At 54.0% G+C, this 72089-nt stretch overlaps 1 long non-coding RNA gene across 1 annotated transcript; it reads right to left on the bottom strand.

Annotated features, from left to right (window-relative positions):
• Nucleotides 1–35254: 35254 nt before the first annotated feature.
• LOC308187011 lies at nucleotides 35255–65626 on the bottom strand. Its single transcript, XR_013944412.1, has 2 exons — nucleotides 65491–65626; nucleotides 35255–35609 (listed from the first exon to the last, which is right to left on the bottom strand). It is a non-coding gene; the product is annotated as an uncharacterized lncRNA (long non-coding RNA).
• Between the last annotated feature and the right edge of the window lie 6463 nt (nucleotides 65627–72089).

Below are 72089 nucleotides of genomic sequence, written 5' to 3'. Positions count from 1 at the left end.
AGCACTGCATCCCCAGTGGTGCCAGTGCAATCTCTGGACTCACTGCACTGCATCCCCAGTGGTGCCAGTGCACTCTCTGGACTCACTGCACTGCATCCCCAATGGTGCCAGTGCACTCTCTGGACTCACTGCACTGCATCCCCAGTGGTGCCAGTGCACTCTCTGGACTCACTGCAGAGCATCCCCAGTGGTGCCAGTGCACTCTCTGGACTCACTGCACTGCATCCCCAGTAGTCACAGTGCACTCTCTGGATTCACTGCAGTGCATCCCCAGTGGGGCCAGTGCACTCTCTGGACTCACTGCGCTGCATCCCCAGTGGTGCCACTGCACTCTCTGGACTCACTGCACTGCATCGCCAGTGCACTCTATGGACTCACTGCAGGGCATCCCCGGTGGAGCCAGTGTACTCTCAGGACTCACTGCAGTGCCTTCCCTGTGGTGCCAGTGCACTCTCTGGACTCACTGCACTGCATCCCCAGTGGTGCCAGTGCACTCTCTGGACTTACTGCACTGCACCCCAATGCTGCCAGTGCACTCTCTGGCGTCACGGCACTGCATCCCCAGTGGTGCCAGTGCACTCTCTGGACTCACTGCACTGCATCCCCAGTGGTGCCAGTGCACTCTCTGGACTCACTGCACTGCATCACCTGTGGTGCCAGTGCACTCTCTGGACTCACTGCACCGCATCCGCAGTCGTGCCAGTGCACTCTCTAGAGTCACTGCGCTGCATCCCCAGTTGTGCCAGTGCACTCTCTGGACTCACTGCAGCGCATCCCCAGTGGTGCCAGTGCACTCTCTGGAGTGACTGCAGTGCATCCCCAGTGGTGCCAGTGCACTCTCTGGACTCACTGCACTGCATCCCCAGTGCTGCCAGTGCACTCTCTGGACTCACTGCACTGCATCCCCAGTGGTGCCAGTGCACTCTCTGGACTCACTGCACTGCTTCCCCAGTGGTGCCAGTGCACTCTCTGGACTCACTGCAGTGCATTCCCGGTGGTGCCAGTGCACTCTCTGGACTCACTGCAGTGCATCCCCAGTGGTGCTAGTGCACTCTGGACTCACTGCAGTGCATCCCCAGTGGTGACAGTGCACTCTCTGGACTCACTGCACTGCATACCCAGTGGTGCCAGTGCACTCTCTGGACTCACTGTACTGCATCCCCAGTGGTGCCAGTGCACTCTCTGGACTCACCGCACTGCAACCTGAGTGGTGCCCGTGCACTCTCTGGACTCACTGCACCGCATCCCCAGTGGTGCCAGTGCACTCTCTGGACTCACTGCACTGCATCCCCAGTGGTGCCAGTGCACTCTCTGGACTCACTGCACTGCATCCCCAGTGGTGCCACTGCACTCTCTGGACTCACTGCAGTGCATCCCCAGTGGTGCCAGTGCAGTCTCTGGAGTAACTGCAGTGCATCCCCACTGGTGCCAAAGCACTCTCTGGACTCACTGCAGTGCATCCCCAGTGGTGCCACTGCACTCTCTGGACTCACTGTACTGCATTCCCAGTGGTGCCAGTGCACTCTCTGGACTCATTGAAGTGCATTCTCAGTGGTGCCAGAGCAATCTCTGGGCTCACTGCAGTGCATCCCCAGTGGTGCCAGTGCACTCTCTGGACTCACTGCACTGCATCCCCAGTGGTGCCAGTGCGCTCTCTGGAGTCACAGCGCTGCATACCCAGTGGTGCCAGTGCAATCTCTGGACTCACTGCACTGCATCCCCAGTGGTGCCAGTGCACTCTCTGGACTCACTGCACTGCATCCCCGGTGGTGCCAGTGCAGTCTCTGGAGTAACTGCACTGCATCCCCACTGGTGCCAAAGCACTCTCTGGACTCCCAGCACCGCATCCCCAGTGGTGCCAGTGCACTCTCTGGACTCACTGCACTGCATCCCCAGTGGTGCCAGTGCACTCTCTGGACTCACTGCACTGCATCCCCAGTGGTGCCAGTGCACTCTCTGGACTCACTGCAGTGCATCCCCAGTGGTGTCACTGCACTCTCTGGACTCACTGCAGTGCATCCCCAGTGTTGCCAGTGCACTCTCTGGACTCACTGAAGTGCATTCTCAGTGGTGCCAGTGCACTCTCTGGACTCACTGCAGTGCATCCCCAGTGGTGCCAGTACACTCACTGGACTCACTGCACTGCATCCCCAGTGGTGCCAGTGCACTCTCTGGACTCACTAACTGCATCACCAGTGGTGCCACTGCACTCTCTGGACTCACTGCACTGCTTCACCAGTGGTGCCAGTGCACTCACTGGACTGACTGCAGTGCATCCCCACTGGTGCCAGTGCACTCTCTGGGCTCACTGCAGTGCATCCCCAGTGGTGCCAGTGCACTCTCTGGACTCACTGCACTGCATCCCCAGTGGTGCCAGTGCACTCTCTGGACTCACTGCACTGCATCCCCAGTGGTTCCAGCGCACTCTCTGGACTCACTGCACTGCATCCCCAGTAGTGCTAGTGCACTCTGTAGACTCACTGCAGTGCATCCCCAGTGGTGCCAGTGCACTCTCTGGACTCACTGAAGTGCATTCTCAGTGGTGCCAGTGCACTCTCTGGACTCACTTCAGTGCATCCCCAGTGGTGCCAGTACACTCTCTGGACTCACTGCAATGCATCCCCAATGGTGCCAGTGCACTCTCTGGACTCACTGCAGTGCATCCCCAGTGGAGCCAGTGCACTCTCTGGACTCACTGCAGTGCATCCGCAGTGGTGCCATTGCACTCTCTGGACTCACTGCACTGCATCCCCAGTGGTGCCAGTGCACTCTCTGGACTCACTGCACTGCATCCCCAGTGGTGCCAGTGCACTCTCTGGACTCACTGCACTGCATCCCCTGTGCTGCTAGTGCACTGTGTGGACTCACTGTACTGCATCCCCAGTGGTGCCAGTGCAATCTCTGGACTCACTGCAGTGCATCCCCAGTGGTGCCAGTGCACTCTCTGGACTCACTGCACTACATCCCCAGTGGTGCCAGTGCACTCTCTGGACTCACTGCACTGCATCCCCAGTGGTGCCAGTGCACTCTCTGGACTCACTGCACTGCATCCCCAGTGGTGCCAGTGCACTCTCTGGACTCACTGCAGAGCATCCCCAGTGGTGCCAGTGCACTCTCTGGACTCACTGCACTGCATCCCCAGTAGTCACAGTGCACTCTCTGGATTCACTGCAGTGCATCCCCAGTGGGGCCAGTGCACTCTCTGGACTCACTGCGCTGCATCCCCAGTGGTGCCACTGCACTCTCTGGACTCACTGCACTGCATCGCCAGTGCACTCTATGGACTCACTGCAGGGCATCCCCGGTGGAGCCAGTGTACTCTCAGGACTCACTGCAGTGCCTTCCCTGTGGTGCCAGTGCACTCTCTGGACTCACTGCACTGCATCCCCAGTGGTGCCAGTGCACTCTCTGGACTTACTGCACTGCACCCCAATGCTGCCAGTGCACTCTCTGGCGTCACGGCACTGCATCCCCAGTGGTGCCAGTGCACTCTCTGGACTCACTGCACTGCATCCCCAGTGCTGCCAGTGCACTCTCTGGACTCACTGCACTGCATCACCTGTGGTGCCAGTGCACTCTCTGGACTCACTGCACCGCATCCGCAGTCGTGCCAGTGCACTCTCTAGAGTCACTGCGCTGCATCCCCAGTTGTGCCAGTGCACTCTCTGGACTCACTGCAGCGCATCCCCAGTGGTGCCAGTGCACTCTCTGGAGTGACTGCAGTGCATCCCCAGTGGTGCCAGTGCACTCTCTGGACTCGCGTCACTGCATCCCCAGTGGTGCCAGTGCACTCTCTGGACTCACTGAAGTGCATCCCCAGTGGTGCCAGTGCACTCTCTGGACTCACTGCAGTGCATTCCCGGTGGTGCCAGTGCACTCTCTGGACTCACTGCAGTGCATCCCCAGTGGTGCTAGTGCACTCTGGACTCGCTGCAGTGCATCCCCAGTGGTGACAGTGCACTCTCTGGACTCACCGCACTGCAACCTGAGTGGTGCCAGTGCACTCTCTGGACTCACTGCACCGCATCCCCAGTGGGGCCAGTGCACTCTCTAGAGTCACTGCGCTGCATCCCCAGTGGTGCCAGTGCACTCTCTGGACTCACTGTACTGCATCCCCAGTGGTGCCAAAGCACTCTCTGGACTCCCGCCACCGCATCCCCAGATGTTCCAGTGCACTCTCTGGACTCACTGCACTGCATCCCCAGTGGTGCCAGTGCACTCTCTGGACTCACTGCACCGCATCCCCAGTGGTGCCAGTGCACTCTCTGGAGTGACTGCAGTGCATCCCCAGTGGTGCCAGTGCACTCTCTGGACTCGCGTCAATGCATCCCCAGTGGTGCTAATGCACTCTGGACTCACTGCACTGCATCCCCTGTGCTGCCAGTGCTCTCTCTGGACTCACTGCACTGCATCCCCAGTGGTGCCAGTGCACTGTCTGGACTCACTGCAGTGCATCCCCAGTGGTGCCAGTACACTCTCTGGACACACTGAAGTGCATTCTCAGTGGTGCCAGTGCACTCTCTGTACTCACTGCGCTGCATCCCCAGTGGTGCCAGTACACTCACTGGACTCACTGCACTGCATCCCTCGTGGTGCCAGGGCACTGTCTGCAGACACTGCAGTGCATCCCCAAAGGTGACAGTGCACTCTCTGGACTCACTGCACTGCATCCCCAGTGCTGCCAGTGCACTCTCTGGACTCACTGCACTACTCCAGCCGCGGCAGTCGCTCCAGCCGCGGTAGCCCTCCAGCCTCGGCAGCCGCGGCAGCCGCGGCAGCCGCTCCAGCCGCGGCAGCCGCTCCGTCCGCGGCATACGCGGCAGACTCTCCAACCGCGGCAGCCGCACCAGCCGCGGAAGCCGCGGCAGCCGCTCCAGCCGTGGCAGCCGCTCCACTCGATAGCGGCTGGAGCGGCTGCCGCGGCTAGAGCGGCTGGAGCGGCTGCCGCGGCTGGAGCTCCTGCCGCGTTTGGAGCGGTTACCGCGGCTGGAGCGGCTGGAGCGGCTGCCGCGGTTGGAGCGGCTGCCGCGGCTGGAGGGGCTAACGCGGCTGGAGAGGCTGACGCGGTTGAAGCGTCTAGAGCGTCTGCCGCGGCTGGAGGGGCTACCGCGGCTAGAGCGATTGACGCGGCTGGAGCGGAAACCGAGGCTGGAGCGCCACTCTCTGGTATCACTGCACTGCATCACCAGTGGTGCCAGTGCACTCACTGGACTCACTGCACTGCATCACCAGTGGTGCCAGTGCACTCTCTGGACTCACTGCACTGCATCCCCAGTGGCGCTAGTGCACTCTCTGGACTCACTGCAGTGCATCCCCAGTGGTGCCAGTGCACTCTCTGGACACACTGAAGTGTATTTTCTGTGGTGCCAGTGCACTCTCTGGACTCACTGCACTGCATCCACAGTGGTGCCAGTGCACTCTCTGGACTCACTGCACTGCATCCCCAGTGGTGCCAGTGCACTCTCTGGACTCACTGCAGTGCATCCCCAGTGGTGCCAGTGCACTCTCTGGACTCACTGCAGTGCATCCCCAGTGGTGCCAGTGCGCTCTCTGGACTCACTGCACTGCATCCCCAGTGCTGCCAGTGTACTCTCTGGACTCACTGCACTGCATCCCCAGTGGTGCCAGTGCACTCTCTGGACTCACTGCAGGGCATCCCCAGTGGTGCCAGTGCGCTCTCTGGACTCACTGCAGGGCATCCCCAGTGGTGCCAGTGCGCTCTCTGGACTCACTGCAGTGCATCCCCAGTGGGGCCAGTGCACTCTCTGGACTCACTGCACTGCATCCCCAGTGGTGCTAGTGCACTCTGGACTCACTGCAGTGCATCCCCAGTGGTGCCATTGCACTCTCTGGACTCACTGCACCGCATTCCCACTGGTGTCAGTGCAGTCTGTGGACTCACTGCACTGCATCCCCAGTGGTGCCAAAGCACTCTCTGGACTCCAGGCACCGCATCCCCAGTGGTGTCAGTGCACTCTCTGGACTCCCGGTACCGTATCCCCAGTGGTGCCAGTGCATTCTCTGGACTCACGGCACTGCATCCCCAGTGGTGCCAGTGCACTCTCTGGACTAACTGCAGTGCATTCCCAGTGTTGCCGGGGCACTCTCTGTACTCACAGCACTGCATGCCCAGTGGTGCCAGTGCACTCTCTGGACTCACTGCATTGCATCCCCAGTGGTGCCAGTGCACTCTCTGGACTCACTGCACTGCATCCCCAGTGGTGCCAGTGCACTCTCTGGACTCACTGCACTGCATCCCCAATGGTGCCAGTGCACTCTCTTTACTCACTGCACTGCATCCCCAAGGTGCCAGTGCACTCTCTGGACTCACTGCACTGCTCCAGCCGCGGCAGCCTCTCCAGCCGCACCAGCCGCGGCATCCGCTCCAGCCTCGGCATCCGCTCCAGCCGCGTTAACCGCTCCAGCCGCGGTAGCTCCTCCAGCCGCGCCAGCCGCTCCAGCCGCGGCAACCGCTCCAGCCGCTCCAGCCGCGGCATCCGCTCCAGCCGCTCCAGCCGCGGCAGCCGCTCCAACCGCGGCAGCCGCTCCAGCCGCGGCAGCCGCTCCAGCCGCTCCAGCCGCGGCAGCCGCTCCAGCCGCTACCGAGTGGAGCAGCTGCCACGGCTGGAGGGCTACCGCGGCTGGAGCGGCTGCCGCGGCTGGAGCAGTGCAGTGAGTCCAGGGAGTGCAAAGGCACCACTGGCGATGCAGTGAAGTGAGTGCAGAGAGTGCAATGGCACCACTGGGGATGCACTGCAGTGAGTCCAGAGAGTGCACTGGCACCACTGGGGATGCCCTGCAGTGAGTCCAGAGAGTGCACTGGCACCACTGGGGATGCACTACAGTGAGTCCAGGGATAGCACTGGCGCCACTGGGGATGCAGCGCAGTGAGTCCAGAGAGTGCACTGGCACCACTGGGGATGCCCTGCAGTGAGCCCAGAGAGTGCACTGGCACCACTGGGGATGCAGTGCAGTGAGTCCAGTGAGTGCACTGGCTCCACTGGGGATGCACTGCAGTGAGTCCAGAGAGTGCACTGGCACCACTGAGAATGCACTTCAGTGAGTCCAGAGAGTGGACTGGCACCACTGGGGATGCACTGCAGTGAGTCCAGAGAGTGCACTGGCACAACTGGGGATGCACTACAGTGAGTCCAGAGAGTGCACTGGAACATCTGAGAATGCACTTCAGTGAGTCCAGAGAGTGCACTGGCACCACTGGGGATGCAGTGCAGTGAGTCAAGAGAGTGCACTGGCACCACTGAGAATGCACTTCAGTGAGCCCAGGGATAGCACTGGCACCACTGGGGATGCAGTGCAGTGAGTCCAGAGAGTGCACTGGCTCCACTGAGAATGCACTTCAGTGAGTCCAGAGAGTGCACTGGCACCACTGGGGATGCAGTGCAGTGAGTCAAGAGAGTGCACTGGCAGGACTGGGGATGCAGTGCAGTGAGTCCAGAGAGTGCACTGGCTCCACTGGGAATGCCCTGCAGTGAGCCCAGAGAGTGCACTGGCACCACTGGGGATGCAGTGCAGTGAGTCCAGTGAGTGCACTGGCTCCACTGGGGATGCACTGCAGTGAGTCCAGAGAGTGCACTGGCACCACTGAGAATGCACTTCAGTGAGTCCAGAGAGTGGACTGGCACCACTGGGGATGCACTGCAGTGAGTCCAGAGAGTGCACTGGCACCACTGGGGATGCACTACAGTGAGTCCAGAGAGTGCACTGGCTCCACTGAGAATGCACTTCAGTGAGTCCAGTGAGTGCACTGGCTCCACTGGGGATGCACTGCAGTGAGTCCAGAGAGTGCACTGGCACCACTGGGGATGCACTGCAGTGAGTCCAGAGAGTGCACTGGCACCACTGGGGATGCAGTGCAGTGAGTCCAGAGAGTGCACTGGCACCACTGTGGATGCAGTGCAGTGAGTCCAGAGAGTGCACTGGCACCACTGAAAATGCACTTCAGTGTGTCCAGAGAGTGCACTGGCTCCACTGGGGATGCACTGCAGTGAGCCCAGGGATAGCACTGGCACCACTGAGAATGCCCTGCAGTGAGTCCAGAGAGTGCACTGGCACCACTGGTGATGCAGTGCAGTGAGTCCAGAGAGTGCACTGGCAGCACTGGGGATGCAGTACAGTGAGTCCAGAGAGTGCACTGGCACCACAGGTGATGCACTGCAGTGAGTCCAGAGAGTGCACTTGCACCACGGGGGATGGACTGCAGTGAGTCCACAGAGTGCATTGGCACCACTGGGGATGCACTGCAGTGAGTCCAGAGAGTGCACTGGCACCACTGGTGATGCAGTGCAGTGAGGCCAGAGAGTGGCGCTCCAGCCTCGGTTTCCGCTCCAACCGCGTCAGCCTCTCCAGCCGCGTTAGCCCCTCCAGCCGCGGCAGCCGCTCCAGCCGCGGCAGCCGCTCCAAACGCGGCAGGAGCTCCAGCCGCGGCAGCCGCTCCAGCCGCTCTAGCCGCGGCAGCCGCTCCAGCCGCTACCGAGTGGAGCGGCTGCCACGGCTGGAGCGGTTGCCGCGGTTGGAGCGCCTGCCGCGTTTGGAGCGGCTGCCGCGGCTTCCGCGGCTGGAGCGGCTGCCGCGGTTGGAGAGTCTGCCGCGTATGCCGCGGACGGAGCGGCTGCCGCGGCTGAAGCGGCTGCCGCGGCTGCCGCGGCTGCCGAGGCTGGAGGGCTACCGCGGCTGGAGCGACTGCCGCGGCTGGAGTAGTGCAGTGAGTCCAGAGAGTGCACTGGCACCACTGGGGATGCAGTGCAGTGAGTCCAGAGAGTGCACTATCACCTTTGGGGATGCACTGCAGTGTCTGCAGAGAGTGCCCTGGCACCACTAGGGATGCAGTGCAGTGAGTGTAAAGACTGCACTGGCACCACTGGGGATGCAGTGCAGTGAGTCCAGTGAGTGCACTGGAATCACTGGGGATGCAGTGCAGTGAGTCCAGAGAGTGCACTGGCACCACTGGGGATGCACTGCAGTGAGTCCTGAGAGTACACTGGCTCCACCAGGGATGCCCTGCAGTGAGTCCAGAGAGTGCACTGGCAGCACTGGGGATGCAGTGCAGTGAGTCCAGAGAGTGCACTGGCACCACTGGGGATGCACTGCAGTCACTCCAGAGAGTGCACTGGCACCACTGGGGATGCGGTGCAGTGAGTCCAGAGAGTGCACTGGAACCACTGGGGATGCACTGCAGTCACTCCAGAGAGTGCACTGGCACCACTGGGGATGCAGTGCAGTGAGTCCAGAGAGTGCACTGGAACCACTGGGGATGCGGTGGCGGGAGTCCAGAGAGTGCTTTGGCACCACTGGGGATGCAGTACAGTGAGTCCAGTGAGTGCACTGGCACCACTGGGGATGCAGCGCAGTGACCCTAGAGAGTGCACTGGCACCACTGGGGATGCGGTGCAGTGAGTCCAGAGAGTGCACTGGCACCACTCAGGGTGCAGTGCGGTGAGTCCAGAGAGTGCACTGGCACCACTGGGGATGCAGTACAGTGAGTCCAGAGAGTGCACTGGCACCACTGCGGATGCACTGCAGTGAGTCCAGAGTGCACTAGCACCTCTGGGGATGCACTGCAATGAGTCCAGAGTGCACTAGCACCACTAGGGATGCAGTGCATTGAGTCCAGAGAGTGCACTGGCAGCACTGGGGATGCAGTGCAGTGAGTCCAGAGAGTGCACTGGCAGCACTGATGATGCAGTGCCGCGAGTCCAGAGAGTGCACTGGCTCCACTGGGGATGCGGTGCCGCAGGTCCAGAGAGTGCATTGGCAGCACTGGGGATGCAGTGCAGTGAGCCCAGAGAGTGCACTGGCACCACTGGGGATGCACTGCAGTGAGCCCAGAGAGTGCACTGGCACCACTGGGGATGCAGTGTAGCAAGTCCAGAGAGTTCACTGGCACCACTGGGGATGCAGTGCAGTGAGTCCAGTGAGTGTACTGGCACCACTGGGGATGCACTGCAGTGAGTCCAGAGAGTGCATTGGCACCACTTGGGATGCACTGCAGTGAGTCCAGAGAGTGCACTGGCACCACTGGGGATGCACTGCAGTGAGTCCACAGAGTGCACTGGCACCACTGGGGATGCAGTGCAGTGAGTCCAGAGAGTGCACTGGCACCAATGGGGATGCACAGCAGTGAGTCCACAGAGTGCACTGGCACCACTGGGGATGCAGCGCAGTGAGTCCAGAGAGTGCTCTGGCACCACTGGAGATGCAGTGCAGTGAGTCCAGAGAGTGCACTAGCACCACTGGGGATGCAGTGCAGTCAGTCCAGTGAGTGTACTGGCACCACTGGGGATGCCCTTCAGTGAGTCCAGAGAGTGCACTGGCACCACTGGGGATGCACTGCAGTGAGTCCACAGAGTGCACGGGCTCCACTGGGTATGCAGTGCTGTGAGTCCAGAGATAGCACTGGCTCCACTGGGGATGCAGTGCAGTGTGTCCAGAGAGTGCACTGGCACCACTGGGGATGCAGTGCAGTGAGTCCAGAGAGTGCTCTGGCACCACTGGGGATGCACTGCAGTGAGTCCAGAGAGCGCACTGGCACCACTGGGGATGCAGTGCAGTGAGTCCAGAGAGTGCACTTGCATCACTGAGAATGGACTTCAGTGAGTCCAAAGAGTGCACTGGCACCACTGGGGATGCACTGCAGTGAGTCCAGAGAGTGCACTGGCACCACTGGGGATGCACTGCAGTGAGTCCAGAGAGTGCACGGGCTCCACTGGGGATGCAGTGCAGTGAGTCCAGAGAGTGCACTGGCACCACTGGGGATGCAGTGCAGTGAGTCCAGAGAGTGCACTGGCACCACTAGGGATGCAGTGCAGTGAGTGTAAAGACTGCACTGGCACCACTGGGGATGCAGTGCAGTGAGTCCAGTGAGTGCACTGGAACCACTGGGGATGCAGTGCAGTGAGTCCAGAGAGTGCACTGGCACCACTGGGGATGCACTGCAGTGAGTCCTGAGAGTACACTGGCTCCACCAGGGATGCCCTGCATTGAGTCCAGAGAGTGCACTGGCAGCACTGGGGATGCAGTGCAGTGAGTCCAGAGAGTGCACTGGCACCACTGGGGATGCACTGCAGTCACTCCAGAGAGTGCACTGGCACCACTGGGGATGCGGTGCAGTGAGTCCAGAGAGTGCACTTGAACCACTGGGGATGCACTGCAGTCACTCCAGAGAGTGCACTGGCACCACTGGGGATGCAGTGCAGTGAGTCCAGAGAGTGCACTGGAACCACTGGGGATGCGGTGGCGGGAGTCCAGAGAGTGCTTTGGCACCACTGGGGATGCAGTACAGTGAGTCCAGTGAGTGCACTGGCACCACTGGGGATGCAGCGCAGTGACCCTAGAGAGTGCACTGGCACCACTGGGGATGCGGTGCAGTGAGTCCAGAGAGTGCACTGGCACCACTCAGGGTGCAGTGCGGTGAGTCCAGAGAGTGCACTGGCACCACTGGGGATGCAGTACAGTGAGTCCAGAGAGTGCACTGGCACCACTGCGGATGCACTGCAGTGAGTCCAGAGTGCACTAGCACCTCTGGGGATGCACTGCAATGAGTCCAGAGTGCACTAGCACCACTAGGGATGCAGTGCATTGAGTCCAGAGAGTGCACTGGCAGCACTGGGGATGCAGTGCAGTGAGTCCAGAGAGTGCACTGGCAGCACTGATGATGCAGTGCCGCGAGTCCAGAGAGTGCACTGGCTCCACTGGGGATGCGGTGCCGCAGGTCCAGAGAGTGCATTGGCAGCACTGGGGATGCAGTGCAGTGAGCCCAGAGAGTGCACTGGCACCACTGGGGATGCACTGCAGTGAGCCCAGAGAGTGCACTGGCACCACTGGGGATGCAGTGTAGCAAGTCCAGAGAGTTCACTGGCACCACTGGGGATGCAGTGCAGTGAGTCCAGTGAGTGTACTGGCACCACTGGGGATGCACTGCAGTGAGTCCAGAGAGTGCATTGGCACCACTTGGGATGCACTGCAGTGAGTCCAGAGAGTGCACTGGCACCACTGGGGATGCACTGCAGTGAGTCCACAGAGTGCACTGGCACCACTGGGGATGCAGTGCAGTGAGTCCAGAGAGTGCACTGGCACCAATGGGGATGCACAGCAGTGAGTCCACAGAGTGCACTGGCACCACTGGGGATGCAGCGCAGTGAGTCCAGAGAGTGCTCTGGCACCACTGGAGATGCAGTGCAGTGAGTCCAGAGAGTGCACTAGCACCACTGGGGATGCAGTGCAGTCAGTCCAGTGAGTGTACTGGCACCACTGGGGATGCCCTTCAGTGAGTCCAGAGAGTGCACTGGCACCACTGGGGATGCACTGCAGTGAGTCCAGAGAGTGCACGGGCTCCACTGGGTATGCAGTGCTGTGAGTCCAGAGATAGCACTGGCTCCACTGGGGATGCAGTGCAGTGTGTCCAGAGAGTGCACTGGCACCACTGGGGATGCAGTGCAGTGAGTCCAGAGAGTGCTCTGGCACCACTGGGGATGCACTGCAGTGAGTCCAGAGAGCGCACTGGCACCACTGGGGATGCAGTGCAGTGAGTCCAGAGAGTGCACTTGCATCACTGAGAATGGACTTCAGTGAGTCCAAAGAGTGCACTGGCACCACTGGGGATGCACTGCAGTGAGTCCAGAGAGTGCACTGGCACCACTGGGGATGCACTGCAGTGAGTCCAGAGAGTGCACGGGCTCCACTGGGGATGCAGTGCAGTGAGTCCAGAGAGTGCACTGGCACCACTGGGGATGCAGTACAGTGAGTCCAGAGAGTGCACTGGCACCACTGGGGATGCACTGCAGTGAGTCCAGAGAGTGCATTGGTACCACTGGGGATGCAGTGCAGTGAGTCCAGAGAGTGCACTGGCACCATTGGAGATGCACTGCAGTGAGTCCAGAGAGTGCACTGGCACCACTGGGGATGCAGTGCAGTGAGTCCAGAGAGTGCACTGGCACCACTGGGGATGCAGTGCAGTGAGTCCAGAGAGTGCACTGGCACCACTGGGGATGCACTGCAGTGAGTCCAGAGAGATCACTGGCACCACTGGAGATGCACTTCAGTGAGTGCAGAGACTGCACTGGCACCACTGGGGATGCAGTGCAGTGAGTCCAGTGAGTGTACTGGAACTACTGGGGATGCACTGCAGTGAGTCCAGAGTGCACTAGCACCACTGGGGATGCACTGCAGTGAGTCCAGAGAGTGCACTGACACCACCGGGAATGCACTGCAGGGAGTCCAGAGAGTGCACTGGCACCACTGGGGATGCAGTGACGCGAGTCCAGAGAGTGCACTGGCACCACTGGGGATGCAGTGACGCGAGTCCAGAGAGTGCACTGGCACCACTGGCGATGCACTGCAGTGAGTCCAGAGAGTGCACTGGCACAACTGGGGATGCAGCGCAGTGACTCTAGAGAGTGCACTGGCACCACAGGTGATGCAGTGCAGTGAGTCCAGAGAGTGCACTGGCAGCACTGGGGATGCAGTGCAGTGAGTCCAGAGAGTGCACTGGCACCACAGGTGATGCACTCCAGTGAGTCCAGAGAGTGCACTTGCACCACGGGTGATACAGTGCAGTGACGCCAGAGAGTGCACTGGCAGCAATGGGGTGCAGTGCAGTGAGTCCAGAGAGTGCACTGGCACAACTGGGGATGCAGCGCAGTGACTCTAGAGAGTGCACTGGCACCACTGCGGATGCGGTGCAGTGAGTCCAGAGAGTGCACTGGCACCACAGGTGATGCAGTGCAGTGAGTCCAGAGAGTGCACTGGCACCACTGGGGATGCAGTGCAGTGAGTCCAGAGAGTGCACTGGCACCACAGGTGATGCACTCCAGTGAGTCCAGAGAGTGCACTTGCACCACGGGGGATGCAGTGCAGTGACGCCAGAGAGTGCACTGGCACCACTGTGGATGCAGTGCAGTGAGTCCACAGAGTGCACTGGCACCACTGGGGATGCACTGCAGTGAGTCCTGAGAGTACACTGGCTCCACCGGAGATGCCCTGCAGTGAGTCCAGAGAGTGCACTGGCAGCACTGGGGATGCAGTGCAGTGAGTCCAGAGAGTGCACTGGCACCACTGGGGATGCCCTGCAGTGAGTCCAGAGAGTGCACTGGCAACACTGGGGATGCACTAAAGTGAGTCCAGGGATAGCACTGGCACCACTGGGGATGCAGTGCAGTGAGTCCAGTGAGTGCACTGGCACCACTGGGGATGCCCTGCAGTGAGTCCAGAGAGTGCTCTGGCACCACTGGAGATGCAGTGCAGTGAGTCCAGAGAGTGCACTAGCACCACTGGGGATGCAGTGCAGTCAGTCCAGTGAGTGTACTGGCACCACTGGGGATGCCCTTCAGTGAGTCCAGAGATCGCACTGGCTCCACTGGGGATGCAGTGCAGTGAGTCCAGAGAGTGCACTGGCTCCACTGGGGATGCGGTGCAGTGAGTCCAGAGAGTGCACTGGCACCACAGGTGATGCAGTGCAGTCAGTCCAGAGAGTGCACTGGCAGCACTGGGGATGCAGTGCAGTGAGTCCAGAGAGTGCACTGGCACCACAGGTGATGCACTCCAGTGAGTCCAGAGAGTGCACTTGCACCACGGGTGATACAGTGCAGTGACGCCAGAGAGTGCACTGGCAGCAATGGGGTGCAGTGCAGTGAGTCCAGAGAGTGCACTGGCACAACTGGGGATGCAGCGCAGTGACTCTAGAGAGTGCACTGGCACCAATGCGGATGCGGTGCAGTGAGTCCAGAGAGTGCACTGGCACCACAGGTGATGCAGTGCAGTGAGTCCAGAGAGTGCACTGGCACCACTGGGGATGCAGTGCAGTGAGTCCAGAGAGTGCACTGGCACCACAGGTGATGCACTCCAGTGAGTCCAGAGAGTGCACTTGCACCACGGGGGATGCAGTGCAGTGACGCCAGAGAGTGCACTGGCACCACTGGGGATGCAGTGCAGTGAGTCCAGAGAGTGCACTGGCACCACTGGGGATGCACTGCAGTGAGTCCTGAGAGTACACTGGCTCCACAGGAGATGCCCTGCAGTGAGTCCAGAGAGTGCACTGGCAGCACTGGGGATGCAGTGCAGTGAGTCCAGAGAGTGCACTGGCACCACTGGGGATGCCCTGCAGTGAGTCCAGAGAGTGCACTGGCAACACTGGGGATGCACTAAAGTGAGTCCAGGGATAGCACTGGCACCACTGGGGATGCAGTGCAGTGAGTCCAGAGAGTGCTCTGGCACCACTGGGGATGCCCTGCAGTGAGCCCAGAGAGTGCACTGGCACCACTGGGGATGCAGTGCAGTGAGTCCAGTGAGTGCACTGGCACCACTGGGGATGCACTGCAGTGAGTCCAGAGAGTGCACTGGAACCACAGAGAATGCACTTCAGTGAGTCCAGAGAGTGCACTGGCACCACTGGGGATGCACTGCAGTGACTCCAGAGAGTGCCCTGGCACCACTGGGGATGCACTACAGTGAGTCCAGGGATAGCACTGGCACCACTGGGGATGCAGTGCAGTGAGTCCAGAGAGTGCACTGGCACCACTGGGGATGCAGTGCAGTGAGTCCAGAGAGTGCACTGGCACCACTGATGATGCAGTACAGTGAGTCCAGTGAGTGCACTGGCACCACTGGGGATGTAGTGCAGTGAGTCCAGAGAGTGCACTGGAACCACTGGGGATGCAGTGCCGCGAGTCCAGAGAGTGCACTGGCTCCACTGGGGATGCGGTGCCGGAGGTCCAGAGAGTGCATTGGCACCACTGGGGATGCAGTGCAGTGACTCCAGAGAGTGCACTGGCACCACTGGGGATGCACTGCAGTGAGCCCAGAGAGTGCACTGGCACCACTGGGGATGCGGTGCCGGGAGTCCAGAGAGTGCTTTGGCACCGCTGGGGATGCACTGCAGTTACTCCAGAGAGTGCACAGGCACCATTGGGGATGCACTTCAGTGAGTCCAGAGAGTGCACTGGCACCACTGGGGATGCAGTGTAGCAAGTCCAGAGAGTTCACTGGCACCACTGGGGATGCAGTGCAGTGAGTCCAGTGAGTGTACTGGCACCACTGGGGATGCACTGCAGTGAGTCCAGAGAGTGCATTGGCACCACTTGGGATGCACTGCAGTGAGTCCAGAGAGTGCACTTGCACCACTGGGGATGCAGTGCAGTGAGTCCAGAGAGTGCACTGGCACCACTGGGGATGCAGTGCAGTGAGTCCAGAGAGTGCACTGGCACCAATGGGGATGCACAGCAGTGAGTCCACAGAGTGCACTGGCACCACTGGGGATGCAGCACAGTGAGTCCAGAGAGTGCTCTGGCACCACTGGAGATGCAGTGCAGTGAGTCCAGAGAGTGCACTAGCACCACTGGGGATGCAGTGCAGTCAGTCCAGTGAGTGTACTGGCACCACTGGGGATGCCCTTCAGTGAGTCCAGAGATCGCACAGGCTCCACTGGGGATGCAGTGCAGTGAGTCCAGAGAGTGCACTGGCAGCACTGGGGATGCAGTGCAGTGAGTCCAGAGAGTGCACTGGCACCACTGGGGATGCTGTGCAGTGAGTCCAGAGAGTGCAGTGGCACCACTGGGGATGCACTTCAGTGAGTCCAGAGAGCGCACTGGCACCACTGGGGATGCAGTGCAGTGAGTCCAGAGAGTGCACTTGCACCACTGAGAATGCACTTCAGTGAGTCCAAAGAGTGCACTGGCACCACTGGGGATGCACTGCAGTGAGTCCAGAGAGTGCACTGGCACCACTGGGGATGCAGTGCAGTGAGTCCAGAGAGTGCACGGGCTCCACTTGGGATGCAGTGCAGTGAGTCCAGAGAGTGCACTGGCAACACTGGGGATACAGTGCAGTGAGTCCAGAGAGTGCACTGGCAGCACTGGGGATGCAGTGCAGTGAGTCCAGAGAGTGCAATGGCACCACTGGGGATGCAGTACAGTGAGTCCAGAGAGTGCACTGGCACCACTGGGGATGCACAGCAGTGAGTCCAGAGAGTGCATTGGCACCACTGGGGATGCAGTGCAGTGAGACCAGAGAGTGCACTGGCACCATTGGAGATGCAGTGCAGTGAGTCCAGAGAGTGCACTGGCACCACTGGGGATGCAGTGCAGTGAGTCCAGAGAGTGCACTGGCACCACTGGGGATGCAGTGCAGTGAGTCCAGAGAGTGCACTGGCACCACTGGGGATGCACTGCAGTGAGTCCAGAGAGATCACTGGCACCACTGGAGATGCACTTCAGTGAGTGCAGAGACTGCACTGGCACCACTGGGGATGCAGTGCAGTGAGTCCAGTGAGTGTACTGGCACCACTGGGGATGCACTGCAGTGAGTCCAGAGAGTGCATTGGCACCACTTGGGATGCAGTGCAGTGAGTCCAGAGAGTGCACTTGCACCACTGGGGATGCAGTGCAGTGAGTCCAGAGAGTGCACTGACACCACTGGGGATGCAGTGCAGTGAGTCCAGAGAGTGCACTGGCACCAATGGGGATGCACAGCAGTGAGTCCACGGAGTGCACTGGCACCACTGGGGATGCACTGCAGTGAGTCCAGAGAGTGCACTGGCACCACTGGGGATGCAGTACAGTGAGTCCAGAGAGTGCACTGGCACCACTGGGGATGCACAGCAGTGAGTCCAGAGAGTGCATTGGCACCACTGGGGATGCAGTGCAGTGAGTCCAGAGAGTGCACTGGCACCATTGGAGATGCAGTGCAGTGAGTCCAGAGAGTGCACTGGCACCACTGGGGATGCAGTGCAGTGAGTCCAGAGAGTGCACTGGCACCACTGGGGATGCAGTGCAGTGAGTCCAGAGAGTGCACTGGCACCACTGGGGATGCATTGCAGTGAGTCCAGAGAGTTCACTGGCACCACTGGAGATGCACTTCAGTGAGTGCAGAGACTGCACTGGCACCACTGGGGATGCAGTGCAGTGAGTCCAGTGAGTGTACTGGCACCACTGGGGATGCAGCGCAGTGAGTCCAGAGAGTGCACTGGCACCACTGAGAATGCACTTCAGTGTGTCCAGAGAGTGTACTGGCACCACTGGTGATGCACTGCAGTGAGTCCAGAGAGTGCACTGGCACCACTGTGGATGCAGTGCAGTGAGTCCAGAGAGTGCACTGGCAACACTGGGGATGCACTGCAGTGAGTCCAGAGAGTGCACTGGCAGCACTGGGAATGCAGTGCAGTGAGTCCAGAGTGTGCACTGGCACCACTGGGAATGCAGTGCAGTGAGTCCAGAGATCGCACTGGCACCACTGGTGATGCAGTGCAGTGAGTCCAGAGAGTGCACTGGCACCACTGGGGATGCACTGCAGTGAGTCCAGAGAGTGCACTGGCACCACTGGGGATGCACTGCAGTGAGTCCAGAGAGTGCACTGGCACCACTGGGGATGCAGTGCAGTGAGTCCAGAGAGTGCACTGGCACCAGAGGGAATGCACTGCAGTGAGTCCAGTGAGTGCACTGGCACCACTGGGGATGCAGTGCAGAGAGTGCAGGGAGTGCACTGGCACCACTGGGGATGCACTGCAGTGAGTCCAGAGAGTGCAGTGGCACCACTGGGGATGCAGTGCAGTGAGTCCAGAGAGTGCACAGGCAGCACTGGGGATGCAGTGCAGTGAGTCCAGAGAGTGCTCTGGCACCACTGGGGATGCAGTGCAGTGAGTCCAGAGAGTGCACTGGCACCACTGGGGATGCAGTGCAGTGAGTCCAGAGAGTGCACTGGCACCACTGGTGATGCACTGCAGTTATTCCAGAGAGTGCACTGGCACCACTGGGGATGCGGTGCGGTGAGTCCAGAGAGTGCACTGGCACCACTGGTGATGCACTGCAGTGAGTCCAGAGAGTGCACTGGCACCACTGAGAATGCCCTTCAGTGAGTCCAGAGAGTGTACTGGCACCACTGGGGATGCAGTGCAGTGAGTCCACAGAGTGCACTAGCACCACTGGGGATGCAGTGCAGTGAGTCCAGTGAGTGCACTGGCACCACTGGGGATGCAGTACAGTGAGTCCAGAGAGTGCACTGGCACCACTGGGGATGCACAGCAGTGAGTCCAGAGAGTGCATTGGCACCACTGGGGATGCAGTGCAGTGAGTCCAGAGAGTGCACTGGCACCATTGGAGATGCAGTGCAGTGAGTCCAGAGAGTGCACTGGCACCACTGGGGATGCAGTGCAGTGAGTCCAGAGAGTGCACTGGCACCACTGGGGATGCACTGCAGTGAATCCAGAGAGTTCACTGGCACCACTGGAGATGCACTTCAGTGAGTGCAGAGACTGCACTGGCACCACTGGGGATGCAGTGCAGTGAGTCCAGTGAGTGTACTGGCACCACTGGGGATGCAGCGCAGTGAGTCCAGAGAGTGCACTGGCACCACTGAGAATGCACTTCAGTGTGTCCAGAGAGTGTACTGGCACCACTGGTGATGCACTGCAGTGAGTCCAGAGAGTGCACTGGCTCCACTGTGGATGCAGTGCAGTGAGTCCAGAGAGTGCACTGGCAACACTGGGGATGCACTGCAGTGAGTCCAGAGAGTGCACTGGCAGCACTGGGGATGCAGTGCAGTGAGTCCAGAGTGTGCACTGGCACCACTGGGAATGCAGTGCAGTGAGTCCAGAGATCGCACTGGCACCACGGGGGATGCAGTGCAGTGAGTCCAGAGAGTGCACTGGCACCACTGGGGATGCACTGCAGTGAGTCCAGAGAGTGCACTGGCACCACTGGGGATGCACTGCAGTGAGTCCAGAGAGTGCACTGGCACCACTGGGGATGCAGTGCAGTGAGTCCAGAGAGTGCACTGGCACCAGAGGGAATGCACTGCAGTGAGTCCAGTGAGTGCACTGGCACCACTGGGGATGCAGTGCAGTGAGTGCAGGGAGTGCACTGGCACCACTGGGGATGCAGTGCAGTGAGTCCAGAGAGTGCAGTGGCACCACTGGGGATGCAGTGCAGTGAGTCCAGAGAGTGCACAGGCAGCACTGGGGATGCAGTGCAGTGAGTCCAGACAGTGCACTGGCACCACTGGTGATGCACTGCAGTTATTCCAGAGAGTGCACTGGCACCACTGGGGATGCGGTGCGGTGAGTCCAGAGAGTGCACTGGCACCACTGGTGATGCACTGCAGTGAGTCCAGAGAGTGCACTGGCACCACTGAGAATGCCCTTCAGTGAGTCCAGAGAGTGCACTGGCACCACTGGGGATGCACTGCAGTGAGTCCACAGAGTGCACTAGCACCACTGGGGATGCAGTGCAGTGAGTCCAGAGAGTGTACTGGCACCACTGGGGATGCACTGCAGTGAGTCCAGAGAGTGCACTGGCACCACTGAGAATGCACTTCAGTGAGTCCAGAGAGCGCACTGGCACCACTGGGGATGCAGTGCAGTGAGTCCAGAGAGTGCACTGGCACCACTGAGAATGCACTTCAGTGAGTCCAAAGAGTGCACTGGCACCACTGGGGATGCACTGCAGTGAGTCCAGAGAGTGCACTAGCACCTCTGGGAATGTAGTGCAGTGAATCCAGTGAGTGCACTGGCACCAGTGGGGATGCACTGCAGTGAGTCCAGAGAGTGCACTGGCACCACTGGGGATGCACTGCAGTGAGCCCAGAGAGTGCACTGGCACCACTGGAGATGCAGTACAGTGAGTCCAGTGAATGCACTGGCAACACTGGGGATGCAGTGCAGTGAGTCCAGAGAGTGCACTGGCACCACTGGTGATGCAGTATAGTGAGTCCAGTGAGTGCACTGGCACCACTGGGGATGCAGTGCAGTGAGTCCAGAGAGTGCACTGGCACCACTGGGGATGCACTGCAGTGAGTCCAGAGAGTGCACTGGCACCACTGATGATGCAGTACAGTGAGTCCAGTGAGTGCACTGGCACCACTGGGGATGTAGTGCAGTGACTCGAGAGAGTGCACTGGCACCACTGGAGATGCAGTGCAGTGACTCCAGAGAGTGCACTGGCACCACTTGGGATGCAGTGCAGTGAGTCCAGAGAGTGCACTGGCACCACTGGGGATGCACTGCAGTGAGTCCAGAGAGTGCATTGGCACCACTGGGGATGCAGTGCAGTGAGTCCAGAGAGTGCACTGGCACCACTGGGGATGCACTGCAGTGAGTCCACAGAGTGCACTGGTACCACTGGGGATGCAGTGCAGTGAGTCCAGAGAGTGCACTGGCACCACTGGGGATGCAGTGCAGTGAGTCCAGAGAGTGCACTGGCACCACTGGGGATGCAGTGCAGTGAGTCCAGAGAGTGCACTGGCACCACTGGGGATGCAGTGCAGTGAGTCCAGAGAGTGCACTGGCAGCACTGGGGATGCAGTGCAGTGAGTCCAGAGAGTGCACTGGCACCACTGGGGATTCAGTGCAGTGAGTCCAGAGAGCGCACTGGCACCACTGGGGATTCACTGCAGTGAGTCCACAGAGTGCACTGGCACCACTGAGAATGCACTTCAGTGAGTCCAGACAGTGCACTAGCACCACTGGGGATGCAGTGCAGTGAATCCAGTGAGTGCACTGGCACCACTGGGGATGCAGTGCAGTGAGTCAAGAGAGTGCACTGGCACCACTGGGGATGCACTGCAGTGAGCCCAGAGAGTGCACTGGCACCACTGGTGATGCGGTGCCGGGAGTCCAGAGAGTGCACTGGCACCACTGGGGATGCAGTGCAGTGAGTCCAGAGAGTGCACTGGCACCACTGGGGATGCAATGCAGTGAGTCCAGAGAGTGCACTGGCACCACTGGGGATGCACTGCAGTGAGTCCAGAGAGTGCTCTGGCACCACTGGGGATGCAGTGCAGTGAGTCCAGAGAGTGCACTGGCACCACTGGGGATGCAGTGCAGTGAGTCCAGAGAGTGCACTGGCACCACTGGTGATGCACTGCAGTTACTCCAGAGAGTGCACTGGCACCACTGGGGATGCGGTGCGGTGAGTCCAGAGAGTGCACTGGCACCACTGGGGATGCAGTGCAGTGAGTCCAGTGAGTGTACTGGCACCACTGGGGATGCACTGCAGTGAGTCCAGAGAGTGCACTGGCACCACTGAGAATGCCCTTCAGTGAGTCCATAGAGTGAACTGGCACCACTGGGGATGCACTGCAGTGAGTCCACAGAGTGCACTAGCACCACTGGGGATGCAGTGCAGTGACTCCAGAGAGTGCACTGGCACCACTGGGGATGCACTTCAGTGAGTCCAGAGAGTGCACTGGCACCACTGGGGATGCAGTGCAGTGAGTCCAGAGAGTGCATTGGCACCACTGGGGATGCAGTGCAGTGAGTCCAGAGATTGCACTGGCACCACTGGGGATGCACTGCAGTGAGTCCACAGAGTGCACTGGTACCACTGGGGATGCAGTGCAGTGAGTCCAGAGAGTGCACTGGCACCACTGGGGATGCACTGCAGTGAGTCCAGAGAGTGCACTGGCACCACTGGGGATGCAGTGCAGTGAGTCCAGAGAGTGCACTGGCACCACTGGGGATGCACTGCAGTGAGCCCAGAGAGTGCACTGGCACCACTGGGGATGCGGTGCCGGGAGTCCAGAGAGTGCACTGGCACCACTGGGGATGCAGTGAAGTGAGTCCAGAGACTTCACTGGCACCACTGGGGATGCAATGCAGTGAGTCCAGAGAGTGCACTGGCACCACTGGGGATGCACTGCAGTGAGTCCAGAGAGTGCTCTGGCACCACTGGGGATGCAGTGCAGTGAGTCCAGAGAGTGCACTGGCACCACTGGGGATGCATTGCAGTGAGTCCAGAGAGTGCACTGGCACCACTGGTGATGCACTGCAGTTACTCCAGAGAGTGCACTGGCACCACTGGGGATGCGGTGCGGTGAGTCCAGAGAGTGCACTGGCACCACTGGGGATGCAGTGCAGTCAGTCCAGTGAGTGTACTGGCACCACTGGGGATGCACTGCAGTGAGTCCAGAGAGTGCACTGGCACCACTGAGAATGCCCTTCAGTGAGTCCGTAGAGTGCACTGGCACCACTGGGGATGCACTGCAGTGAGTCCACAGAGTGCACTAGCACCACTGGGGATGCAGTGCAGTGACTCCAGAGAGTGCACTGGCACCACTGGGGATGCACTTCAGTGAGTCCAGAGAGTGCACTGGCACCACTGGGGATGCAGTGCAGTGAGTCCAGAGAGTGCATTGGCACCACTGGGGATGCAGTGCAGTGAGTCCAGAGATTGCACTGGCACCACTGGGGATGCACTGCAGTGAGTCCACAGAGTGCACTGGTACCACTGGGGATGCAGTGCAGTGAGTCCAGAGAGTGCACTGGCACCACTGGGGATGCACTGCAGTGAGTCCAGAGAGTGCACTGGCACCACTGGGGATGCAGTGCAGTGAGTCCAGAGAGAGCACTGGCACCACTGGGGATGCACTGCAGTGAGTCCACAGAGTGCACGGGCTCCACTGGGGATGCAGTGCAGTGAGTCCAGAGAGTGCACTGGCACCACTGGGGATGCACTGCAGTGAGTCCAGAGATCGCACTGGCACCACTGGGGATGCACTGCAGTGAGTCCACAGAGTGCACTGGCACCACTGAGAATGCACTTCAGTGAGTCCAGAGAGTGCACTGGCACCACTGGGGATGCACTGCAGTGAGCCCAGAGAGTGCACTGGCACCACTGGGGATGCGGTGCCGGGAGTCCAGAGAGTGCACTGGCACCACTGGGGATGCAGTGCAGTGAGTTCAGAGAGTGCACTGGCAGCAGTGGGGATGCAGTACAGTGAGTCCAGAGAGTGCTCTGGCACCACTGGGGATGCAGTGCAGTGAGTCCAGAGAGTGCACTGGCACCACTGGCGATGCAGTGCAGTGAGTCCAGAGAGTGCACTGGCACCACTGGTGATGCACTGCAGTTACTCCAGAGAGTGCACTGGCACCACTGGGGATGCGGTGCGGTGAGTCCAGAGAGTGCACTGGCACCACTGGGGATGCAGTGCAGTCAGTCCAGTGAGTGCACTGGCACCACTGGGGAAACACTGCAGTGAGTCCAGAGAGTGCACTGGCACCACTGAGAATGCCCTTCAGTGAGTCCAGAGAGTGCACTGGCACCACTGGGGATGCACTGCAGTGAGTCCACAGAGTGCACTAGCACCACTGGGGATGCAGTGCAGTGAGTCCAGAGAGTGCACTGGCACCACTGGGGATGCACTTCAGTGAGTCCAGAGAGTGCACGCGCTCCACTGGAGATGCAGTACAGTGAGTCCAGAGAGTGCAATGGCACCACTGGGGATGCAGTGCAGTGAGTCCAGAGAGTGCACTGGCAGCACAGAGGATGCAGTGCAGTGAGTCCAGAGAGTGCTCTGGCACCACTGGGGATGCAGTGCAGTGAGTCCAGAGAGTGCACTGGCACCACTGGTGATGCACTGCAGTGAGTCCAGAGAGTGCACTGGCACCACTGGGGATGCACTTCAGTGAGTCCAGAGAGTGCACTGGCACCACTGGTGATGCACTGCAGTGAGTCCAGAGAGTGCACTGGCACCACTGGGGCTGCAGTGCAGTGAGTCCAGAGAGTGCACTGGCACCACTGGGGATGCAGTGCAGTGAGTCCAGAGAGTGCACTGGCACCAGAGGGAATGCACTGCAGTGAGTCCAGTGAGTGCACTGGCACCACTGGGGATGCAGTGCAGTGAGTGCAGAGAGTGCACTGGCACCACTGGACATGCAGTGCAGTGAGTCCAGAGAGTGCACTGGCACCACTGGGGATGCAGTGCAGTGAGTCCAGAGAGTGCACTGGCAGCACTGGGGATGCAGTGCAGTGAGTCCAGAGAGTGCACTGGCAATACTGGGGATGCAGTGCAGTGAGTCCAGACAGTGCACTGGCACCACTGGGGTTGCAGTGCAGTGAGTCCAGAGAGTGCACTGGCACCACTGGGGATGCAGTGCAGTGAGTCCAGAGAGTGCTCTGGCACCACTGGGGATGCACTGAAGTGAGTCCAGAGAGTGCACTGGCACCACTGGGGATGCAGTGCAGTGAGTCCAGAGAGTGCACTGGCACCACTGGGGTTGCAGTGCAGTGATTCCAGAGAGTGCACTGGCACCACTGGGGATGCAGTGCAGTGAGTCCAGAGTGTGCACTGGCACCACTGGGAATGCAGTGCAGTGAGTCCAGAGATTGCACTGGCACCACTGGGGATGCACTTCAGTGAGTCCAGAGAGTGCACTGGCACCACAGGTGATGCATTGCAGTGAGTCCAGAGAGTGCACTGGCACCACTGGGGATGCAGTGCAGTGAGTTCAGAGAGTGCACTGGCACCACTGGGGATGCACTGCAGTGAGTCCAGAGAGTGCACTGGCACCAGAGGGAATGCACTGCAGTGAGTCCAGTGAGTGCACTGGCACCACTGGGTAGTGCAGTGCAGTGAATGCAGAGAGTGCACTGGCACAACTGGGGATGCAGTGCAGTGAGTCCAGAGAGTGCAATGGCACCACTGGTGATGCACTGCAGTTACTCCAGAGAGTGCACAGGCAGCACTGGGGATGCAGTGCAGTGAGTCCAGAGAGTGCACTGGCACCACTGGGGATGCAGTGCAGTGAGTCCAGAGAGTGCACTGGCACCACTGGGGATGCAGTGCAGTGAGTCCAGTAAGTGTACTGGCACCACTGGGGATGCAGTGCAGTGAGTCCAGAGAGTGCACTGGCACCACTGAGAATGCACTTCAGTGAGTCCAAAGAGTGCACTGGCACCACTGGGGATGCACTGCAGTGAGTCCAGAGAGTGCACTAGCACCACTAGGAATGCAGTACAGTGAGTCCAGTGAGTGCACTGGCACCACTGAGGATGTAGTGCAGTGACTCGAGAGAGTGCACTGGCACCACTGGGGATGCAGTGCAGTGAGTCCAGAGAGTGCACTGGTACCATTGGGATGTAGTGCAGTGAGTCCAGTGAGTGCACTGGCACCACTGGGGATGCAGTGCAGTGAGTCCAGAGAGTGCATTGGCACCACTGGGGATGCAGTGCAGTGAGTCCAGAGAGTGCACTGGCACCACTGGGGATGCACTGCAGTCACTCCAGAGAGTGCTCTGGCACCACTGATGATGCAGTACAGTGAGTCCAGTGAGCGCACTGGCACCACTGGGGATGTAGTGCAGTGACTCCAGAGAGTGCACTGGCACCACTGGGGATGAAGTGCAGTGAGTCCAGAGAGTGCACTGGCACCACTGGGGATGCAGTGCAGTGAGTCCAGAGAGTGCACTGGCACCACTGGGGATGCAGTGCTGTGAGTCCAGAGAGTGCATTGGCACCACTGGGGATGCAGTGCAGTGAGTCCAGAGAGTGCACTGGCACCACTGGGGATGCACTGCTGTGAGTCCAGAGAGTGCACTGGCAGCAGTGGGGATGCACTGCAGTGAGTCCAGAGAGTGCACTGGCACCACTGGGGATGCACTGCAGTGAGTCCAGAGAGTGCAGTGGCACCACTGGGGATGCAGTGCAGTGAGTCCAGAGAGTGCACTGGCACCACTGGGGATGCACTGCAGTGAGTCCAGAGAGTGCACTGGCACCACTGGGGATGCAGTGCAGTGAGTCCAGAGAGTGCACTGGCAGCACTGGGGATGCAGTGCAGTGAGTCCAGAGAGTGCACTGGCACCACTGGGGATGCACTGCAGTGAGTCCAGAGAGCGCACTGGCACCACTGGGGATGCACTGCAGTGAGTCCACAGAGTGCACTGCAACCACTGAGAATGCACTTCAGTGAGTCCAGAGAGTGCACTGGCACCACTGGGGATGCACTGCAGTGAGTCCAGAGAGTGCTCTGGCACCACTGGGGATGCACTGCAGTGAGTCCAGAGACTGCACTGGCACCACTGGGGATGCAGTGCAGTGAGTCCAGAGAGTGCACTGGCACCACTGGGGATGCAGTGCAGTGAGTCCAGAGAGTGCACTGGCACCACTGGTGATGCAGTCCAGTGAGTCCAGTGAATGCACTGGCACCACTGGGGATGCTGTGCAGTGAGTGCAGAGAGTGCACTGGCACCACCTGTGATGCAGTACAGTGTGTCCAGTGAGTGCACTGGCGCCACTGGGGATGCAGTGCTGTGACTCCGGAGAGCGCACTGGCACCACTGGGGATGCAGTGCAGTCAGTCCAGTGAGTGCACTGGCACCACTGGGGATGCAGTGCAGTGAGTGCAGAGAGTGCAATGGCACCAATGGGGATGCACTTCAGTGAGTCCAGAGAGTGCACTGGCACCAGTGGGGATGCAGTGCAGTGAGTCCAGAGATTGCACTGGCACCACTGGGGATGCAGTGCTGTGACTCCAGAGAGCGCACTGGCACCACTGGGGATGCAGTGCAGTGAGTCCAGAGAGTGCACTGGCACCACTGGGGATGCACTGCAGTGAGTCCAGAGAGTGCACTGGCACCACTGGGGATGCAGTGCAGTGAGTCCAGAGAGTGCACTGGCACCACTGGGGCTGCAGTGCAGTGAGTCCAGAGAGTGCACTGGCACCACTGGGGATGCACTGCAGTGAGTCCAGAGATTGCACTGGCACCACTGGGGATGCAGTGCAGTGAGTCCAGAGAGTGCACTGGCACCACTGGGGATGCACTACAGTGAGTCCACAGAGTGCACTGGCACCACTGGGGATGCAGTGCTGTGACTCCAGAGAGCGCACTGGCACCACTGGGGATGCAGTGCAGTGAGTGCAGAGAGTGCACTGGCACCACTGGGGATGCACTTCAGTGAGTTCAGAGAGTGCACTTGCACCACTGGGGATGGGTTTCAAGCCAACTGCATTAACCGCTCATGCTTCTTTCTTATGAGACGTTAGTAAACCAATTACATAGCCTTGTCAAGACTAAATCACAGGTAAAAATCCTGTACATCTCATGTGGCCAACCACTCCCAACTAGGATTCCAAGAACCAGGAGGTTCGGTGAAAATAGGGTTAGTGCTATTAGAGGGGTGATTATTAGGGTAAGCCCTAAGCTGTCTTTAATGGAGAAGTATGGGTGGAATGGGATTTTGTCGCAGTCTGATACGATTCCTAGTGGGTTATTTGAGCCTGATTCGTGTAGGAAGGTTAGGTGGACTAGGGTGATTCCTGCAATTAGGAAGGGCAGTAGGAAGTGGATGGCGAAGAATCGGGTTAAGGTTGGATTGTCTACTGAGAATCCTCCTCAGGCTCATTCTACTAGAGTTTGCCCAATGTACGGGATGGCTGAGAATAGGTTGGTGATTACGGTGGCCCCTCAGAATGACATTTGTCCTCATGGTAGGACATACCCTACGAAGGCAGTTGCTATTAGGGTGAGTAGGAGGATTACTCCTGTGTTTCAGGTTTCTTTGTATAGGTAGGAGCCGTAGTAGAGGCCTCGTCCGATGTGTAAGTAGATGCAGATAAAGAAGAGCGAAGCACCGTTGGCGTGGAGGTTGCGGATGAGCCATCCGTACTGGACGTCTCGGCATGTGTGAGCTACTGAGGAGAAGGCGAGTGAAGTGTCTGCGGTGTAGTGTATGGCTAGTAGCAGGCCTGTTAGGATTTGTGTGGCTAAGCAGATGGCTAGAAGGGAGCCGAAGTTTCATCAGGCAGAGATGTTGGAGGGGGCGGGTAGGTCGATTAGGGAGTTGTTGATTATTTTTAGTAGGGGATGGGATTTGCGGATGTTAGGGGCCATTAGTGAGTCTGTGTGTTATTAGGATTATTACCAGGATGGAGAGGGCGAAGGATCCTAGGTAGGCCTTAATTAGCCCTGTGTGTATTGAGGTTGCGGCTTTGCTTGCGGCTACTTGTAGTTCAGCAAGGCCCTCTGGCCCTATTTTTTTGAGTCAGGAGAGGTCGATCAAGTGTAGGGCAATGTTTTGTCCCTTTTCTAGTAGGTTTTTGGAGAAGAATCGGTGTACTAGGGGGTTGAAGTACCCTAATGCAGAGGAGAAGTTTATGAGGGGGTTTGGTTTGGGGTGAGTGAGGGTGTGTGTTATGTTCGATAGTTCTAGGGCTAGGATGATTCCTAGGATTGTTATGAGGATGGCAGCGGTTTTGGTGATAAGGGGTATGGTTATTGGGGGGGTTTTGGTTGGTGTGATGAAAGAGGTAATGATTATTCCTGCTGTAATGCTGCCTAGGGCGAGTCGGGTTAGGGGGGCGGTGATTAGTGGGTTGTTTTCGTTTATTGATACTATTGGGGGGATTCGGGTTTGTCCAGCTTGGACTAGGATGGTTATGCGGATGCTGTAGGTTGCGGTGAATGCTGTGGCTATAAGGGTTAGGAGTAGGGCTCAAGTATTTAGGTATGATGTGTTTAAGCTTTCGATGATGAGGTCTTTTGAGTAGAATCCGGCTAGGAATGGGGTTCCTATCAGCGCCAGGTTTCCGATGGTTAGGCAGGAAGTAGTGACTGGGAGTATTTTCTGTAGGCCTCCTATCTTTCGGATATCTTGTTCTCCGTTTAGGTTGTGGATGATAGACCCTGAGCATAGGAATAGTATGGCTTTAAAGAAGGCATGGGTTGAGATGTGTAGGAAGGCTAGTTGTGGGAGGTTTAGTCCGATAGTGACTATTATTAGTCCTAGTTGGCTGGATGTTGAGAAAGCAATGATTTTTTTGATGTCATTTTGGGTTAGGGCGCATGTGGCAGCGAATAGGGTTGATAGAGCACCTAGGCATAGGCAGGCAGTTAGGGCTGTCTGGTTGGTGGCTAGCAGGGGGTGCATGCGGATGAGCAGGAAGATTCCGGCTACTACTATGGTACTGGAGTGCAGTAGGGCTGATACTGGGGTGGGGCCTTCTATTGCTGCGGGCAGTCATGGGTGGAGTCCAAATTGGGCGGATTTTCCTGCGGCTGCGAGGATTAATCCTATGAGGGGGAGGATTGGGGTTTGGTGGGGGTGTACGGCTTGTTGGATCTCTCAGGTGTTGAATGTTGAAGCTAGTCATGCTATGCTCAGGATCAGTCCGACGTCTCCGATTCGGTTGTAGATTACGGCTTGTAGGGCGGCGGTGTTGGCATCTGCTCGGCCTTGTCATCAGCCGATGAGAAGGAAGGACATGATTCGTACTCCTTCCCAGCCTACGAATAGGAGGAATATGTTGTTTGCGGTTGTTAGGAGGAGTATGGCGACTAGGAATGTCAGTAGGTAGGTGAAAAATTTTGTTACGTATGGCTCTGAGGCCATGTATCATATGGCGAATTGTAGGATTGATCATGTTACAAATAGGGCGATTGGAAGAAATGTTATTGAGTATTGGTCTATTTTTAGGCTCAGGGGGATTTTAAAGTTTATAATGAATTTTCACTCCCAGTGGCAGGTGACAGATTCTACTCCCGAGTAGATGAATGCGGTTGTAGGGGCTAGGCTAATTAGGAATGCGGTTTTAACAGCGCGGGTGGTGGCTTGTGGGGTGTTTTTAAAGTTTTTAAATAGAAATGGCAGGATGACTGGGGTTAGGAGGATTGTCAGCGTGAGTAGTGTGAGGGAGTTGATTAGTAGTGTGGGGTTCACTACTTTTACTTGGATTTGCACCAAGATGGGTGGTTCCTAAGACCAGTGGATTGCTGTTATCCTTTAAAAGTAAGGGGGCTGAGGTTTTAGGCTCAGATGTAAGAGTTAGCAGCTCTTGTTGGTTAAACCCTCCCCTCGGCAGGTAAGAAGGTTTGAACTTCTATTCTTAGAATCACAGTCTAATGTTTGGTTTAAACTATACTTGCATGAGGGGATTCCGGAGATCAGTTCGGGTTTGAGGATTAGGAGGAATATTGGGATAATGTGGAGTGTTATGAGCAGGTGTTCTCGCGTGGTTGAGTTTTGCATAGATGTGATGTGGGAGGGGATTGAGCCTCGTTGGGTCATTAGTAGTATGAATAAGGTGTAGGAGGCGGTTAGTAGGGTTGCGATTCCTGTTAGGATGATCGTGAAGGCAGATCAGTTGAATAAGGTGATTATAATGGTTAGCTCTGCTATGAGGTTTGTTGTTGGGGGTAAGGCTATGTTTGTTAGATTGGCCAGCAATCATCAGGTAGCTATGAGTGGTAGGAGAGGTTGTAGGCCTCGTGTGAGTAGTAGAATTCGGCTGTGCGTACGTTCATAGTTTGTGTTGGCTAGGCAGAATAGTATGGAGGAAGTTAGTCCATGGGAAATTATTAGGATCATTGCCCCTGAGAATGATCAGTGGGTTTGGATTATTCCTGCGGCGATAACTAGGCCTATGTGGCTAACGGATGAATAAGCGATTAGTGATTTTAGGTCTGTCTGTCGTAGGCAGATTGAGCTAGTCATTAGGGCGCCTCATAGGGCCAGGGTTAGGAAGGGGTAGTGCAGGAGGTTGGACAGTGGGCCCATAAATAGAGTGACTCGTATAATTCCGTATCCTCCTAGCTTTAGTAGTAGGGCGGCGAGGAGTATTGAGCCTGCGATGGGTGCTTCTACGTGGGCTTTTGGCAGTCAGAGGTGTAGGCCGTATAGTGGGGCTTTTACTATGAATGCTATGAGCAGTGCTAGACCTGATAGTATTCCTGTCCATGAGGTGGATAGGGTTGGGTGGGTTAGTTGTAGGGTTGGCAGGTGCAGGGTGCCAATTTTCACGTATAGGTGTATGATTGTGATTAGCAGGGGTAGAGAGCTTACTGGCGTGTAGAATAGCAGGTAGATGCCAGCGCTTAGGCGTTCTGGTTGGTTCCCCCATCGGGTGATTAAGATTAGGGTGGGAATGAGGGTTGCTTCAAATGAGATGTAAAATAGTGCTAGTTCTGTGGTGGAAAAGGCTAGTAGGATGAATGGCTGGACTGCGACTAAGGTTGAGATAAAGATTCGTTTGCGTTGTAGGGGTTCTTGTTGCAGGTGGTTTTGGCTTGCTATGATTATGAGTGGGAGTAGTCAGCAGGATAGTACTAGGAGGGGGGATGAGATTTGGTCAATTCCTGTTCAGTTGGATAAAAATTTGTAGGGGTAGTAGGTTGGGATTAATCACTGTAGGCTTAGGGCAGCGATTAGGAGGCTGTATAAGGTGGTGTTAGTCCATAGAAATTTTGGTGGAGACAGCAGGGCTGTTGGAAGAAGTATGATTGTGGGTAGGATGATTTTTAGCATTGCAGGAGGTTTAGGTTGTGTAGATGGTCGGAGCCATGTGTGCGGGTGGAGGCTACTAGGATGGCCAGGCCTGTGCCCGCCTCACACGCTGAGAAGGTTAGCATGAGAATTGGTACCATGGTGAATGAGGAGACTTGGTTTTCGATGGATCATATTGATAGGCCTACGAATATCGATAATATTATGCTTTCAAGGCATAGTAGGGCGGATACTAGGTGGGTTCGGTGGAAGGCTAGTCCTAGTCCGCTGAAAATGAAGGCTGAGTAGAAGCTTAAATGTAGGGGCGACATAAGAAAGTTACAGGGTTGGCTGTAATCTGCTGGGTCGAAACCAGCTATCTTTTTGGTTAGACTAACTTTCTGTTATTCTGCTCATTCTAGGCCCCCTTGAATTCACTCGTAGGCCAGTCCGAGTGTTAGGAGAAGGAGGATCACTACAGTTCAGGTGAGGGTCATTAGGGGGGATTGGAGTTGGACGGCTCATGGCAGGGGGAGTAGGAGGGCGATTTCTAGGTCGAATAGGACGAACAGGATGGCTACTGAGGAAGAATCGGACTGAGAATGGTAATCGAGCAGATCCAAGTGGGTCGAATCCACATTCGTACGGTGAGAGTTTCTCTGAGTCGGGGTTTATTTGGGCGAGTCAGAAGTTTAATGCGGTTAGGGCGGCGCTTAGGATTGATGATAGGGCGAATATGAACATGAGTGCGTTCATTGCTCTCCTCTGGGTTTATACCAGATTCTAGAGATTGGAAGTCAATTGTAATTAATATACTAGAAGAGCAAGATCCTCATCAGTAGATGGTTATGTAGAGGAATAGTCAGATGACGTCTACGAAGTGTCAGTATCAGGCTGCTGCCTCGAATCCGAAGTGGTGGTCTGATGTAAAGTGGGACTTGATCAGTCGGAAGAGGCAGACGGTCAGGAAGGAGGATCCGATGATTACGTGGAGTCCGTGGAATCCAGTGGCAACGAAGAAGGTAGATCCGTAGACGCTATCGGCGATTGAGAATGGGGCTTCGTGGTATTCTATTGCTTGTAGGGCTGTGAAGTAGAATCCCAGGAGGATCGTTAGGGTTAGGGCGTGGATGGCGTGTTTTCGGTTTCCTTCTGTGATGCTGTGATGGGCTCACGTTACGGTAACGCCTGAAGCTAGTAGGATGGCTGTGTTTAGTAGGGGGACTTCTATCGGGTTGAGTGGTTTAATTCCTGTTGGGGGTCATTGGCCTCCTAGTTCTGGGGTTGGGGCCAGGCTCGAGTGGAAGAACGCTCAGAAGAACCCTAAGAAGAAGAATGCTTCGGATGTGATGAAAAGGATTATGCCGTATCGTAGGCCTTTTTGGACTGTGGGAGTGTGATGGCCTTGGAAGGTGCTTTCTCGTACAATGTCTCGTCATCATTGGAGTATTACTAGGAGTATTGAGATGAGGCCTAGGGTTAGTAGTATGGATGAGTTGTAGTGGAATCACATGATTAATCCTGAGGTTGTGAGTAGGGCGGCGGCTGCCCCGAAGATTGGTCAAGGGCTTGGGTCAACTATGTGGTATGAGTGTGCTTGGTGTGCCATTAGATGTTTTCTTGTAAGTATAGGCTTAGAAGGAGCACGAAGACGTAGGCCTGGATTATGGCTACTGCTACTTCTAGGATGGTTAGGAGTAGTAGGATGATTATTGTTAGGATGGATACTGCAGGAAGGGTGGGTATTAATGCAATGGAGGCTGTAGAGATGAGTTGGATGAGTAAGTGTCCTGCTGTAAGGTTGGCTGTAAGGCGGACTCCGAGGGCTAGGGGGCGGATTAGTAGGCTGGTTGTTTCGATCAGGATTAGTGCGGGGATTAGGGGTGTAGGGGTACCTTCGGGTAATAGGTGGGCTAAAGAGGCTGATGGTTGGTTTCGTAGGCCTGTTAGTAGTGTGGCGAGCCATAGTGGGAAGGCTAGGGCTATGTTCATAGATAGTTGGGTGGTTGGGGTGAATGTATATGGAAGGAGGCCTAGAAGGTTGATTGTAAGAAGTATGATTATTAGGGATGTAAATATTATGGCTCATTTGTGGCCATTTTTGTTGAGTGGGACTATTAGTTGTTTTGTGATTAGGTGAAGGAGTCATGTTTGGATAGTAGAAAGGCGGTTGTTGATTCATCGGTTGTTTGGGGACGGGAATAGTAGGGCTGGGAAGAGTAGGGATAGTAGGATTAAGGGGATGCCAAATAGATTGGGGCTGGAAAATTGGTCAAAGAAGCTTAGGTTCATGGTCAGGATCATGGTGTGGGTTTGGTAGTGAGGGAGGTCTTATTTGATGGGGGGTTAGTTGTGGTGAAGGCTAGTAGTTTTGGTTGGATGAGGAGTGCTAGGGTTAATCAGGTTATAATTATGATTGAAAATCATGGTGCGGGGTTAAGCTGTGGCATATCATTAAGGAGGGGGAAGTCCCTCTTTGGCTAGCTTAAAAGGCTAGTGCTGTTGCATAGCTTCTTAATGATTAGGATGATGATAGAAGGGACGATCAGGCCTCGAAATGTGGGAGTGGGGTTGATTCTACTACAATGGGTATGTAGCTGTGATTAGCCCCGCAAATTTCTGAGCATTGTCCGTAAAAAATCCCAGGCCGGGTGGTAATGAATGAAGTTTGGTTTAGTCGGCCTGGGATTGCGTCTGTTTTAACTCCGAGCGTTGGGACTGCTCAGGAGTGGAGTACGTCTCCTGCAGTAATGATCACGCGGATGGGGGATTCTATTGGGATAACTACGCGGTGGTCAACTTCTAGCAGTCGGAAGTGGCCGTTGGGTAAGTCTGGGGTGGGCACTATGTAGGAGTCGAATGATAGGTCTTTGAAGTCTGTGTATTCGTAGCTTCAGTATCATTGGTGGCCGATGGCTTTTAGGGTGAGGTCTGGTTCATCGATTTTGTCCATTATGTAGAGGATTTGTAGGGATGGGAGGGCGAGGAGTACCAGGACGATAGCAGGTAGGATTGTCCAGATCAGCTCTACTTCTTGGGCGTCTACAGCATTGGACGAGAGTTTTTCTGTTAGTATGTGGGCTAAAAGGTAGAGAACTAGGCTGCAGATAGCTAGGGCAACGATTAGGGCGTGGTCGTGGAATTCAACGAGTTCTTCTATGATGGGTGATGAGGCGTCTTGGAATCCTAGTTGGGAGTGGTTGGCCACATGAGATGTACAGGATTTTTACCTGTGATTTAGTCTTGACAAGGCTATGTAATTGGTTTACTAACGTCTCATAAGAAAGAAGCATGAGCGGTTAATGCAGTTGGCTTGAAACCAGCATGTGAGGGTTCGATTCCTTCCTTTCTTGTACTTGGACGAAGGCCGGTTCCTCGAAAGTATGGTATGGGGGAGGGCAGCCGTGGATTCATTCAACGTTTGTGGTAGTTAGTTCTGGTTGTAGGACTTTTCGTTTGGCCGGAAAGGCTTCTCAGATGATGAATATTAGTATGATTACGGCTACTATTGAGATTAGGGAGCCGATGGAGGAAATGGTGTTTCATAGTGTGTAGGCGTCGGGATAGTCCGAGTATCGTCGGGGTATTCCTGCTAGGCCTAGGAAGTGCTGGGGGAAGAACGTTAGGTTTACTCTTGTAAATATTACCCCGAAGTGGGCTTTTGCTCATGTTTGGTGTAGGGTAAACCCAGTGAGTAGTGGGAATCAGTGAGTAAATCCTGCTAGAATGGCAAAGACGGCGCCTATGGATAGGACGTAGTGGAAGTGGGCAACTACGTAGTACGTGTCGTGCAGGGCGATGTCTAGGGAAGAGTTTGCAAGAACGATTCCTGTTAATCCTCCGATGGTAAATAGGAAGATAAATCCTAGAGCTCATAGTATTGGGGGGGTCTCATTTGATTGTTCCTCCGTGCAGGGTGGCTAGTCAGCTAAATACTTTGATTCCGGTAGGGATGGCAATGATTATAGTGGCTGATGTAAAGTAGGCTCGGGTATCAACGTCTATTCCTACTGTAAACATGTGGTGAGCTCAGACGATGAATCCTAGGAAGCCGATGGATAGTATGGCTCAGACTATTCCCATGTAGCCGAAGGGCTCCTTTTTGCCTGAGTAGTACGTGACTACGTGTGAGATGATTCCGAACCCCGGTAGGATCAGAATATAGACTTCTGGGTGTCCGAAGAATCAGAATAGGTGTTGGTACAGGATTGGGTCTCCTCCTCCAGCGGGGTCGAAGAATGTGGTGTTTAGGTTTCGATCAGTTAGTAATATTGTAATACCGGCGGCGAGTACGGGGAGTGATAGAAGGAGTAGGATGGCGGTAATTAGTACGGATCAGACAAATAGTGGGGTTTGGTATTGTGAGAGTGCGGGGGGTTTTATGTTGATGGCTGTGGTGATAAAGTTGATGGCCCCAAGGATGGAGGAGATACCGGCTAAGTGGAGTGAGAAGATAGCCAGGTCTACTGAAGCTCCGGCGTGGGCAAGGTTACCTGCTAGGGGAGGGTAGACAGTTCAGCCTGTGCCGGCGCCAGCTTCTACAGTGGATGAGACTAGTAGTAGGAGGAATGATGGGGGGAGGAGTCAAAAGCTTATGTTGTTTATTCGCGGGAATGCTATGTCGGGGGCACCGATTATGAGGGGGACTACTCAGTTGCCGAATCCTCCGATCATGAGCGGATGCAGTGCAGTGAGTCCAGAGAGTGCACTGGCACCACTGGGCATGCAGTGCAGTGAGTCCAGAGAGTGCACTGGCACCACTGGGGATGCACTGCAGTGACTCCAGAGAGTGCACTGGCACCACTGGGGATGCAGTGCAGTGAGTCCAGAGAGTGCACTGGCACCACTGGGGATACAGTGCAGTGAGTCCAGAGAGTGCACTGGCACCACTGGTGATGCAGTACAGTGAGTCCAGAGAGTGCACTGGCAGCACTGGGGATGCAGTGCAGTGAGTCCAGAGAGTGCAGTGGCACCACTGGAGATGCAGTGCAGTGAGTCCAGAGAGTGCTCTGGCACCACTGGGGATGCACTGCAGTGAGTCCAGAGAGTACACTGGCACCACTGGGGATGCAGTGCAGTGAGTCCAGAGAGTGCACTGGCACCACTGGGGATGCAGTCCAGTGAGTGCACTGGCACCACTGGGGATGCAGTGCAGTGACTGCAGAGAGTACACTGGCACCACCGGGGATTCACTGCAGTGAGTCCAGAGAGTGCACTGGCACCACCTGTGATGCAGTGCAGTGAGTCCAGTGAGTGCACTGGCACCACTGATGATGCAGTGCTGTGACTCCAGAGAGCGCACTGGCACCACTGGGGATGCAGTGCAGTCAGTCCAGTGAGTGCACTGGCACCACTGGGGGTGCAGTACAGTGAGTCCAGAGAGTGCACTGACACCACTGGGGATGCACTGCAGTGAGTCCAGACAGTGCACTGGCACCACTGGGGATGCAGTGCAGTGAGTCCAGAGACTGCACTGGCACCACTGGGGATGCAGTGCAGTGAGTCCAGAGAGTGCACTGGCACCACTGGGGATGCACTGCAGTGAGTCCAGAGAGTGCACTGGCACCACTGGGGATGCATTGCAGTTAGTCCAGAGAGTGCACTGTCACCACTGGGGATGCAGTACAGTGAGTCCACATACTGCACTGGCACCAGTGGGGATGCAGTACAGTGAGTCCAGAGAGTGCACTGGCATCACTGGACATGCACTTCAGTGACTCCACAGAGTGCACTGGCACCACTGGGGATGCAGTACAGTGAGTCCAGAGAGTGCACTGGCACCACTGGGGATGCACTGCAGTGAGTCCAGAGAGTGCACTGGCACAACTGGGTATGCACTTCAGTGAGTCCAGAGAGTGCACTGACACCACTGGGGATGCAGTGCAGTGAGTCCAGAGAGTGCACTGGCACCACTGGGGATGCAGTGCAGTGAGTCCAGAGAGTGCTCTGGCACCACTGGGGATGCACTGCAGTGAGTCCAGAGAGTACACTGGCACCACTGGGGATGCAGTGCAGTGAGTCCAGAGAGTGCACTGGCACCACTGGGGATGCAGTCCAGTGAGTGCACTGGCACCACTGGGGATGCAGTGCAGTGACTGCAGAGAGTACACTGGCACCACCGGGGATTCACTGCAGTGAGTCCAGAGAGTGCACTGGCACCACCTGTGATGCAGTGCAGTGAGTCCAGTGAGTGCACTGGCACCACTGGGGATGCAGTGCAGTGAGTCCAGAGAGTGCACTGTCACCACTGGGGATGCACTGCAGTGAGTCCAGAGAGTGCACTGGCACCACTGGGGATGCACTACAGTGAGTCCAGAGATTGCACTGGCACCACTGGGGATGCAGTGCACTGAGTCCAGAGAGTGCACTGGCACCACTGGGGATGCAGTGCAGTGAGTCCAGAGAGTGCACTGGCACAACTGGGTATGCACTTCAGTGAGTCCAGAGAGTGCACTGACACCACTGGGGATGCAGTGCAGTGAGTCCAGAGAGTGCAGTGGCACCACTGGGGATGCAGTGCAGTGAGTCCAGAGAGTGCTCTGGCACCACTGGGGATGCACTGCAGTGAGTCCAGAGAGTACACTGGCACCACTGGGGATGCAGTGCAGTGAGTCCAGAGAGTACACTGACACCACTGGGGATGCAGTGCAGTGAGTCCAGAGAGTGCACTGGCACCACTGGGGATGCAGTCCAGTGAGTGCACTGGCACCACTGGGGATGCAGTGCAGTGACTGCAGAGAGTACACTGGCACCACCGGGGATTCACTGCAGTGAGTCCAGAGAGTGCACTGGCACCACCTGTGATGCAGTGCAGTGAGTCCAGTGAGTGCACTGGCACCACTGGGGATGCAGTGCTGTGACTCCAGAGAGCGCACTGGCACCACTGGGGATGCAGTGCAGTCAGTCCAGTGAGTGCACTGGCACCACTGGGGGTGCAGTACAGTGAGTCCAGAGAGTGCACTGACACCACTGGGGATGCACTGCAGTGAGTCCAGACAGTGCACTGGCACCACTGGGGATGCAGTGCAGTGAGTCCAGAGACTGCACTGGCACCACTGGGGATGCACTGCAGTGAGACCAGAGAGTGCACTGGCACCACTGGGGATGCACTGCAGTGAGTCCAGAGAGTGCACTGGCACCACTGGGGATGCATTGCAGTTAGTCCAGAGAGTGCACTGTCACCACTGGGGATGCAGTACAGTGAGTCCACGTAGTGCACTGGCACCAGTGGAGATGCAGTACAGTGAGTCCAGAGAGTGCACTGGCACCACTGGACATGCACTTCAGTGACTCCACAGAGTGCACTGGCACCACTGGGGATGCAGTGCAGTGAGTCCAAAGACTTCACTGGCACCACTGGGGATGCAGTGCAGTGAGTCCAGAGAGTGCACTGGCACCACTGGGGATGCAGTGCAGTGAGTCCAGAGAGTGCACTGGCACCACTGGGGATGCACTGCTGTGAGTCCAGAGAGTGCACTGTCACCACTGGGGATGCAGTACAGTGAGTCCACAGAGTGCACTGGTACCAGTGGGAATGCAGTACAGTGAGTCCAGAGAGTGCACTGGCACCACTGGGCATGCAGTGCAGTGAGTCCAGAGAGTGCACTGGCACCACTGGGGATGCAGTGCAGTGAGTCCAGAGAGTGCACTGGTACCACTGGGGATGCAGTGCAGTGAGTCCAGAGAGTGCACTGTCACCACTGGGGATGCACTGCAGTGAGTCCAGAGAGTGCACTGGCACCACTGGGGATGCACTACAGTGAGTCCAGAGATTGCACTGGCACCACTGGGGATGCACTGCAGTGAGTCCAGAGAGTGCACTGGCACCACTGGGGATGCAGTGCATTGAGTCCAGAGAGTGCACTGGCACAACTGGGTATGCACTTCAGTGAGTCCAGAGAGTGCACTGACACCACTGGGGATGCAGTGCAGTGAGTCCAGAGAGTGCAGTGGCACCACTGGGGATGCAGTGCAGTGAGTCCAGAGAGTGCTCTGGCACCACTGGGGATGCACTGCAGTGAGTCCAGAGAGTACACTGGCACCACTGGGGATGCAGTGCAGTGAGTCCAGAGAGTACACTGGCACCACTGGGGATGCAGTGCAGTGAGTCCAGAGAGTGCACTGGCACCACTGGGGATGCAGTCCAGTGAGTGCACTGGCACCACTGGGGATGCAGTGCAGTGAGTCCAGAGAGTACACTGGCACCACTGGGGATGCAGTGCAGTGAGTCCAGTGAGTGCACTGGCACCACCTGTGATGCAGTGCAGTGAGTCCAGTGAGTGCACTGGCACCACTGGGGATGCAGTGCAGTGAGTCCAGAGAGTGCACTGTCACCACTGGGGATGCACTGCAGTGAGTCCAGAGAGTGCACTGGCACCACTGGGGATGCACTACAGTGAGTCCAGAGATTGCACTGGCACCACTGGGGATGCAGTGCACTGAGTCAAGAGAGTGCACTGGCACCACTGGGGATGCAGTGCATTGAGTCCAGAGAGTGCACTGGCACAACTGGGTATGCACTTCAGTTAGTCCAGAGAGTGCACTGACACCACTGGGGATGCAGTGCAGTGAGTCCAGAGAGTGCAGTGGCACCACTGGGGATGCAGTGCAGTGAGTCCAGAGAGTGCTCTGGCACCACTGGGGATGCACTGCAGTGAGTCCAGAGAGTACACTGGCACCACTGGGGATGCAGTGCAGTGAGTCCAGAGAGTACACTGGCACCACTGGGGATGCAGTGCAGTGAGTCCAGAGAGTGCACTGGCACCACTGGGGATGCAGTCCAGTGAGTGCACTGGCACCACTGGGGATGCAGTGCAGTGACTGCAGAGAGTACACTGGCACCACCGGGGATTCACTGCAGTGAGTCCAGAGAGTGCACTGGCACCACCTGTGATGCAGTGCAGTGAGTCCAGTGAGTGCACTGGCACCACTGGGGATGCAGTGCTGTGACTCCAGAGAGCGCACTGGCACCACTGGGGATGCAGTGCAGTCAGTCCAGTGAGTGCACTGGCACCACTGTGGGTGCAGTACAGTGAGTCCAGAGAGTGCACTGACACCACTGGGGATGCACTGCAGTGAGTCCAGACAGTGCACTGGCACCACTGGGGATGCAGTGCAGTGAGTCCAGAGACTGCACTGGCACCACTGGGGATGCACTGCAGTGAGACCAGAGAGTGCACTGGCACCACTGGGGATGCACTGCAGTGAGTCCAGAGAGTGCACTGGCACCACTGGGGATGCATTGCAGTTAGTCCAGAGAGTGCACTGTCACCACTGGGGATGCAGTACAGTGAGTCCACGTAGTGCACTGGCACCAGTGGAGATGCAGTACAGTGAGTCCAGAGAGTGCACTGGCACCACTGGACATGCACTTCAGTGACTCCACAGAGTGCACTGGCACCACTGGGGATGCAGTGCAGTGAGTCCAAAGACTTCACTGGCACCACTGGGGATGCAGTGCAGTGAGTCCAGAGAGTGCACTGGCACCACTGGGGATGCACTGCAGTGAGTCCAGAGAGTGCACTGGCACAACTGGGTATGCACTTTAGTGAGTCCAGAGAGTGCACTGACATCACTGGGGATGCAGTGCAGTGAGTCCAGAGAGTGCAGTGGCACCACTGGGGATGCAGTGCAGTGAGTCCAGAGAGTGCTCTGGCACCACTGGGGATGCACTGCAGTGAGTCTAGAGAGTACACTGGCACCACTGGGGATGCAGTGCAGTGTGTCCAGAGAGTGCACTGGCACCACTGGGGATGCAGTCCAGTGAGTGCACTGGCACCACTGGGGATGCAGTGCAGTGACTGCAGAGAGTACACTGGCACCACCGGGGATTCACTGCAGTGAGTCCAGAGAGTGCACTGGCACCACCTGTGATGCAGTGCAGTGAGTCCAGAGAGTGCACTGGCACCACTGGGGATGCACTTCAGTGACTCCAGAGAGTGCACTGGCACCACTGGGGATGCAGTGCAGTGAGTCCAGAGAGTGCACTGGCACCACTGGGGATGCACTGCAGCGAGTCCAGAGAGTGCACTGGCACCACTGGGGATGCACTACAGTGAGTCCAGAGATTGCACTGGCACCACTGGGGATGCAGTGCACTGAGTCCAGAGAGTGCACTGGCACCACTGGGGATGCAGTGCATTGAGTCCAGAGAGTGCACTGGCACAACTGGGTATGCACTTCAGTGAGTCCAGAGAGTGCACTGACACCACTGGGGATGCAGTGCAGTGAGTCCAGAGAGTGCAGTGGCACCACTGGGGATGCAGTGCAGTGAGTCCAGAGAGTGCTCTGGCACCACTGGGGATGCAGTGCAGTGAGTCCAGAGAGTACACTGGCACCACTGGGGATGCAGTGCAGTGAGTCCAGAGAGTGCACTGGCACCACTGGGGATGCAGTGCAGTGACTGCAGTTGAGTACACTGGCACCACCGGGGATTCACTGCAGTGAGTCCAGAGAGTGCACTGGCACCACCTGTGATGCAGTGCAGTGAGTCCAGTGAGTGCACTGGCACCACTGGGGATGCAGTGCTGTGACTCCAGAGAGCGCACTGGCACCACTGGGGATGCAGTGCAGTCAGTCCAGTGAGTGCACTGGCACCACTGGGGGTGCAGTACAGTGAGTCCAGAGAGTGCACTGACACCACTGGGGATGCACTGCAGTGAGTCCAGACAGTGCACTGGCACCACTGGGGATGCAGTGCAGTGAGTCCAGAGACTGCACTGGCACCACTGGGGATGCACTGCAGTGAGACCAGAGAGTGCACTGGCACCACTGGGGATGCACTGCAGTGAGTCCAGAGAGTGCACTGGCACCACTGGGGATGCATTGCAGTTAGTCCAGAGAGTGCACTGTCACCACTGGGGATGCAGTACAGTGAGTCCACATAGTGCACTGGCACCAGTGGGGATGCAGTACAGTGAGTCCAGAGAGTGCACTGGCACCACTGGACATGCACTTCAGTGACTCCACAGAGTGCACTGGCACCACTGGGGATGCAGTGCAGTGAGTCCAAAGACTTCACTGGCACCACTGGGGATGCAGTGCAGTGAGTCCAGAGAGTGCACTGGCACCACTGGGGATGCACTGCAGTGAGTCCAGAGAGTGCACTGGCACCACTGGGGATGCACTACAGTGAGTCCAGAGAGTGCACTGGCACCACTGGGGATGCAGTGCAGTGAGTCCAGTGAGTGTACTGGCACCACTGGGGATGCACTTCAGTGAGCCCAGAGAGTGCACTGGCACCACTGAGAATGCACTGCAGTGAGTCCAGAGAGTGCACTGGCACCACTGGGGATGCACTGCAGTGAGTCCAGAGAATGCACTAGCACCACTGGGGATGCAGTGCAGTGAATCCTGTGAGTACACTGGCACCACTGGGGATGCAGTGCAGTGAGTCCAGAGAGCTCACTGGCACCACTGGGGATGCAGTGCAGTGAGTCCAGAGAGTGCACTGGCACCACTGGAGATAAAGTACAGTGAGTCCAGTGAATGCACTGGAACCACTGGGGATGCAGTGCAGTGAGTCCAGAGAGTGCACTGGCACCACTGGTGATGCAGTACAGTGAGTCCAGTGAGTGCACTGGTACCACTGGGGATGCAGTGCAGTGAGTCCAGAGAGTACACTGGCACCACTGGGGATGCAGTGCAGTGAGTGCAGAGAGTGCACTGGCACCACTGGGGATGCACTTCAGTGACTCCAGAGAGTGCACTGGCACCACTGGGGATGCAGTGAAGTGAGTCCAGAGAGTTCACTGGCACCACTGGGGATGCAGTGCAGTGAGTCCAGAGACTTCACTGGCACCACTGGGAATGCAGTGCAGTGAGTGCAGAGAGTGCACTGGCACCACTGGGAATGCAGTGCAGTGAGTCCAGAGAGTGCACTGGCGCCACTGGGGATGCACTGCAGTGAGTCCAGAGAGTGCACTGGCACCACTGGTGATGCACTGCAGTGAGTCCAGAGAGTGCACTGGCACCACTGGGAATGCAGTGCAGTGAGTCCAGAGAGTGCACTGGCACCACTGGGGATGCACTGCAGTGAGTCCAGAGAGTGCACTGGCACCACTGGGGATGCACTGCAGTTAGTCCAGAGTGCACTGTCACCACTGGGGATGCAGTACAGTGAGTCCACATAGTGCACTGGCACCAGTGGGGATGCAGTACAGTGAGTCCAGAGAGTGCACTGGCACCACTGGACATGCAGTGCAGTGAGTCCAGAGAGTGCACTGGCACCACTGGGGATGCACTTCAGTGACTCCACAGAGTGCACTGGCACCACTGGGGATTCAGTGCAGTGAGTCCAAAGACTTCACTGGCACCACTGGGTATGCACTGCAGTGAGTCCAGAGAGTGCACTGGCACCACTGGGGATGCACTGCAGTGAGTCCAGAGAGTGCACTGGCACCACTGGTGATGCACTACAGTGAGTCGAGAGAGTGCACTGGCATCACTGTGGATGCAGTGCAGTGAGTCCAGAGAGTGCACTGGCACCACTGGGGATGCAGTGCAGTGAGTCCAGTGAGTGTACTGGCACCACTGGGGATGCACTTCAGTGAGCCCAGAGAGTGCACTGGCACCACTGGTGATGCACTGCAGTGAGTCCAGAGAGTGCACTGGCACCACTGGGAATGCAGTGCAGTGAGTCCAGAGAGCGCACTGGCACCACTGGGGATGCACTGCAGTGAGTCCAGAGAGTGCACTGGCACCACTGGGGATGCACTGCAGTTAGTCCAGAGTGCACTGTCACCACTGGGGATGCAGTACAGTGAGTCCACATAGTGCACTGGCACCAGTGGGGATGCAGTACAGTGAGTCCAGAGAGTGCACTGGCACCACTGGACATGCAGTGCAGTGAGTCCAGAGAGTGCACTGGCACCACTGGGGATGCACTTCAGTGACTCCACAGAGTGCACTGGCACCACTGGGGATTCAGTGCAGTGAGTCCAAAGACTTCACTGGCACCACTGGGTATGCACTGCAGTGAGTCCAGAGAGTGCACTGGCACCACTGGGGATGCACTGCAGTGAGTCCAGAGAGTGCACTGGCACCACTGGGGATGCACTACAGTGAGTCGAGAGAGTGCACTGGCATCACTGTGGATGCAGTGCAGTGAGTCCACAGAGTGCACTGGCACCACTGGGGATGCAGTGCAGTGAGTCCAGTGAGTGTACTGGCACCACTGGGGATGCACTTCAGTGAGCCCAGAGAGTGCACTGGCACCACTGGTGATGAACTGCAGTGAGTCCAGAGAGTGCACTGGCACCACTGGGAATGCAGTGCAGTGAGTCCAGAGAGTGCACTGGCACCACTGGGGATGCACTGCAGTGAGTCCAGAGAGTGCACTGGCACCACTGGGGATGCACTGCAGTTAGTCCAGAGTGCACTGTCACCACTGGGGATGCAGTACAGTGAGTCCACATAGTGCACTGGCACCAGTGGGGATGCAGTACAGTGAGTCCAGAGAGTGCACTGGCACCACTGGACATGCAGTGCAGTGAGTCCAGAGAGTGCACTGGCACCACTGGGGATGCACTTCAGTGACTCCACAGAGTGCACTGGCACCACTGGGGATTCAGTGCAGTGAGTCCAAAGACTTCACTGGCACCACTGGGTATGCACTGCAGTGAGTCCAGAGAGTGCACTGGCACCACTGGGGATGCACTGCAGTGAGTCCAGAGAGTGCACTGGCACCACTGGGGATGCACTACAGTGAGTCGAGAGAGTGCACTGGCACCACTGTGGATGCAGTGCAGTGAGTCCACAGAGTGCACTGGCACCACTGGGGATGCAGTGCAGTGAGTCCAGTGAGTGTACTGGCACCACTGGGGATGCACTTCAGTGAGCCCAGAGAGTGCACTGGCACCACTGAGAATGCACTTCAGTGAGTCCAGAGAGTGCACTGGCACCACTGGGGATGCACTGCAGTGAGTCCAGAGACTGCACTAGCACCACTGGGGATGCAGTGCAGTGAATCCTGTGAGTACACTGGCACCACTGGGGATGCAGTGCAGTGAGTCCAGAGAGCTCACTGGCATCACTGGGGATGCAGTGCAGTGAGTCCAGAGAGTGCACTGGCACCACTGGAGATGCAGTACAGTGAGTCCAGTGAATGCACTGGAACCACTGGGGATGCAGTGCAGTGAGTCCAGAGAGTGCACTGGCACCACTGGGGATGCAGTGCAGTGAGTCCAGAGAGTGCACTGGCAGCAGTGGGGATGCAGTGCAGTGAGTCCAGAGAGTGCACTGGCACCACTGGGGATGCAGTGCAGTGAGTCCAGAGACTTCACTGGCACCACTGGGAATGCAGTGCAGTGAGTGCAGAGAGTGCACTGGCACCACTGGGGATGCAGTGCAGTGAGTGCAGAGAGTGCACTGGCGCCACTGGGGATGCACTGCAGTGAGTCCAGAGAGTGCACTGGCACCACTGGGGATGCACTGCAGTGAGTCCAGAGAGTGCACTGGCACCACTGGGGATGTACTGCAGTGAGTCCAGAGAGTGCACTGGCACCACTGGGGATGCACTGCAGTGAGTCCAGAGAGTGCACTGGCACCACTGGGGATGCACTGCAGTTAGTCCAGAGTGCACTGTCACCACTGGGGATGCAGTACAGTGAGTCCACATAGTGCACTGGCACCAGTGGGGATGCAGTACAGTGAGTCCAGAGAGTGCACTGGCACCACTGGACATGCAGTGCAGTGAGTCCAGAGAGTGCACTGGCACCACTGGGGATGCACTTCAGTGACTCCACAGAGTGCACTGGCACCACTGGGGATTCAGTGCAGTGAGTCCAAAGACTTCACTGGCACCACTGGGTATGCACTGCAGTGAGTCCAGAGAGTGCACTGGCACCACTGGGGATGCACTGCAGTGAGTCCAGAGAGTGCACTGGCACCACTGGGGATGCACTACAGTGAGTCGAGAGAGTGCACTGGCACCACTGTGGATGCAGTGCAGTGAGTCCAGAGAGTGCACTGGCACCACTGGGGATGCAGTGCAGTGAGTCCAGTGAGTGTACTGGCACCACTGGGGATGCACTTCAGTGAGCCCAGAGAGTGCACTGGCACCACTGAGAATGCACTTCAGTGAGTCCAGAGAGTGCACTGGCACCACTGGGGATGCACTGCAGTGAGTCCAGAGACTGCACTAGCACCACTGGGGATGCAGTGCAGTGAATCCTGTGAGTACACTGGCACCACTGGGGATGCAGTGCAGTGAGTCCAGAGAGCTCACTGGCACCACTGGGGATGCAGTGCAGTGAGTCCAGAGAGTGCACTGGCACCACTGGAGATGCAGTACAGTGAGTCCAGTGAATGCACTGGAACCACTGGGGATGCAGTGCAGTGAGTCCAGAGAGTGCACTGGCACCTCTGGGGATGCAGTGCAGTGAGTCCAGAGAGTGCACTGGCAGCAGTGGGGATGCAGTGCAGTGAGTCCAGAGAGTGCACTGGCACCACTGGGGATGCAGTGCAGTGAGTCCAGAGACTTCACTGGCACCACTGGGAATGCAGTGCAGTGAGTGCAGAGAGTGCACTGGCACCACTGGGGATGCAGTGCAGTAAGTGCAGAGAGTGCACTGGCGCCACTGGGGATGCACTGCAGTGAGTCCAGAGAGTGCACTGGCACCACTGGGGATGCACTGCAGTGAGTCCAGAGAGTGCACTGGCACCACTGGTGATGCACTGCAGTGAGTCCAGAGAGTGCACTGGCACCACTGGGGATGCACTACAGTGAGTCCAGAGATTGCACTGGCACCACTGGTGATGCAGTGCAGTGAGTCCAGAGAGTGCACTGGCACCACTGGGGATGCACTGCAGTGAGTCCAGAGAGTGCACTGGCACCACTGGGGATGCAGTGCACTGAGTCCAGAGAGTGCACTGACACCACTGGGGATGCGGTGCAGTGAGTCCAGAGAGTGCACTGGCACCACTGGGGATGCAGTGCAGTGAGTCCAGAGAGTGCTCTGGCACCACTGGGGATGCACTGCAGTGAGTCCAGAGACTGCACTGGCACCACTGGGGATGCACTGCAGTGAGTCCAGAGAGTGCACTGGCACCACTGGGGATGCACTGCAGTGAGTCCAGAGAGTGCACTGGCACCACTGGTGATGCAGTCCAGTGAGTCCAGTGAATGCACTGGCACCACTGGGGATGCTGTGCAGTGAGTGCAGAGAGTGCACTGGCACCACCTGTGATGCAGTACAGTGTGTCCAGTGAGTGCACTGGCACCACTGGGGATGCAGTGCTGTGACTCCGGAGAGCGCACTGGCACCACTGGGGATGCAGTGTAGTCAGTCCAGTGAGTGCACTGGCACCACTGGGGATGCAGTGCAGTGAGTGCAGAGAGTGCAATGGCACCAATGGGGATGCACTTCAGTGAGTCCAGAGAGTGCACTGGCACCACTGGGGATGCAGTGCAGTGAGTCCAGAGATTGCACTGGCACCACTGGGGATGCAGTGCTGTGAGTCAAGAGAGCGCACTGGCACCACTGGACATGCAGTGCAGTGAGTCCAGAGAGTGCACTGGCACCACTGGTGATGCACTTCAGTTTGTCCAGAGAGTGCACTGGCACCACTGGGGATGCAGTGCAGTGAGTCCAGAGAGTGCACTGGCACCACTGGGGATGCACTGCAGTGAGTCCAGAGAGTGCACTGGCACCACTGGGGATGCACTGCAGTGAGTCCAGAGAGTGCACTGGCACCACTGGGGCTGCAGTGCAGTGAGTCCAGAGAGTGCACTGGCACCACTGGGGATGCACTGCAGTGAGTCCACATATTGCACTGACACCACTGGGGATGCAGTGCAGTGAGTCCAGAGAGTGCACTGGCACCACTGGGGATGCACTACAGTGAGTCCACAGAGTGCACTGGCACCACTGGGGATGCTCTGCAGTGAGTCCAGAGATTGCACTGGCACCACTGGGGATGCAGTGCAGTGAGTGCAGAGAGTGCACTGGCACCACTGGTAATGCACTTCAGTGAGTTCAGAGAGTGCACTTGCACCACTGGGGATGGGTTTCAAGCCAACTGCATTAACCGCTCATGCTTCTTTCTTATGAGACGTTAGTAAACCAATTACATAGCCTTGTCAAGACTAAATCACAGGTAAAAATCCTGTACATCTCATGTGGCCAACCACTCCCAACTAGGATTCCAAGAACCAGGAGGTTCGGTGAAAATAGGGCTAGTGCTATTAGAGGGGTGATTATTAGGGTAAGCCCTAAGCTGTCTTTAATGGAGAAGTATGGGTGGAATGGGATTTTGTCGCAGTCTGATACGATTCCTAGTGGGTTATTTGAGCCTGATTCGTGTAGGAAGGTTAGGTGGACTAGGGTGATTCCTACAATTAGGAAGGGCAGTAGGAAGTGGATGGCGAAGAATCGGGTTAAGGTTGGATTGTCTACTGAGAATCCTCCTCAGGCTCATTCTACTAGAGTTTGCCCAATGTACGGGATGGCTGAGAATAGGTTGGTGATTACGGTGGCCCCTCAGAATGACATTTGTCCTCATGGTAGGACATACCCTACGAAGGCAGTTGCTATTAGGGTGAGTAGGAGGATTACTCCTGTGTTTCAGGTTTCTTTGTATAGGTAGGAGCCGTAGTAGAGGCCTCGTCCGATGTGTAAGTAGATGCAGATAAAGAAGAGCGAAGCACCGTTGGCGTGGAGGTTGCGGATGAGCCATCCGTACTGGACGTCTCGGCATGTGTGAGCTACTGAGGAGAAGGCGAGTGAAGTGTCTGCGGTGTAGTGTATGGCTAGTAGCAGGCCTGTTAGGATTTGTGTGGCTAAGCAGATGGCTAGAAGGGAGCCGAAGTTTCATCAGGCAGAGATGTTGGAGGGGGCGGGTAGGTCGATTAGGGAGTTGTTGATTATTTTTAGTAGGGGATGGGATTTGCGGATGTTAGGGGCCATTAGTGAGTCTGTGTGTTATTAGGATTATTACCAGGATGGAGAGGGCGAAGGATCCTAGGTAGGCCTTAATTAGCCCTGTGTGTATTGAGGTTGCGGCTTTGCTTGCGGCTACTTGTAGTTCAGCAAGGCCCTCTGGCCCTATTTTTTTGAGTCAGGAGAGGTCGATCAAGTGTAGGGCAATGTTTTGTCCCTTTTCTAGTAGGTTTTTGGAGAAGAATCGGTGTACTAGGGGGTTGAAGTACCCTAATGCAGAGGAGAAGTTTATGAGGGGGTTTGGTTTGGGGTGAGTGAGGGTGTGTGTTATGTTCGATAGTTCTAGGGCTAGGATGATTCCTAGGATTGTTATGAGGATGGCAGCAGTTTTGGTGATAAGGGGTATGGTTATTGGGGGGGTTTTGGTTGGTGTGATGAAAGAGGTAATGATTATTCCTGCTGTAATGCTGCCTAGGGCGAGTCGGGTTAGGGGGGCGGTGATTAGTGGGTTGTTTTCGTTTATTGATACTATTGGGGGGATTCGGGTTTGTCCAGCTTGGACTAGGATGGTTATGCGGATGCTGTAGGTTGCGGTGAATGCTGTGGCTATAAGGGTTAGGAGTAGGGCTCAAGTATTTAGGTATGATGTGTTTAAGCTTTCGATGATGAGGTCTTTTGAGTAGAATCCGGCTAGGAATGGGGTTCCTATCAGCGCCAGGTTTCCGATGGTTAGGCAGGAAGTAGTGACTGGGAGTATTTTCTGTAGGCCTCCTATCTTTCGGATATCTTGTTCTCCGTTTAGGTTGTGGATGATAGACCCTGAGCATAGGAATAGTATGGCTTTAAAGAAGGCATGGGTTGAGATGTGTAGGAAGGCTAGTTGTGGGAGGTTTAGTCCGATAGTGACTATTATTAGTCCTAGTTGGCTGGATGTTGAGAAAGCAATGATTTTTTTGATGTCATTTTGGGTTAGGGCGCATGTGGCAGCGAATAGGGTTGATAGAGCACCTAGGCATAGGCAGGCAGTTAGGGCTGTCTGGTTGGTGGCTAGCAGGGGGTGCATGCGGATGAGCAGGAAGATTCCGGCTACTACTATGGTACTGGAGTGCAGTAGGGCTGATACTGGGGTGGGGCCTTCTATTGCTGCGGGCAGTCATGGGTGGAGTCCAAATTGGGCGGATTTTCCTGCGGCTGCGAGGATTAATCCTATGAGGGGGAGGATTGGGGTTTGGTGGGGGTGTACGGCTTGTTGGATCTCTCAGGTGTTGAATGTTGAAGCTAGTCATGCTATGCTCAGGATCAGTCCGACGTCTCCGATTCGGTTGTAGATTACGGCTTGTAGGGCGGCGGTGTTGGCATCTGCTCGGCCTTGTCATCAGCCGATGAGAAGGAAGGACATGATTCGTACTCCTTCCCAGCCTACGAATAGGAGGAATATGTTGTTTGCGGTTGTTAGGAGGAGTATGGCGACTAGGAATGTCAGTAGGTAGGTGAAAAATTTTGTTACGTATGGCTCTGAGGCCATGTATCATATGGCGAATTGTAGGATTGATCATGTTACAAATAGGGCGATTGGAAGAAATGTTATTGAGTATTGGTCTATTTTTAGGCTCAGGGGGATTTTAAAGTTTATAATGAATTTTCACTCCCAGTGGCAGGTGACAGATTCTACTCCCGAGTAGATGAATGCGGTTGTAGGGGCTAGGCTAATTAGGAATGCGGTTTTAACAGCGCGGGTGGTGGCTTGTGGGGTGTTTTTAAAGTTTTTAAATAGAAATGGCAGGATGATTGGGGTTAGGAGGATTGTCAGCGTGAGTAGTGTGAGGGAGTTGATTAGTAGTGTGGGGTTCACTACTTTTACTTGGATTTGCACCAAGATGGGTGGTTCCTAAGACCAGTGGATTGCTGTTATCCTTTAAAAGTAAGGGGGCTGAGGTTTTAGGCTCAGATGTAAGAGTTAGCAGCTCTTGTTGGTTAAACCCTCCCCTTGGCAGGTAAGAAGGTTTGAACTTCTATTCTTAGAATCACAGTCTAATGTTTGGTTTAAACTATACTTGCATGAGGGGATTCTGGAGATCAGTTCGGGTTTGAGGATTAGGAGGAATATTGGGATAATGTGGAGTGTTATGAGCAGGTGTTCTCGCGTGGTTGAGTTTTGCATAGATGTGATGTGGGAGGGGATTGAGCCTCGTTGGGTCATTAGTAGTATGAATAAGGTGTAGGAGGCGGTTAGTAGGGTTGCGATTCCTGTTAGGATGATCGTGAAGGCAGATCAGTTGAATAAGGTGATTATAATGGTTAGCTCTGCTATGAGGTTTGTTGTTGGGGGTAAGGCTATGTTTGTTAGATTGGCCAGCAATCATCAGGTAGCTATGAGTGGTAGGAGAGGTTGTAGGCCTCGTGTGAGTAGTAGAATTCGGCTGTGCGTACGTTCATAGTTTGTGTTGGCTAGGCAGAATAGTATGGAGGAAGTTAGTCCATGGGAAATTATTAGGATCATTGCCCCTGAGAATGATCAGTGGGTTTGGATTATTCCTGCGGCGATAACTAGGCCTATGTGGCTAACGGATGAATAAGCGATTAGTGATTTTAGGTCTGTCTGTCGTAGGCAGATTGAGCTAGTCATTAGGGCGCCTCATAGGGCCAGGGTTAGGAAGGGGTAGTGCAGGAGGTTGGACAGTGGGCCCATAAATAGAGTGACTCGTATAATTCCGTATCCTCCTAGCTTTAGTAGTAGGGCGGCGAGGAGTATTGAGCCTGCGATGGGTGCTTCTACGTGGGCTTTTGGCAGTCAGAGGTGTAGGCCGTATAGTGGGGCTTTTACTATGAATGCTATGAGCAGTGCTAGACCTGATAGTATTCCTGTCCATGAGGTGGATAGGGTTGGGTGGGTTAGTTGTAGGGTTGGCAGGTGCAGGGTGCCAATTTTCACGTATAGGTGTATGATTGTGATTAGCAGGGGTAGAGAGCTTACTGGCGTGTAGAATAGCAGGTAGATGCCAGCGCTTAGGCGTTCTGGTTGGTTCCCCCATCGGGTGATTAAGATTAGGGTGGGAATGAGGGTTGCTTCAAATGAGATGTAAAATAGTGCTAGTTCTGTGGTGGAAAAGGCTAGTAGGATGAATGGCTGGACTGCGACTAAGGTTGAGATAAAGATTCGTTTGCGTTGTAGGGGTTCTTGTTGCAGGTGGTTTTGGCTTGCTATGATTATGAGTGGGAGTAGTCAGCAGGATAGTACTAGGAGGGGGGATGAGATTTGGTCAATTCCTGTTCAGTTGGATAAAAATTTGTAGGGGTAGTAGGTTGGGATTAATCACTGTAGGCTTAGGGCAGCGATTAGGAGGCTGTATAAGGTGGTGTTAGTCCATAGAAATTTTGGTGGAGACAGCAGGGCTGTTGGAAGAAGTATGATTGTGGGTAGGATGATTTTTAGCATTGCAGGAGGTTTAGGTTGTGTAGATGGTCGGAGCCATGTGTGCGGGTGGAGGCTACTAGGATGGCCAGGCCTGTGCCCGCCTCACACGCTGAGAAGGTTAGCATGAGAATTGGTACCATGGTGAATGAGGAGACTTGGTTTTCGATGGATCATATTGATAGGCCTACGAATATCGATAATATTATGCTTTCAAGGCATAGTAGGGCGGATACTAGGTGGGTTCGGTGGAAGGCTAGTCCTAGTCCGCTGAAAATGAAGGCTGAGTAGAAGCTTAAATGTAGGGGCGACATAAGAAAGTTACAGGGTTGGCTGTAATCTGCTGGGTCGAAACCAGCTATCTTTTTGGTTAGACTAACTTTCTGTTATTCTGCTCATTCTAGGCCCCCTTGAATTCACTCGTAGGCCAGTCCGAGTGTTAGGAGAAGGAGGATCGCTACAGTTCAGGTGAGGGTCATTAGGGGGGATTGGAGTTGGACGGCTCATGGCAGGGGGAGTAGGAGGGCGATTTCTAGGTCGAATAGGACGAACAGGATGGCTACTGAGGAAGAATCGGACTGAGAATGGTAATCGAGCAGATCCAAGTGGGTCGAATCCACATTCGTACGGTGAGAGTTTCTCTGAGTCGGGGTTTATTTGGGCGAGTCAGAAGTTTAATGCGGTTAGGGCGGCGCTTAGGATTGATGATAGGGCGAATATGAACATGAGTGCGTTCATTGCTCTCCTCTGGGTTTATACCAGATTCTAGAGATTGGAAGTCAATTGTAATTAATATACTAGAAGAGCAAGATCCTCATCAGTAGATGGTTATGTAGAGGAATAGTCAGATGACGTCTACGAAGTGTCAGTATCAGGCTGCTGCCTCGAATCCGAAGTGGTGGTCTGATGTAAAGTGGAACTTGATCAGTCGGAAGAGGCAGACGGTCAGGAAGGAGGATCCGATGATTACGTGGAGTCCGTGGAATCCAGTGGCAACGAAGAAGGTAGATCCGTAGACGCTATCGGCGATTGAGAATGGGGCTTCGTGGTATTCTATTGCTTGTAGGGCTGTGAAGTAGAATCCCAGGAGGATCGTTAGGGTTAGGGCGTGGATGGCGTGTTTTCGGTTTCCTTCTGTGATGCTGTGATGGGCTCACGTTACGGTAACGCCTGAGGCTAGTAGGATGGCTGTGTTTAGTAGGGGGACTTCTATCGGGTTGAGTGGTTTAATTCCTGTTGGGGGTCATTGGCCTCCTAGTTCTGGGGTTGGGGCCAGGCTCGAGTGGAAGAACGCTCAGAAGAACCCTAAGAAGAAGAATGCTTCGGATGTGATGAAAAGGATTATGCCGTATCGTAGGCCTTTTTGGACTGTGGGAGTGTGATGGCCTTGGAAGGTGCTTTCTCGTACAATGTCTCGTCATCATTGGAGTATTACTAGGAGTATTGAGATGAGGCCTAGGGTTAGTAGTATGGATGAGTTGTAGTGGAATCACATGATTAATCCTGAGGTTGTGAGTAGGGCGGCGGCTGCCCCGAAGATTGGTCAAGGGCTTGGGTCAACTATGTGGTATGAGTGTGCTTGGTGTGCCATTAGATGTTTTCTTGTAAGTATAGGCTTAGAAGGAGCACGAAGACGTAGGCCTGGATTATGGCTACTGCTACTTCTAGGATGGTTAGGAGTAGTAGGATGATTATTGTTAGGATGGATACTGCAGGAAGGGTGGGTATTAATGCAATGGAGGCTGTAGAGATGAGTTGGATGAGTAAGTGTCCTGCTGTAAGGTTGGCTGTAAGGCGGACTCCGAGGGCTAGGGGGCGGATTAGTAGGCTGGTTGTTTCGATCAGGATTAGTGCGGGGATTAGGGGTGTAGGGGTACCTTCGGGTAATAGGTGGGCTAAAGAGGCTGATGGTTGGTTTCGTAGGCCTGTTAGTAGTGTGGCGAGCCATAGTGGGAAGGCTAGGGCTATGTTCATAGATAGTTGGGTGGTTGGGGTGAATGTATATGGAAGGAGGCCTAGAAGGTTGATTGTAAGAAGTATGATTATTAGGGATGTAAATATTATGGCTCATTTGTGGCCATTTTTGTTGAGTGGGACTATTAGTTGTTTTGTGATTAGGTGAAGGAGTCATGTTTGGATAGTAGAAAGGCGGTTGTTGATTCATCGGTTGTTTGGGGACGGGAATAGTAGGGCTGGGAAGAGTAGGGATAGTAGGATTAAGGGGATGCCAAATAGATTGGGGCTGGAAAATTGGTCAAAGAAGCTTAGGTTCATGGTCAGGATCATGATGTGGGTTTGGTAGTGAGGGAGGTCTTATTTGATGGGGGGTTGGTTGTGGTGAAGGCTAGTAGTTTTGGTTGGATGAGGAGTGCTAGGGTTAATCAGGTTATAATTATGATTGAAAATCATGGTGCGGGGTTAAGCTGTGGCATATCATTAAGGAGGGGGAAGTCCCTCTTTGGCTAGCTTAAAAGGCTAGTGCTGTTGCATAGCTTCTTAATGATTAGGATGATGATAGAAGGGACGATCAGGCCTCGAAATGTGGGAGTGGGGTTGATTCTACTACAATGGGTATGTAGCTGTGATTAGCCCCGCAAATTTCTGAGCATTGTCCGTAAAAAATCCCAGGCCGGGTGGTAATGAATGAAGTTTGGTTTAGTCGGCCTGGGATTGCGTCTGTTTTAACTCCGAGCGTTGGGACTGCTCAGGAGTGGAGTACGTCTCCTGCAGTAATGATCACGCGGATGGGGGATTCTATTGGGATAACTACGCGGTGGTCAACTTCTAGCAGTCGGAAGTGGCCGTTGGGTAAGTCTGGGGTGGGCACTATGTAGGAGTCGAATGATAGGTCTTTGAAGTCTGTGTATTCGTAGCTTCAGTATCATTGGTGGCCGATGGCTTTTAGGGTGAGGTCTGGTTCATCGATTTTGTCCATTATGTAGAGGATTTGTAGGGATGGGAGGGCGAGGAGTACCAGGACGATAGCAGGTAGGATTGTCCAGATCAGCTCTACTTCTTGGGCGTCTACAGCATTGGACGAGAGTTTTTCTGTTAGTATGTGGGCTAAAAGGTAGAGAACTAGGCTGCAGATAGCTAGGGCAACGATTAGGGCGTGGTCGTGGAATTCAACGAGTTCTTCTATGATGGGTGATGAGGCGTCTTGGAATCCTAGTTGGGAGTGGTTGGCCACATGAGATGTACAGGATTTTTACCTGTGATTTAGTCTTGACAAGGCTATGTAATTGGTTTACTAACGTCTCATAAGAAAGAAGCATGAGCGGTTAACCTCCTGGGAGACCCAGAAAACTTCACCCCAGCAAACCCACTAGTAACCCCACCACACATCAAGCCAGAATGATACTTCCTATTCGCCTACGCCATCCTACGTTCAATCCCAAATAAACTAGGAGGCGTATTAGCACTGGCCGCCTCCGTACTGATCCTATTCCTAATCCCATTCCTGCACAAATCAAAACAACGAGCAATAACATTCCGACCACTCTCCCAGCTCCTATTCTGAGTACTAGTCGCTGACCTCCTCGTCCTAACATGAGTAGGAAGCCAACCCGTCGAACACCCATTCATCATCATCGGCCAACTCGCTTCAATCGCCTACTTCACTATCCTCCTATTTCTCCTCCCCGCCGCAAGCGCCCTAGAAAACAAAATACTCAACTGCTAAATACTCTAATAGTTTATAAAAACATTGGTCTTGTAAACCAAAGATTGAAGACTTACCACTTCTTAGAGTACCCCAAACTCAGAAAAAAAGGACTCAAACCTTTATCTCCAGCTCCCAAAGCTGGCATTTTCAATAAACTATTCTCTGACCCTAACCCCTAAACCGCCCGAATAGCACCCCGCGACAACCCCCGCACAAGCTCCAATACAACAAACAAAGTCAACAACAGCCCCCAACCCGCCACTAAAAACATCCCTGCCCCATGTGAATAAAACATGGAAACTCCACTAAAATCCGACCGAACAACAAACACCCCAACATTATTCACAGTAGAAACCCCGAACTTCCAAGCCCCCATAAACCCCCCAAACACCAACCCCCCAAAAACAATTGCCACAAACGCTACTGCACATCCAATCACCCGTCAATCCCCCCAAGCCCCAGGGAAAGGCTCCACTGCTAAAGCTACTGAATAAACAAACACCACCAGCATACCCCCCAAATACACCATAAACAGCACTAAAGCCACGAACGAAACCCCAAGGCCCAGCAACCACCCGCACCCCGCCACAGACGCTAACACCAAACCAACAACCCCATAATACGGCGAAGGATTCGACGCCACACCCAAAACACCCACCGCAAAGCAAATCCCTAAAAAAAACATAAAATAAGTCATTATTCCTGCCCGGACACTACCCGAGGCCTGCGGCTCGAAAAGCCGCCATTGTTCTCAACTACAGGAACTAACCGCAAGCCCCCAATAATTCTACCCCATCTATGCCATTATGCTTAACCCCCCCCCCCTCCCCCCCCGAGGCGGGGGTATTTGGTTATGCATATTCGTGCATAAATTTATATACCCCATATACATACATACTATAGTACCAGTAATATACATTATATACGGACTATCTTATAAGCAGGTGCTAAACCCATACATGTACACGGCCATTAAACCCTTAAACACACTCCTACCAAACCACCCGGCATGAATGTTCTAGGACCATACCCCACAACACCCAATACAACTCCACTCAAGCGCATAACAAGACCCCATTTTAATGAATGCTCACAGGACATGCTCCAACAACAACTCTCCACCACATATCTCATGCAGTTCGTATCAGACGGATTTATTAATCGTACTCCTCACGTGAAATCAGCAACCCGTTGCACATAATGTCTGGTATGACTAGCTTCAGGCCCATACGTTCCCCCTAAACCCCTCGCCCTCCTCACATTTTTGCGCCTCTGGTTCCTCGGTCAGGGCCATCCATTGGGTTCACTCACCCCTCCTTGCCCTTCAAAGTGGCATCTGTGAGTACTTTCACCTTCTCAATGCGTAATCGCGGCATGTTCCAGCTTTTTGGCGCCTCTGGTTCCTCTTATTTTTTCCGGGGTTACCTCACAGGTGGCTATTCCCAGTGATCTCGGGGGTCCCACAATCTAAGCCTGGACACACCTGCCTCACGGCCTATCCTATATTTCAAGGGTCCCTCGATGAGACGGTTGGCGTATATGGGGAATCATCCTGACACTGATGCACTTTGACCACATTCAGTTAATGTTACCTCCACCCTCCGGGTTAAATGGGGCTATTGGATGAATGCTCGTTGGACATAGCACAAAACAACAAATCATTAAGCGCAACCCCTGCGCTTCACAAACTAAACCAGTAAACTTTCGCTAACCACCATGTAGCATAAACCTTCATCGCCCAATCCCAGCAAACTACCTCTAAAACTCCATTAATCATCCCTTCCATGACATCATCGGAACGATGTATATATACACACAAACACATACAAAATAACTTAAACTTATTAGAGAAACTCCAGTACTAAAAATAGTAAACACAAGCAATAATTTCATATACTTCACTCTCACTCACCACTCAACTATCAGCTAACCACACCCCCGTCCACATAGCTTAACACAAAGCATGGCACTGAAGTTGCCAAGATGGCATAAAACATGCCTGCGGACAAAAGACTTAGTCCTAACCTTACGGTTGGTTTTTGCTAAATATATACATGCAAGTATCCGCGCCCCAGTGTAAACGCCCTCGACCACCTACCCCCATACAGGCCTTGAGGAGCGGGTATCAGGCACACCCAAGTAGTAGCCCAAGACGCCTCGCTAAGCCACGCCCCCACGGGTATTCAGCAGTAATTAACATTAAGCAATGAGTGCAAACTTGACTTAGTTATAGCAACAGCCTAACTTCAAGGGTTGGTAAATCTTGTGCCAGCCACCGCGGTCATACAAGAAACCCAAATCAACCGTCCTATTGACACGGCGTAAAGAGTGGTAAAATGCCTATCCTAGCTAACTAAGATCAAAATGCAACTAAGCTGTCATAAGCCCAAGATGCACCTAAACACACCATTAAGATGATCTTAGGAACTAACGACTGATTTAAACCCACGAAAGCCAGGGCCCAAACTGGGATTAGATACCCCACTATGCCTGGCCCTAAATCTTGATACTTACTTTACCGAAGTATCCGCCAGAGAACTACGAGCACAAACGCTTAAAACTCTAAGGACTTGGCGGTGCCCCAAACCCACCTAGAGGAGCCTGTTCTACAATCGATAATCCCCGATTAACCCAACCACCCCTTGCCAACACAGCCTACATACCGCCGTCGCCAGCCCACCTCGAATGAGAGCACAACAGTGGACACAATAGCACCCCGCTAATAAGACAGGTCAAGGTATAGCCTATGGAGTGGAAGAAATGGGCTACATTCCCTATTCATAGGGCACACGGAAAGAAGCGTGAAACCACTTCTGGAAGGCGGATTTAGCAGTAAAGTGGGACAATAGAGCCTACTTTAAGCCGGCCCTGGGGCACGTACATACCGCCCGTCACCCTCCTCAAAAGCCACATCCCACATAACTAATACCATAAATACGCTGAAGATGAGGTAAGTCGTAACAAGGTAAGTGTACCGGAAGGTGTACTTAGAATATCAAGACGTAGCTATAACACCAAAGCACTCAGCTTACACCTGAAAGATATCTACTAGACCGGATCGTCTTGAAGCCCCCCCTCTAGCTCAACCACACAAATAGTACACCAAAACTAAAGAATTTACTAAACTAATTAAACTAAAGCATTTTACAGTCTTAGTATAGGCGATAGAAAAGACACTTAGACGCGATAGAGACCCCAGTACCGTAAGGGAAAGATGAAATAGCAGTGAAACAATCAAAGCGACAGACAGCAAAGATCAACCCTTGTACCTTTTGCATCATGGTTTAGCGAGAACAACCAAGCAAAGTGAACTAAAGTTTGCCCCCCCGAAACCCAAGCGAGCTACTTTCAAGCAGTTAAAGAGAGCGAACCCGTCTCTGTTGCAAAAGAGTGGGATGACTTGTCAGTAGAGGTGAAAAGCCAACCGAGCTGGGTGATAGCTGGTTACCTGTGAAACGAATCTAAGTTCCCCCTTAATCCTCCCTACCGGACATCCTGAACCCTAATGAGATGATTAAGAGCTATTTAATGGAGGGACAGCTCCATTAAAAAAGGACACAACCTCGACTAGCGGATAATTCTTACTACTGATCCTACCGTGGGCCCTAAAGCAGCCATCAAAAAAGAGTGCGTCAAAGCTCCACCACCTAAAAATACCAAAATAAGATGATTCCCTTATCACAAACAGGTCAACCTATGAATATAGGAGAATTAATGCTAAAATAAGTAACTCAGGGCCACACCCCTCTAACGGCGCAAGCTTACATAGAAACATTATTAACAGACCTAGACAGATACAAAAACCCCTACAAGACCACGTATTAACTAACCCTGTTAACCCGACTCAGGAGCGCCTATAAGAGCGATTAAAATCTGTGAAAGGAACTCGGCAAATTAATAAGGCCCGACTGTTTACCAAAAACATAGCCTTCAGCAAATTAAACAAGTATTGAAGGTGATGCCTGCCCGGTGACTTAGGTTTAACGGCCGCGGTATCCTAACCGTGCAAAGGTAGCGCAATCAATTGTCCCATAAATCGAGACTTGTATGAATGGCTAAACGAGGTCTTAACTGTCTCTCACAGATAATCAGTGAAATTGATCTCCCCGTGCAAAAGCGGGGATGTGAACATAAGACGAGAAGACCCTGTGGAACTTAAAAATCAACGACCACCGCGAATCCTCAATCAACCCCACTGGGGCCACTACCATCGCAGAGCCTGGTCGATATTTTTCGGTTGGGGCGACCTTGGAGGAGAACAAATCCTCCAAAAACAAGACCATACCTCTTTACCTAGAGCTACCCCTCAAAGTGCTAACAGTGACCAGACCCAATATAATTGATTAATGGACCAAGCTACCCCAGGGATAACAGCGCAATCCCCCTCAAGAGCCCATATCGACAGGGGGGTTTACGACCTCGATGTTGGATCAGGACATCCTAATGGTGCAGCCGCTATTAAGGGTTCGTTTGTTCAACGATTAACAGTCCTACGTGATCTGAGTTCAGACCGGAGCAATCCAGGTCGGTTTCTATCTATGACACACTCTCCCCAGTACGAAAGGACCGGGAAAGTGGGGCCAATACCACAAGCACGCCCCCCCCCTCTAAGCAGTGAAACCAACTAAACCGTGAAGAGGGCCTTCCCCCACCACTTTCAATCCTAGAAAAGGACCAGCTAGAGTGGCAGAGCCCGGCAAGTGCAGAAGGCTTAAGCCCTTTCCCCAGAGGTTCAAATCCTCTCCCTAGCTTCACCCATGATTCAAATAACAACACTAAGCTGCCTCATTATATCCCTCCTATACATCATCCCAATCCTGATTGCCGTAGCCTTCCTAACCCTAGTAGAACGGAAAATCCTAAGCTACATACAATCCCGCAAAGGCCCTAACGTTGTCGGGCCTTTTGGCCTACTTCAACCATTTGCGGACGGACTGAAACTATTTACCAAAGAGCCCATCCGACCCTCTACCTCTTCCCCACTTCTATTCATTCTGATACCAATACTAGCCCTTGTCCTAGCCCTCACCACTTGAGCACCACTACCACTCCCATTTCCCCTAGCAGATCTAAACCTCGGAGTTCTCTTCCTAATAGCCATGTCAAGCCTAGCCGTCTACTCAGTCCTATGATCAGGCTGAGCCTCGAACTCAAAATACGCACTAATCGGAGCCCTACGGGCAGTAGCACAGACCATTTCATACGAAGTGACACTGGCCATAATCCTGCTATCAATAATCATACTAAGCGGAAGCTACACACTCAGCTCCTTTGCCGTCGCACAGGAGCCTCTATACTTCATTTTCTCCTCATGACCCCTAGCAATAATATGATACGTATCCACCCTAGCAGAGACAAACCGAGCTCCTTTTGACCTCACAGAGGGTGAATCTGAGCTAGTCTCAGGGTTTAACGTTGAATACGCCGCAGGACCCTTCGCCTTATTCTTCCTAGCTGAATATGCGAACATTATGCTAATAAATACACTTACAGCCATCACATTCCTAAACCCAAGCGCCCTAGGGCCACCCACAGAACTATTCCCCATCATCCTAGCCACAAAAGTCCTCCTACTATCTTCTGGTTTCTTATGGGTCCGAGCTTCATACCCACGATTCCGATATGACCAACTAATGCACCTACTATGAAAAAACTTCCTACCCCTCACACTAGCTCTGTGCCTCTGACACATCAGCATACCTATCTGCTATGCAGGCCTACCTCCTTACATAAGGAAATGTGCCTGAACTACAAAGGGTCACTATGATAAAGTGAACATAGAGGTATAACAGCCCTCTCATTTCCTGTTGACCTTAGAAAAGTAGGAATTGAACCCACACAAGAGAAATCAAAATTCTCCATACTTCCCTTATATTATTTTCTAGTAGAGTCAGCTAATCAAGCTATCGGGCCCATACCCCGAAAATGATGGTTTAACCCCCTCCTCTACTAATGAACCCTTACGCGACCCCAATCATAACCTTCAGCCTCATCTTGGGCACCACAACCACAATTTCCAGCAACCACTGAGTTCTGGCCTGGACAGGACTGGAGATCAACGCACTAGCCATCATTCCCCTAATTGCCAAATCCCACCACCCACGAGCAGTAGAAGCCGCAACGAAATACTTCCTAACCCAAGCAGCTGCTTCCGCCCTGGTCCTATTCTCTAGCATAACCAATGCCTGAGTCACCGGCCAATGAGACATCACACAAATAAACCACCCAACCTCCTGTCTACTACTGACAGCAGCAATCGCTATTAAACTGGGCCTAGTGCCATTTCACTTCTGATTCCCAGAAGTACTACAAGGATCGCCACTAATAACAGCCCTGCTACTCTCGACCCTCATAAAATTCCCCCCACTAACCCTGCTCCTACTAACATCCAAATCCCTCGACCCAGCTCTACTCACCGCCATGGCCCTAGCCTCAACAGCACTAGGAGGCTGAATAGGACTGAACCAAACACAAACACGCAAAATCCTAGCCTTCTCGTCCATCTCCCACTTAGGCTGAATCGCCATCATCCTAGTTTACAGCCCCAAATTGGCCTTACTTACCTTCTACCTATACACAATCATAACATCAGCCGTATTCCTAGCCCTTAACAAAATCAAAGCCCTTAACCTATCCATGATCACAACCTCATGAACAAAAACCCCAGTGCTAAACGCCACCCTAATACTAGTACTTTTATCCCTAGCAGGCCTCCCCCCATTAACAGGCTTTATACCAAAGTGACTTATCATCCAAGAACTAACTAAACAGGAAATAACACCAGCAGCCATGGCAATTGCCATGCTATCACTGCTCAGCCTCTTCTTCTACCTACGCCTCGCATACCACTCAACAATTACCCTTCCCCCCAACTCCTCTAACCACATAAAACAATGATACACTAGCAAAGCCCCAAGCACACCTACTGCGGTCCTTGCCTCACTATCAATCCTCTTACTTCCCCTGTCCCCAATAATACATGCCATTGTCTAGAAACTTAGGATAACACCCCAAACCGAAGGCCTTCAAAGCCTTAAATAAGAGTTAAACCCTCTTAGTTTCTGCACATTAAGACTTACAGAATATTAACCTGTATCTTCTGAATGCAAGTCAGACGCTTTAATTAAGCTAAAGCCTCCCTAGACAGATGGGCTTCGATCCCACAAAACTCTAGTTAACAGCTAAATGCCTAAACCAATTGGCTTCTGCCTACAAAGACCCTGACGCACCCTAGTGCACATCGATGAGCTTGCAACTCAACATGAATTTCACTACAGAGCCGATAAGAAGAGGAATTAAACCTCTGTAAAAAGGACTACAGCCTAACGCTTCAACACTCAGCCATCTTACCCGTCACCTTCATCAACCGATGACTATTTTCCACTAACCATAAGGATATTGGCACCCTGTACCTCACCTTCGGGGCATGAGCAGGAATAGTCGGCACCGCACTCAGCCTATTAATCCGCGCAGAACTAGGACAACCAGGAACTCTCCTAGGCGACGACCAAATTTACAATGTAATCGTTACCGCTCACGCCTTTGTAATAATCTTCTTTATAGTCATACCCATCATGATCGGAGGATTCGGCAACTGATTAGTCCCCCTCATAATCGGTGCCCCCGACATAGCATTCCCGCGAATAAACAACATAAGCTTTTGACTCCTCCCCCCATCATTCCTCCTCCTACTAGCCTCATCCACTGTAGAAGCTGGCGCCGGCACAGGCTGAACTGTCTACCCTCCCCTAGCAGGTGACCTTGCCCACGCCGGAGCTTCAGTAGACCTGGCTATCTTCTCACTCCACTTAGCCGGTATCTCCTCCATCCTTGGGGCCATCAACTTTATCACCACAGCCATCAACATAAAACCCCCCGCACTCTCACAATACCAAACCCCACTATTTGTCTGATCCGTACTAATTACCGCCATCCTACTCCTTCTATCACTCCCCGTACTCGCCGCCGGTATTACAATATTACTAACTGATCGAAACCTAAACACCACATTCTTCGACCCCGCTGGAGGAGGAGACCCAATCCTGTACCAACACCTATTCTGATTCTTCGGACACCCAGAAGTCTATATTCTGATCCTACCGGGGTTCGGAATCATCTCACACGTAGTCACGTACTACTCAGGCAAAAAGGAGCCCTTCGGCTACATGGGAATAGTCTGAGCCATACTATCCATCGGCTTCCTAGGATTCATCGTCTGAGCTCACCACATGTTTACAGTAGGAATAGACGTTGATACCCGAGCCTACTTTACATCAGCCACTATAATCATTGCCATCCCTACCGGAATCAAAGTATTTAGCTGACTAGCCACCCTGCACGGAGGAACAATCAAATGAGACCCCCCCCAATACTATGAGCTCTAGGATTTATCTTCCTATTTACCATCGGAGGATTAACAGGAATCGTTCTTGCAAACTCTTCCCTAGACATCGCCCTGCACGACACGTACTACGTAGTTGCCCACTTCCACTACGTCCTATCCATAGGCGCCGTCTTTGCCATTCTAGCAGGATTTACTCACTGATTCCCACTACTCACTGGGTTTACCCTACACCAAACATGAGCAAAAGCCCACTTCGGGGTAATATTTACAGGAGTAAACCTAACGTTCTTCCCCCAGCACTTCCTAGGCCTAGCAGGAATACCCCGACGATACTCGGACTATCCCGACGCCTACACACTATGAAACACCATTTCCTCCTAGTCCTAGGACTTAGAGAAACTCCAGTACTAAAAATAGTAAACACAAGCAATAATTTCATATACTTCACTCTCACTCACCACTCAACTATCAGCTAACCACACCCCCGTCCACATAGCTTAACACAAAGCATGGCACTGAAGTTGCCAAGATGGCATAAAACATGCCTGCGGACAAAAGACTTAGTCCTAACCTTACGGTTGGTTTTTGCTAAATATATACATGCAAGTATCCGCGCCCCAGTGTAAACGCCCTCGACCACCTACCCCCATACAGGCCTTGAGGAGCGGGTATCAGGCACACCCAAGTAGTAGCCCAAGACGCCTCGCTAAGCCACGCCCCCACGGGTATTCAGCAGTAATTAACATTAAGCAATGAGTGCAAACTTGACTTAGTTATAGCAACAGCCTAACTTCAAGGGTTGGTAAATCTTGTGCCAGCCACCGCGGTCATACAAGAAACCCAAATCAACCGTCCTATTGACACGGCGTAAAGAGTGGTAAAATGCCTATCCTAGCTAACTAAGATCAAAATGCAACTGAGCTGTCATAAGCCCAAGATGCACCTAAACACACCATTAAGATGATCTTAGGAACTAACGACTGATTTAAACCCACGAAAGCCAGGGCCCAAACTGGGATTAGATACCCCACTATGCCTGGCCCTAAATCTTGATACTTACTTTACCGAAGTATCCGCCAGAGAACTACGAGCACAAACGCTTAAAACTCTAAGGACTTGGCGGTGCCCCAAACCCACCTAGAGGAGCCTGTTCTACAATCGATAATCCCCGATTAACCCAACCACCCCTTGCCAACACAGCCTACATACCGCCGTCGCCAGCCCACCTCGAATGAGAGCACAACAGTGGACACAATAGCACCCCGCTAATAAGACAGGTCAAGGTATAGCCTATGGAGTGGAAGAAATGGGCTACATTCCCTGTTCATAGGGCACACGGAAAGAAGCGTGAAACCACTTCTGGAAGGCGGATTTAGCAGTAAAGTAGGACAATAGAGCCTACTTTAAGCCGGCCCTGGGGCACGTACATGGTTAAACATGACTGTTAGTAGTGTGGCGAGCCATAGTGGGAAGGCTAGGGCTATGTTCATAGATAGTTGGGTGGTTGGGGTGAATGTATATGGAAGGAGGCCTAGAAGGTTGATTGTAAGAAGTATGATTATTAGGGATGTAAATATTATGGCTCATTTGTGGCCATTTTTGTTGAGTGGGACTATTAGTTGTTTTGTGATTAGGTGAAGGAGTCATGTTTGGATAGTAGAAAGGCGGTTGTTGATTCATCGGTTGTTTGGGGACGGGAATAGTAGGGCTGGGAAGAGTAGGGATAGTAGGATTAAGGGGATGCCAAATAGATTGGGGCTGGAAAATTGGTCAAAGAAGCTTAGGTTCATGGTTAGGATCATGGTGTGGGTTTGGTAGTGAGGGAGGTCTTATTTGATGGGGGGTTGGTTGTGGTGAAGGCTAGTAGTTTTGGTTGGATGAGGAGTGCTAGGGTTAATCAGGTTATAATTATGATTGAAAATCATGGTGCGGGGTTAAGCTGTGGCATATCATTAAGGAGGGGGAAGTCCCTCTTTGGCTAGCTTAAAAGGCTAGTGCTGTTGCATAGCTTCTTAATGATTAGGATGATGATAGAAGGGACGATCAGGCCTCGAAATGTGGGAGTGGGGTTGATTCTACTACAATGGGTATGTAGCTGTGATTAGCCCCGCAAATTTCTGAGCATTGTCCGTAAAAAATCCCAGGCCGGGTGGTAATGAATGAAGTTTGGTTTAGTCGGCCTGGGATTGCGTCTGTTTTAACTCCGAGCGTTGGGACTGCTCAGGAGTGGAGTACGTCTCCTGCAGTAATGATCACGCGGATGGGGGATTCTATTGGGATAACTACGCGGTGGTCAACTTCTAGCAGTCGGAAGTGGCCGTTGGGTAAGTCTGGGGTGGGCACTATGTAGGAGTCGAATGATAGGTCTTTGAAGTCTGTGTATTCGTAGCTTCAGTATCATTGGTGGCCGATGGCTTTTAGGGTGAGGTCTGGTTCGTCGATTTTGTCCATTATGTAGAGGATTTGTAGGGATGGGAGGGCGAGGAGTACCAGGACGATAGCAGGTAGGATTGTCCAGATCAGCTCTACTTCTTGGGCGTCTACAGCATTGGACGAGAGTTTTTCTGTTAGTATGTGGGCTAAAAGGTAGAGAACTAGGCTGCAGATAGCTAGGGCAACGATTAGGGCGTGGTCGTGGAATTCAACGAGTTCTTCTATGATGGGTGATGAGGCGTCTTGGAATCCTAGTTGGGAGTGGTTGGCCACATGAGATGTACAGGATTTTTACCTGTGATTTAGTCTTGACAAGGCTATGTAATTGGTTTACTAACGTCTCATAAGAAAGAAGCATGAGCGGTTAACCTCCTGGGAGACCCAGAAAACTTCACCCCAGCAAACCCACTAGTAACCCCACCACACATCAAGCCAGAATGATACTTCCTATTCGCCTACGCCATCCTACGTTCAATCCCAAATAAACTAGGAGGCGTATTAGCACTGGCCGCCTCCGTACTGATCCTATTCCTAATCCCATTCCTGCACAAATCAAAACAACGAGCAATAACATTCCGACCACTCTCCCAGCTCCTATTCTGAGTACTAGTCGCTGACCTCCTCGTCCTAACATGAGTAGGAAGCCAACCCGTCGAACACCCATTCATCATCATCGGCCAACTCGCTTCAATCGCCTACTTCACTATCCTCCTATTTCTCCTCCCCGCCGCAAGCGCCCTAGAAAACAAAATACTCAACTGCTAAATACTCTAATAGTTTATAAAAACATTGGTCTTGTAAACCAAAGATTGAAGACTTACCACTTCTTAGAGTACCCCAAACTCAGAAAAAAAGGACTCAAACCTTTATCTCCAGCTCCCAAAGCTGGCATTTTCAATAAACTATTCTCTGACCCTAACCCCTAAACCGCCCGAATAGCACCCCGCGACAACCCCCGCACAAGCTCCAATACAACAAACAAAGTCAACAACAGCCCCCAACCCGCCACTAAAAACATCCCTGCCCCATGTGAATAAAACATGGAAACTCCACTAAAATCCGACCGAACAACAAACACCCCAACATTATTCACAGTAGAAACCCCGAACTTCCAAGCCCCCATAAACCCCCCAAACACCAACCCCCCAAAAACAATTGCCACAAACGCTACTGCACATCCAATCACCCGTCAATCCCCCCAAGCCCCAGGGAAAGGCTCCACTGCTAAAGCTACTGAATAAACAAACACCACCAGCATACCCCCCAAATACACCATAAACAGCACTAAAGCCACGAACGAAACCCCAAGGCCCAGCAACCACCCGCACCCCGCCACAGACGCTAACACCAAACCAACAACCCCATAATACGGCGAAGGATTCGACGCCACACCCAAAACACCCACCGCAAAGCAAATCCCTAAAAAAAACATAAAATAAGTCATTATTCCTGCCCGGACACTACCCGAGGCCTGCGGCTCGAAAAGCCGCCATTGTTCTCAACTACAGGAACTAACCGCAAGCCCCCAATAATTCTACCCCATCTATGCCATTATGCTTAACCCCCCCCCCCTCCCCCCCCGAGGCGGGGGTATTTGGTTATGCATATTCGTGCATAAATTTATATACCCCATATACATACATACTATAGTACCAGTAATATACATTATATACGGACTATCTTATAAGCAGGTGCTAAACCCATACATGTACACGGCCATTAAACCCTTAAACACACTCCTACCAAACCACCCGGCATGAATGTTCTAGGACCATACCCCACAACACCCAATACAACTCCACTCAAGCGCATAACAAGACCCCATTTTAATGAATGCTCACAGGACATGCTCCAACAACAACTCTCCACCACATATCTCATGCAGTTCGTATCAGACGGATTTATTAATCGTACTCCTCACGTGAAATCAGCAACCCGTTGCACATAATGTCTGGTATGACTAGCTTCAGGCCCATACGTTCCCCCTAAACCCCTCGCCCTCCTCACATTTTTGCGCCTCTGGTTCCTCGGTCAGGGCCATCCATTGGGTTCACTCACCCCTCCTTGCCCTTCAAAGTGGCATCTGTGAGTACTTTCACCTTCTCAATGCGTAATCGCGGCATGTTCCAGCTTTTTGGCGCCTCTGGTTCCTCTTATTTTTTCCGGGGTTACCTCACAGGTGGCTATTCCCAGTGATCTCGGGGGTCCCACAATCTAAGCCTGGACACACCTGCCTCACGGCCTATCCTATATTTCAAGGGTCCCTCGATGAGACGGTTGGCGTATATGGGGAATCATCCTGACACTGATGCACTTTGACCACATTCAGTTAATGTTACCTCCACCCTCCGGGTTAAATGGGGCTATTGGATGAATGCTCGTTGGACATAGCACAAAACAACAAATCATTAAGCGCAACCCCTGCGCTTCACAAACTAAACCAGTAAACTTTCGCTAACCACCATGTAGCATAAACCTTCATCGCCCAATCCCAGCAAACTACCTCTAAAACTCCATTAATCATCCCTTCCATGACATCATCGGAACGATGTATATATACACACAAACACATACAAAATAACTTAAACTTATTAGAGAAACTCCAGTACTAAAAATAGTAAACACAAGCAATAATTTCATATACTTCACTCTCACTCACCACTCAACTATCAGCTAACCACACCCCCGTCCACATAGCTTAACACAAAGCATGGCACTGAAGTTGCCAAGATGGCATAAAACATGCCTGCGGACAAAAGACTTAGTCCTAACCTTACGGTTGGTTTTTGCTAAATATATACATGCAAGTATCCGCGCCCCAGTGTAAACGCCCTCGACCACCTACCCCCATACAGGCCTTGAGGAGCGGGTATCAGGCACACCCAAGTAGTAGCCCAAGACGCCTCGCTAAGCCACGCCCCCACGGGTATTCAGCAGTAATTAACATTAAGCAATGAGTGCAAACTTGACTTAGTTATAGCAACAGCCTAACTTCAAGGGTTGGTAAATCTTGTGCCAGCCACCGCGGTCATACAAGAAACCCAAATCAACCGTCCTATTGACACGGCGTAAAGAGTGGTAAAATGCCTATCCTAGCTAACTAAGATCAAAATGCAACTAAGCTGTCATAAGCCCAAGATGCACCTAAACACACCATTAAGATGATCTTAGGAACTAACGACTGATTTAAACCCACGAAAGCCAGGGCCCAAACTGGGATTAGATACCCCACTATGCCTGGCCCTAAATCTTGATACTTACTTTACCGAAGTATCCGCCAGAGAACTACGAGCACAAACGCTTAAAACTCTAAGGACTTGGCGGTGCCCCAAACCCACCTAGAGGAGCCTGTTCTACAATCGATAATCCCCGATTAACCCAACCACCCCTTGCCAACACAGCCTACATACCGCCGTCGCCAGCCCACCTCGAATGAGAGCACAACAGTGGACACAATAGCACCCCGCTAATAAGACAGGTCAAGGTATAGCCTATGGAGTGGAAGAAATGGGCTACATTCCCTATTCATAGGGCACACGGAAAGAAGCGTGAAACCACTTCTGGAAGGCGGATTTAGCAGTAAAGTGGGACAATAGAGCCTACTTTAAGCCGGCCCTGGGGCACGTACATACCGCCCGTCACCCTCCTCAAAAGCCACATCCCACATAACTAATACCATAAATACGCTGAAGATGAGGTAAGTCGTAACAAGGTAAGTGTACCGGAAGGTGTACTTAGAATATCAAGACGTAGCTATAACACCAAAGCACTCAGCTTACACCTGAAAGATATCTACTAGACCGGATCGTCTTGAAGCCCCCCCTCTAGCTCAACCACACAAATAGTACACCAAAACTAAAGAATTTACTAAACTAATTAAACTAAAGCATTTTACAGTCTTAGTATAGGCGATAGAAAAGACACTTAGACGCGATAGAGACCCCAGTACCGTAAGGGAAAGATGAAATAGCAGTGAAACAATCAAAGCGACAGACAGCAAAGATCAACCCTTGTACCTTTTGCATCATGGTTTAGCGAGAACAACCAAGCAAAGTGAACTAAAGTTTGCCCCCCCGAAACCCAAGCGAGCTACTTTCAAGCAGTTAAAGAGAGCGAACCCGTCTCTGTTGCAAAAGAGTGGGATGACTTGTCAGTAGAGGTGAAAAGCCAACCGAGCTGGGTGATAGCTGGTTACCTGTGAAACGAATCTAAGTTCCCCCTTAATCCTCCCTACCGGACATCCTGAACCCTAATGAGATGATTAAGAGCTATTTAATGGAGGGACAGCTCCATTAAAAAAGGACACAACCTCGACTAGCGGATAATTCTTACTACTGATCCTACCGTGGGCCCTAAAGCAGCCATCAAAAAAGAGTGCGTC

This window comes from Anser brachyrhynchus (genome assembly GCF_964034855.1).
Source record: "Anser brachyrhynchus genome assembly, contig: SCAFFOLD_111, whole genome shotgun sequence".
Taxonomy (NCBI): Eukaryota; Metazoa; Chordata; class Aves; order Anseriformes; family Anatidae; genus Anser; species Anser brachyrhynchus.
Note: the sequence above shows the minus strand (reverse complement) of the source record. Positions and strands in the feature narration are given on the sequence as shown.